General features: G+C 48.1%; 1 protein-coding gene across 1 annotated transcript; it reads right to left on the bottom strand.

The window, feature by feature from the left end:
- Positions 1–34,997: 34,997 nt before the first annotated feature.
- On the bottom strand, positions 34,998–59,375 carry FGD2 (FYVE, RhoGEF and PH domain containing 2). The gene is made up of 13 exons (XM_068559444.1): positions 59,325–59,375; positions 57,951–58,107; positions 57,624–57,762; positions 57,059–57,117; positions 56,668–56,814; positions 55,850–55,942; positions 47,853–47,932; positions 47,737–47,767; positions 47,192–47,284; positions 40,227–40,358; positions 37,238–37,384; positions 35,900–36,046; positions 34,998–35,552 (listed from the first exon to the last, which is right to left on the bottom strand). Exons 2-13 carry the CDS (start codon positions 58,050–58,052, stop codon positions 35,337–35,339), a joined length of 1,386 nt encoding a protein of 461 aa, XP_068415545.1. The 5' UTR covers positions 58,053–58,107; positions 59,325–59,375; the 3' UTR covers positions 34,998–35,336.
- Positions 59,376–71,744: the final 12,369 nt, after the last annotated feature.

Below are 71,744 nucleotides of genomic sequence, written 5' to 3'. Positions count from 1 at the left end.
CTGCTGCCCCCACCTGCAGGCCACGACCACCCTCACTCTAGGGCCAGCATCCTCAGGCTTGCAGCTGTCCGCACTTGGCAGGGGGTGGTGGGATGGGGGGGCGGGAGATAGGGCAGAGAGCAAGAAACCGTGGTTCTCTCCTCTGCCCCCTCTGGCCCCTCTGGGCAAAGCTCCAACCCCTGGGCAGCAGACCAGGTTGGCTCATATCGACACCACGGCCTTAGCTATGTCCCCAAGCTTGACCCCATCTGTGCCTCCCTGCCCTGTGCCAGCTGCCAGGCCTCCCTGCTTAGCTGGACTCCAGCCCGACCCCTTTTGACCAACCCTTTCCTGGGCCTGGGAATGCCCCAGCATTTCACCCACTGGCACATGGTAGTTGGCTGGGTATTCAATGCTAAAACTGCAATCTCAAGAAAAGTGTCTCCAGCCTTCATGCGGACTGTCCAGAACTTATTTGGCCTTGGAGATCAAGGCTCACCCTCTTGGTCAGCAAGTGAGCATAGCACAAGATCAACAGAGAAGGCTGAGTGAGAGACAGAGCCTGGCCATAATTTATGAGGCCACCTGTGAAAGCATCACAGACTTCGGGGGCCTGAGACACCTGTCCAGTCATGCCTCCAGTGATTGTAATCCCAGCTGGGGGACCCTGAACACATCCCTCTGAGCTGTGCTTCCCTCATCTGTAAAATGCAGATGATGATGATCTCTTTTATCCAGGGATACCATCAGGAGCAAATAGGTTAATGTATGTGAAAATGCTTTGTGAGCCGAAAGTACTTAAATGGTACTTTCCATGAAGATGTTACCTCACCACACTCCCTGCTTCAAGGACCACTGTGAGGTTGGCTGTTGACGGAGTGGGACTTCTAACCACCCTGCTGATGGTCGAGAACTATGGGTCTTGCACTAACGGTCCAATGCTAACAGCTGCACACCCACCTTGCCCCTATTACAATTCCCCCCTTTTTTTTTTGATATTCTTCAATCTTGAGGAGAACACATGAGTATAATGTTTTGGATAGAGAGGTTAATCATAAACTCAGCAGAGGAACTCAGTTTTAGGGGGACTCAGTTTCAACCTCCAATCCTGTCATCCTTCCCCAAGTCTTTCAAGGAATGGGGCAATGACCACTCTGGTTACTTCCTGCTAAAATGGGCTGTAGTCCTACCTTGATTTGGGGAATGGATACTGAGTTGGAAATAGTCCTGAGTTCCAAGTCCTGGATCCGAGTCTTGTATAATAGTTTTATCTAAGTAGGTTTTAACCTCTAATGTGGTATTAACATATACATAGCAGGAGTTACTGGTCACTACATATCTCCTTTTTCTGCTGATAGTTACCAGAGGAGACCTTGAGGTTATAAGGTTGAAGCTGCCATCTGCCAGCAGACACCGCTTTGAGAATGGCTGGGGGAATTCCAAGTATGACACAGCTCAGAAAATTCAAGTCCTCAAAGATACAGGAATGTGTCTGAAATCACATCCACAATGGCCACCTAGTTTTACCTTGAATGTCTGAAGCACAGCTATTCCATTTTTGACTTTCAAATGTATCCCCCTCCTGAATGGCCAAGACAGATGTACAATGCATGTTCAAAAGGTCACAAAACAGACTGCTCTGGTCAGTAAAGTTTAAGTTAAATCATGTATCAGCCAGAATGACTTCCCCATACCTCAAAATATGTGCATCAAAAAAAAATAAAATAAAAAATATGTGCATCATCTCCTTTTTTATTTATTTATTTTTTCTTTCTTTGGTGGCACCACACGGCTTGTGGGATCTTAGTTTCCGACCAGGGACTGAACCTGGGTCCCAGCAGTGAAAGCACCAAGTCCTAACCACTGGACCACCAGGGAATTCCCTGTCATCTCCCTTTTCAATTGCAAATCCTTCAACGGACCAAAACACGTCCCTTGATGCTGGAGTTATTTAGCTGCTTGCCCTGTGTCTCGATCGTGCCTCTCCGTGCTAGGCCTTCTTTATATTTGCCTAGATATTCATATTGGGGAAAACTGATCAGATATTGTGAACAGGCTCTGAAGTATGTTAATGGGGAAACACTTTATAGGCCATACATTTTGTCACTTATACCCAGTTGTCACACAAGCATTGTACATGTGCTTTTAGCAATAGACTTAAAGCAAGCAGTGTTTTTCACAAACATCCCAAATCAAGACTAATTTGTTTGTAAAATAAATCTGGTCAATTGACTACTAGGCTCCTCCAAACTGGCTTTGGTGGAACTCCTCAGGAGTCTCAGACTGAATTCCCAAAAGGCCTCTCAAGGCCAGGAAATGCTAAAAGCCTGCCTTCAGATTCTGCCTTAGTGGAATTCTCGGTCCCCAAAATATCAAGATTCCTGTACATGCTAGGAGATAGTCTTTCCCTTTCACCTGATAAGGCTGCCCAGAACCCAAGAATCTCCAGTTTCTGTAGGGACAAGCCAGAGAGAAAAGAAAAATATTTCAATTTTACTCAAAGAGGTAAAATTTACCAAATTGCTGTTAAGTCAGGAGTAACTTGAGGGGAAGGGCTTCCCTGTATCTGGAGAACACAGATCAAAATCAGTAATACTCCAGACAAAACCATAAACATTGTAACCATATTCACCAGTTTACATGGTACCCAATCTTTCTGTTAACTTTTTATGAAGCCATCACGTTTTCCATTAGGATTTTAAATTTCTTACCCAGTTCAGCAGTATAATCTGAGATTTATTAGAAACCTGTACTTGTCAGAAAGTCCTTCCTATGAATCTTCTTGAAGATGAAGCACTTTTGCAAAGCATCAGATTAACTGTCTATTAAAAACTTAAAAAGGCAAGCCCAAGGTTAAAGATCTGATCACAATGTGTTGACAAAAAAGCTTAATCAAGCTGCTTTGATATAACCAGAATTATGGCTGATAGATTATACCAGGACATATCTATAGTTCAGAAACTTCATATAATTTCTAGAATATCTATAGTAGTAACATTTATCCATACTATATAATCTGAGAAGATTTATCACTCATTTGACAATGCTTCCCATGTAATTCAATATACCAAATAATACTAGTTAAATATTACTCTCTGAGATGCCTCAGGGGCCCTCTAAAGCATCCCAAAGTTAGCTGGAGGTCAAAAGAACTTTAATTAAAATTTGATATTTGGGAACTTTGTCAAAAAGTTTCACAACATATCCTTAAATAAGATCATAGGTCACTATAAGACATTACTTATTTCTTATCCAAAGTGAGAAGAGATCTCAAAAGCAAATACAGATCACTTAAAAGCAAGGAAGTTCATATAATCTGTTATCAAAATCAGCATTCTAAGTAAACTTGTTCTCTTAGCAGAGAGGAACCAAATCTAGTCTTGCACTACCCTACTTTTAATAACAAATTCCATTTACCTAACTAAATTTAATCTAATCTCAGCCTGACCATGCATAAAACTCCTTTTTTGCTCAAAACATATAATAACTGTTTGTCATACCAGCATTTTTTTTTAACATCTTTATTGGAGTATAATTGCTTTACAATGGTGTGTTAGTTTCTGCTTTATAACAAAGTGAATCAGCTATCCATATACATATATCCCCATATCTCCTCCCTCTTGCGTCTCCCTCCCACCCTCCCTATCCCACCCCTCTAGGTGGACACAAAGCACAGAGCTGATCTCCCTGTGCTATGCGGCTGCTTCCCACTAGCTATCTATTTTACATTTGGTAGTATATATAAGTCCATGCCACTCTCTCACTTTGTCCCAGCTTACCCTTCCCCATCTCCGTGTCCTCAAGTCCATTCTCTACGTCTGTGTCTTTATTCCTGTCCTGCCTCTAGGTTCCTCATAACCTTTTTTTTTTTTTTTAGCTTCCATATATATGTGTTAGCATACGATATTTGTTTTTCTCTTTCTGACTTACTTCACTCTGTATGACAGACTCTAGGTCCATCCACCTCACTACAAATAACTCGATTTCATTTCTTTTTATGGCTGAGCAATATTCCATTGTATATATGCACCACATCTTCTTTATCCATTCATCTGTCAATGGACACCCAGGTTGCTTCCACATCCTGGCTATTGCAAATAGAGCTGCAATGAGCATTGTGGTACATGCCTCTTTTTGAATTATGGTTTTCTCAGCGTATATGCCCAGTAGTGGGATTGCTGGGTTGTATGGTAGTTCTATTTTTAGTTTTTTAAGGAACCTCCATACTGTTCTCCATAGTGGCTGTATCAATTTACATTCCCACCAACAGTGCAAGAGGGTTCCCTTTTCTCCACACCCTCCCCAGCATTTATTGTTTGTAGATTTTTTGATGATGGCCATTCTGACTGGTGTGAGGTGATACCTCATTGGAGTTTTGATCTGCATTTCTCTAATGATTAGTGATGTTGAGCATTCTTTCATGTGTTTGTTGGCAATCTCATACCAGAATTTTCTGATTGGAAACTTACGTTTTAGTTTTCCTCTCCTCAGAATGCAAAGATAGGTAAACTTAGATTTGCCCAGCAACCAATGTTCCAATATTCTATTTGATTTTTGTTTTTTGGGTTATTTTTTTTGGCCGCACTGCACACCATGCGGGATCTTAGTTCCCCGACCAAGGATTGATCTCGTGCTCTCTGCAGTGGAAGCTTGGAGTCCTAACCACTGGACTGCCAGGGAATTCCCTTATCCTATTTGAAATGACCCAGATAGTCAATAAATTCTTGCCATTTAACTTAGTTCAGTTTCAAGTTACCAAAATCTGGAAAGGCTATTTTAGATAGACTTAAAGTTTCATCATATCAAGTTATTTTCCTTGCTGACCAATTTGCAACAGATATAAGGTCTTATTTGATCTCTAGTATACCTAGGTACAACAGAAGTATTACACTTAACAAACCAATAAGCTTAAGCTCGCTTCAGTACCAGATATCAATTCAGTACTGCATATTTCCAAAATCATGAGGACCTGAAATTCATTTTGGCCAATTTTTTCTTCCTTTCTTTCTTTCTTTTTAAATTAATTTTTAATGGAGTATAGTTGCTTTACAATGTTGTGTTAGTTTCTGCTGTATAGCAAAGTAAATCAGCTATATGTATACATATATCCCCTCTTTTTTGGATTTCCTTCCCATTTAGGTCACCACAGAGCATTGAGTAGAGTTCCCTGTGCTATACAGTACGTTCTCATTAGTTACCTATTTTATACATAGATATAATCTGTCAATCCCAATCTCCCAATTCACCCCACCCTTGGACAATTTTCTAAATATTAGGAAGTATTTAATTTGTAAGTGCTTACTTTTAAGTCTATGAAATACAGCTCATTTACAAGTTAATTCAGCAATATTATAACTGAAAGCGGTCCAATTCTGGAGAATGCACCTCAAGGGGCTGCATTTGGGAAACAAATTTGAGTTTCCCATAGCTGGCACATTTACACAAAAGACAAATGCAAACATACACACAAAGAACAAAATCTAATTCCTGCAGGACAGAAACAAAATGGTGAAGTCCAACAATTTCCTCAACTTTTTCAAACATGGATCCCTCTTTTTAACAACAAACAACACGCAAATGGAAAGACAGGGAATCATGATTGTGTGTGTCATGGCAATTCACCTGGATAATGCAAAACCAAAAATAACAGTTGAAATAAGTTAAATTTACTTAGTTAACTTCAAGATTTCTCCTAGAAATATTTTTATTTTCTCAGGGTCAGGATTCTGAAAAAAGTATTCCATCAAGCCAGGTTTCTCTACCTGCATATGCAAAAAGAACCAATTTTGGAATTTCAAAGCAGTTTCATCATAACCAATTTTCCTCTTAAGTCTAAAGAATATAGTGGCCACGCAGTGTTCAAACAAACAAACAAACTACTTTCTCTCTCTTTCTAGGAGCATACTAAAAATCTCCCAGTTTTGCAAAATACACTCTAGGGGGCCTATAACATGGAAAGAGCTCTGATTATCACAGCAGGCATTATCAAATATCAACCAAACAAATGCAATGCAAAACGGTCTTGCAGGATCACAGTTCCCTAGCACCAAAAAGGAAGCTTCCCAATCATTGCAAAGGGAAAATCCCAAACAACGCTTCACCACAGGCGAATCCCAACACAATAGAGAAGGATACCTGGTGTCATCACACTCAGCTCCATTACTCACCAAAGACGTCTCAACTAGCCAGTGCAAGTACTGATTCACACACATACAACATACAAGTAACAAACATGGTCCCACAAACAAAAGTCCCACAAAAAAAGCAAACCAGAGTGGCTCACCCCAAAATGATACACACAAAAACACAACAGATAAATTACCGTCACACAGAAAATCAGAGGAGTTGTAGTCTAAATTCCACTTCCATAAGTCAGAAAGAGAAAGACAAATACTGTATGATATCACTTATATGTGGAATTTAAAATATGGCACAAATGAATCTATCTACAAAACAGAAACTGACTCATAGACATGGAGAACAGACTTGTGGTTGCCAAGGGGGAGGAGGGAGGGAGAGGGATGGACTGGGAGTTTGGGGTTGGTAGATGCAAACTATTACATTTAGAACGGATAGGGACTTCCCTGGTGGCGCAGTGGCTAAGAATCTGCCTGCCAATGCAGGGGACACGCGTTCGATCCTTGGTCCAACTAGAGAAAGCCCGTGCACAGCAATGAAGACCCAACGCAGCCAAAAATAAATAAATAGAATAAATAAATAATTAAATAAATAAAATAAATAAAAAATTATTTTAAAAAAAGAACGGATAAACAACAAGGTCCTAATGTATAGCACAGGGAACTATACTCAATACCTTGTGACAAACCATAATGGATGGAACAGAATATTGAAAAAGAATGTCTATATGTGTGTAACTGAGTCACTTTTCTGTACAACAGAGATTGGCACAACATTGTAAATCAACTCTACTTCAATTAAAAAAAAAAAAAAATTCCACTTCCACTCCCAGACAGAGGCCTCCAAACAGAGTTGACCAAGGGACTTCCCTCGTGGTCCAGTGGTTAAGAGTCCGCCTTCCAATGCAGGGGATGCGGGTTCGACCCCTGGTCCGGGAACTAAGATCCCACATGCCGCAGGGCAATTAAGCCCACACGCCCTGGAGCCTGCGCACCACAACTAGAGAGAAGCCTACGCACCACAACTAGAGAGAAGCCTACGCACCACAACTAGAGAGAAGCCTACGCACCACAACTAGAGAGAAGCCTACGCAACGAAGAGCCCGCGGGCCGCAGCTAAGACCTGACGCAACCAAATAAATACCTAAATATTAAAAACAAAACAAAAAAACAAACAGAGTGGCCCAGCTCTCAAAAGCGAATGGGCCCAAAGTGGCTCACTTCCCACAAGGGAAGCAGCGCAAATGGGGTGGAGGGAATTCCCAGCCTCTGCAAGCTGGAGCGACTTACCCCCAAGTGACACTGCATGTGGACCACAGCTCTCTGGACTGCTCCAAACAGCCTCGAGCGGGGAATGGGGGAAAGGTTCACTGCTGCCTCAAGGCCTGGGCCCCGGCCAGTGGGCGGCTGTGGAGAGGGCCCTGGAGCTATGGAGGACACATCCCCCAGCCTGTCCCCGGCCCCCCAGCTCACCCGCCAGCCAGAGGGCCTGGAAGGCCCTGGGGAGAAGGCCGCCATCCGCCTCTCACCGAGCTCTCCGCCTCGAGGACCACCTTGAGGCTGACAGTCGGCGAAGCCGGACCTCTATCTGCCGCGGTTACGGTCACGTGATAAGGGTCTTGCGCTAATGGGTCGCATGCGCGCGCGCCCCAAGGGCTGCGCATGCACCCTGCCCCTAGTACAAAAACCCTTCCTGGAGTTTTTGAGAACTTTAACAATATCAACTTGGAGAAATTTAACAATGTCAACTACTTCTCAAGTGTTTTTTACCCAGTAACTACGTGTGCCCAGTACGCGGCTTAATTCCCCTGGCAAGTCGAGGAATAGAAGATGCATTGGGCTCCTCACCAAGGACCTTGGGCTCCATTTGGGGAAATGGAGCACTCATGTTAAAAGTTTGTTTTCTTACTGCGGTGAGGTGGGGATGGTGGTGTGCTGAATTGGGCGATTGGGATTGACATGTATACAGCGATGTGTATAAAATTGATGCCTAATAAGAACCTGCAGTATAAAAAAAACAAACAAAACAACTAATACTAAACTTTCATTGGGTTATTTGTATGGAAATATGTTAATATAAATGTTTCAGACATTACATGAAATTTCTAAAAATCTTATATTTGTATTTGTATGGAAATATGTATGGAAATATGTTAATATAAATGTTTCAGACATTAAAAAAAAAAAAAAAAGTTTGTTTTCTTTCCGTCAGTGATTGGGAGCTTGAATCAGGAGACACTCAGCCAGCAGGGGGACGAGGGCAGGGACAAGACTCCTAATTTGGAGGAAGACAAATCTTGAGTACAAATTGGGGCTCTTCCCCTCACTGAGTTCCATGAGACTGTGGGTGAGTCAGTTTCTCTCACTGGGGCTCAATTTCCCAGGCTGTAAACAAGGAATAGCAACGCCTACCACAGTAAGTCATGGTGGGAATGAAAGAAGATAACATGTATAAAGTGCCTAGCTTGGTCAGTATTAAAAATCCCTCCAAAGTGAGGAAATCAACAGGTTCCCCCTCCCTTTTATTCATATATTTATTTGACTGCACCACGTAGCTTGCAGGATCTCAGTTCCCCAACCAGGGAATGAATCCAGCCCCAAAGCGCTAAGTCCTAACCCCTGGACTGCCAGGGAATCCCTCCCTCCCTTTTAAAATGTTATTTTAATTCTGGTAAAAAAAAACATAAAATTTACCACCTTAATCATTTTTAATCATATAGTTCAGTAGTGATAAGTATATCCACATGTTGTGCAATCTCTAGAACATTTTAATCTTGCAAAACTGAAACTATACCCATTCAACAGAAATTCCCCAGTTTCTCCTCCCCCTTGTGCCTGGTAACCACCATTCTACTTTCTGTTTCTATGAACTTGACCACTTTAAATACCTCCCATAAGTGGAATTATGCACTTTTTGTCCTTTTGTGTCTGGCTTATTTTACTTTGCGAAATGTCCTCAAGGGTCATCCATGTTGTAGCATGTGACAGGAGTTCCTTCTTTTTTAAAGTTGAGTAATACTCCATGGTATGAATCTACCACATTTTGTTTATCCATTTATCCTCAACGGACATTGGATTGCTTCCACCTCTTGGTGGAATTGTGGATAACACTGCAATAAACAAAGGTGCAAAAATATCTCTTTGAGACACTGCATTCAATTCTTTTGGATGTGTATACATCCAGAAGTAGGACTGCTGGATCACATGGCTAGTTCTATTGTATTTTTTGAGGAAGCCCCATACTGTTTTCCATAGCAGATGCATCATTTCAAAATCCCACCGATGGTGCACAATACTTCCAATTTCTCCACATCCTTGTCAACACCTGTTATCTTCTTCTTTTTTTTTTTTTAAGTAGCCATCTTAATGTGTGAAGTAAACAAGATCTCTTTTTGCAGAACTATTATCATTTCTTCTCACCACTCCAGAAATGCTGCAAATGAGTCTGATTGCAGGATTGACCCAGCATTTGGTCAAAGGAGTGTGTTTTGTCTGTGATGCTTGGAGAATCAAGCCAAGTTAGACAGGAATGCCAGGGCTTTCAACCTGCCGAGAGCTGTCCACTGTGGCCTGCAACTGGGGAGGCGCACACACGAGCTGCTAAGGCTGGCCAAGTCTGCTACTATATTTGCTTTGGCTCCAAAGATCCCACAAAGGAAACAAGGGACCCGCTGCGGGGGGCTGGGGTGGCAGATTCCACCCCCCCCCACCCCCCGTGCAGCCCTTCTCATCCTTCTCAGTGACCTCTCCCCACTGTTATCTTGCTCGTGACATGTCTCCCGAGATTACCTTTGGTGAAGAAATTCTTGCTGAGAAGTTCAAAGCCAGGGCTTTGGGGCTCTGTTGAAGGACTCTGGGGGCGGGGCCTTGAGGCACTATGGAGACCAAGTAAAGAGGTGGCTTGCATGGGGTGCTGCATAGCTGGAAGAGGTCCCTGCAGTTGGGAAGCTGCATCAAAAGCTCAGGTGCTGCCCAGGAGAGAGAGATGAGCAAGAGAAAATTCCAGATATGGGGCCCTGCAGAGAGAGAATCTCAATCTATGAGGGGTGCAGCTGAGCAGGGCCAGTGGTGCTTCCCCAAAGAGACAGTGAGTGCAGTGGTTAGACCATGGCTTGTGAAGTCAGAAGAGACTGGGGTTCAAATCTGACCCGGCTCCACCACTTACTAACTGTGTGGTCTTGGGCAAGTTATGAAGCCTCTCTGAGCCTCAGCTGCATCTTTAAAATGCGAACAAACATGCAACCTCTGTGAGTTTTTATGAGATCAGTATCAGTATTATCACAGTAGCTACTGTTTTTTGTTTGTTTGTTTGTTTTCTGTTTTTCTGGCTGCACCATGAGGCATGCGGGATCGTAGTTCCCCGATCAGGGATCGAACCCGTGCCCCCTGCATTGGGAGCACACAGTCTTAACCACTGGACCTCCAGGGAAGTCCTAGCTACTATTTATTAAGCACTCCTACCCCCACCGCCCGGTGTGCCAGGGGCTTTGTCAAGCACCTGCTAAGCACGCAGTGTGATAACAGAGGTCAAGTGTGAAGGCTCTTGGTGACTGACAGACCTTGGTGAAAAGCCCAAACCTGCTACTTGTTAACTGTAGGACCCCAGACAAGGCTGTTAACCTCCCAGCACCTCAGCCTGCTCGTCTTTAAAATGGGGATGATAAATGGGAATGATAATACCTGTCTCCCCAGGTATCACGCAGTGCTTTCCTTCAAGGGTTCATAACATGCCTTTGTCACTTCCATCTTCCCCGTGCAAATGGGAGGGGTGGGATGGGGTGTCCCGAGGCTTTGAAACCGTCCTGGTGTTTACCGCAGCCCAGAGAAGAGACTCAGTGGAACTCGTGATTGGAAAGATCTGCAGGAGATTGCACGTTCTGGAATGAAGATGCCATCAGACTGGGGCACTGGAAGAATGCTGGCCTGACATCTGGGGGCCAGGAGAGAGGACAGTTGTCCTGTTCAAAGGGTGGGTCTCCCAAGAGACCCAGTGCTAACTGCTCAGTCCCTCATTCTCCCCGGGAGAGTGTCCGGGGCACACTTGTCCTGCCTCCGTCCTTGCTGAGAGCCGGCCCCGGCTGCCAGCTACAGAGCTACCTCCATCCCCCCCCTTGCCATCCAACGTGTGCATACTGCCTGTGCGTGGTCGGATTCCTGAGTTTTCAGCCTCACTGCCCTCCAATCCCAGGCACAAACCTGTCCCTGTCACCAGAGACTTTTCTGTGAGGCTGACACAGTGAAGGGAGCCGAGATGGTCTCTCGTCAACACAGACAGAGCAGGAGAGAATAAGAGCTGGGGTGGGTGGGGGCCCTGGCTGAGCCAGAAGGGACTCAGGACCGGCCCCTGGGAGCGTCGCTGACCTGAGCAGCTGGGCCTAAGAGCGCCTGCCTGGGCCAACTCTTCTCCCCCTCATCCAGGGTAAGGCTCCGAGAACCAGCCAACTAGTTCCTCCTCCTCCTCCAGGCCTGTCACCATTTCCACACACAGCAGGGTCTGGGGGTGGAGGCTTTTTCCAGACATGTATTTAAGTGAGGAGCGAAAACAAGGCGAGTCGCTCAGGATTTGCCAAGTCAGTAGGCAGGAACACAACCCGAGAGGCCAAAAATAAGACAGAGACGAGGGTCACCCTGCTCTCCTGAGCTGGAGACAGTTTACAACCCGTGCTGAACACTCCATAATCACACTTTTGTTTGAGGATGCCCCTTGATCCCAGGGCATCGGTCTCCTGGTTAGAAGGTAGCCGAGCCCTGATTGTGGGCAGTGAGTAATGGTGACTCAGGGAAATTCGAAAGGACACAGGGAACACCATCGAAGTCATCTGGGGACATGCCCTGGTTCCCCCTGCCGGTCAGGGAGCCAGGAGTTCTGGTCTCCATTGTAAAGGAGGAATTTCTGAAGTTTTCTCTGGAACTTTGGCAGAATTCTTTGGGCTCTTTCACAGGAAGCATTACGCTTTGGGTGTTTTTTTCGGGGGGGGGGGAATTACTAAGATTTCTTTCACCTTTATAGCTATTTATGAATCAGCTCCTTTTCTCTTTTAGCTCCAGATTATATTCGTCTCTTTATTCTGATGGGGCATCTGTTACCTTGTACGACGAACAGCACTCCAGAAAGCAAATAATGACAGTAATAATGGCTAACATTTATTCAGCCCTTATGGCATGCCAGGTACTGGTCTCTCCATATATTTTTGTGTATTGTCAAATCTGAGGCTCCATCAATCTTCAGATATTCCACATATGATGTATCACTAAAGAATGCTGCCAATTAATCCATGACATGCCACTGATTTTAAGACTCACCCAGATTTCAGAAATGTTAAAACAGGAATCTTAGAATCAGTGAAATCCAGTAACTGATTCTCAGTTGTCATCCTTGCCTTACAGATGGGTAAACTGAAGAACAGAGAGGTTGAGTAAAGCTACCTGATGTCACATAGCGAATATGTGGTGGAAATGGAACTCGAACCTAGAGTCAGGTTTCAAAGCCTGGGCTTGTAACCACTGTGCTGTATTGTGTCTGAGAAGTGGTTTCTGTCTATCCATGGGCAGGACAGAGGGAAGGACGCAAAACACAAGAGGGAAAGTTGGACCCCACCCTCTGCTCCCTCTTCCTCATCGTCCCCAGGGCCAGTGTGGATGTCCCTTCTAAAAACTGCTCCCAGATCTTGCTTCTCCTCTCACTCGCAGCAGCTGGCACCCTGGTTCTGTCCTTCCTTGACACTCTCTTGCCCCTGCTTGGATTATTGCAGTAGCCTCTTAGCTGTCACCCTCCTCCAATCCCCACCCCCCCCCCCACCTCCATGCACACTGACCCAGAGTCATCTTCTTAAAATGTGAATCTGGTCTTGTTACTGTTCTGAAACCTCTGAGGGATCCAAATCCTAGCAAACGATTCTTCATTCATTCAGCTGTTTCAGCACCTACTCTGTGTCAGGCTCAGAGGATGGAAAGGTGAGCAAACCCCTACGTGGTCCACAGCCACCATCTCACGGAGAAGCGAGACCCCTCATGGGGCAGATATGACCCAGTGTGAAAATGCTTCAAAGGTGGGGTGGGGTAGAGTGCTGAGCTGGTGGGAGAAGCACCTGCTCTGGGGACTCAGGGACCCCTTTGTGGAGGTTGAGTGGAGTTCACCAGGCAAAGAACAGCGAGGATTCCCAGGCAGAGGGAACAGTATACGCAAAGGCCCAGAGTTGAGAGAGAGGTTGGAGCAGAGTGTGGGTGTGTCCCAGATGAGTCTAGAAGGACAGGCTTGGGGTGGCTGGGCTCTTTCCTTTTCAGCCTCTGCTCCCTTCTCTTCCTCTCCCCACAACATCCCTCTGCAGTAGGTACTTGTTTCTCAAACTGGCATCTTCCTCTTCACCCATCCTCCACAGGTAGCAACCCCTCTGCTCATCAAACTCATCCTTCCAGACCCTCCGCTGTGAAACCACCCCTGACCCTTGACTTCGCTCTCTGGCTTCTGAGCCAGGCAGAAGCCTGGGAAACTTGTCTTGGGTTCAGTGTGGGGGATTTTGGAGAATTTTGACAGAATTCAGCTGCGTAAAAGCCAAAGTTCTTACAAAGGCTTATAAGACCCTGCACAGTCTAGACAACCTGCCCCCAGCCTTGGACCCTGTTTTCCACTGCTCTCCTCTTTGCCTGCTCTGCTTCAGCTACACTGGTCTCCTTGACGGTCCTTAAATATGGCCCCCACCCTGCATTCCTACCCCAGGTCCTTTGCACTTGCTGTTTCTAGTACACCTTTTCCCTCCCTTATTTTACACCTTCATCTTCATCAGATTTTCCTCAAATATCACCTCTCAGAGAGGTACACCCTAATACTCTACTTAAAACTGCAACCCCTATCTCACGCTCTTCCCTGCTTTTTCCCCACAGCACTCACCACCTTCAAGGCCTCGTATGATTCACATACTTATTTGTTTACTGTCTGTCTTTCCCCATGAAAAGTGAGTTCCAGGAGGGCAGGGATTTGGGTCTGCCTGGTTCACTCTGTATCCTTAGCACCTACCAACAGTGCCTGGCATACAGTAGGTGTGCGATAAATGTTTGTCAGTTGAATGAATGAATTCTGAGTTCTGACTGTGTGCCAGGAAGGCTCTGCCCTGGATGCCACGGAAGCTGGAGAGCAGGAGGAACAGGGTCTCTGCCTCTCCAAGGGTGCCAGCCAAGCTGGTTCTGGCGGGCAGTGGGACAGGTCCCTGACAGCCAGGTGAGTCCTGGGTGAATCACCGCTAATGAGATGGTGAGGGCCACGCCAAGCTGCTTCCCACACGGGCGGCCGACAGGTAACTGCCTGTCGCCAGGAAACTCCTCAGTAAGGATTGAACAGGACCCTGGGCTGGGGCAGGAGGAAGTGCCCGCCTCCCCTCGAGACCCCACCCATTCCTGAGGACTGAGTCGACTCACCTGGGCTCCCCCACCCCCAGGCCTTGGCGAGACGCTGGTTTCTCAACCTTGGCTTTGAGATGATTTCCTTCCTAAAAGGAGTTTCGCTCGCTGCATCCCACAACCTTCCTGGGCAGGGCCTGTTTGTCAGCTAGCCCTGCCTGGGTCACTGAGTCTGCAAAGGGAAGGCAGCTGGGCCTGGAAAACCCCAGGACGCTGCTGGGAAGCCCTAGGGAGAGTCAGTCGACCAGTTGACCAGAGTTTATTAAGTGGGAGCATAGGATCAGTGGGGTTTTTAAAACCCGACTGGACAGTGTGAAGGGGTCTCCCTGACCACATTCCACCTGCCCATTGGAGCCTTGGGCCCACCAGGGTGCCTGCCCAAGCCCAGGCAAGATGACCACCCAAGTCGGGGCATTGATTTCTGTGAGCCTCCATTTCCTCATCTGCAGAGTGGGGCAAAGCCTCCTGCCCCATGGGCGGCCGCAGGGCCAGCATGAGATCATGGGTACACAGAGCGAGGAATGCAGGTGGGTAGCCAGGCCTCCGCCCCACAGCCCAGAAGATGTGGCCAATGTGGCAGATGTCTGGGGAGGAAGCTGGCCGGGCCCTGTCCCAGAGTCAACGAGACCCGTCCATCGGTACCTCTCTCCTTTCCTCTCAGTCGGGGCACTTGGAGTCCCAGCAGGCCCTCCTACCCAGAACCCAAAAAGCCCCCAGCTGGGTTGCCTCACCGCAGCCCTCTGTCTGGGTCTGAAATCCCCATCCTTATTTATTTGTATCACAGTAACACGTCTATTGCTTTCAATGAATGTATTTGTTGGCCAGTTATCAGATGTCCAAGGGGCACTGCCCAACTGCCAGGCACAGTGCCCGGTGATGGATGCAGAGATGGTGAGGCCTGGCCCCGTCTCAAGGGTGCATAGTCTTGTAAATACACCACATGTGAAAACACCAGCAGGGCTCCTTGGGCACTCAGAGCAGGGAGTGGTCAGTGGGGTGAGGGGGGTGTCAGGCAGAGCCTCATAGAAGAGCTGCAGCTTGGACAGGGCTGTCCTTGTGTTTTGCTGACCTACATTTGCCGTTTAATCCTCACCACAGCCTTGTGATGCTGCCAGCACAGGTATCATCATACCCATTTTATGGATGACAAAACCAAGGTTCAAAGAGGTGAGGGGACTTGCCCAAGGCTTCCGTGATAGTGAGTGGCAGGGGCTCATCTGGAATCCCAGTTTCCCAATCTCCGTGCAGCAGTCTCCCATGCCCTGCCTCAAGTTCCTTCTTCCCCTCACATGTTCGTTTCTATGGCAAACACTACACGGGTGCTTGGCATGTGCTGGGCGCTGTCCATAAGCTGGCGACTTAGAGGTGGCAAGGTAGGGTCTAGAGGAGAAACCACACACATACCCAGATGCTGAAATCTTTCATTCAGTTCTCCATTCAACAGGTTCACTGAACACCTACCGTGCATCAGGTGCTGGGGATACAGCAGTGAACAAAACAGGCAAAGAGGACTGCCATCGTGGAGGTTTTCTTCCAGTAGGAAAGCAGACAATCAAGTAAGTGGGCAGTGCCCTGAAGGAGCATCACACAGGGTAAAGGAACGAACACAGTGGTCAGGGAGGGCTTTTCCAGAATAAGTCATATTAGCTTGTGGTTGTTTCTGAGATGACATTTGAGTGGAGGAGGCCTGTGGATAGCCGACGACGAAGTGTGCTAGGCAGAGGGAACAGCAGTGCAAAGGCCCTGAGGCAGGAGTGTGCTTGGGTGTTTTGAGGAGCATCAGGGAGCTGAGTAGGTAAGGGGGGGAGTGGTAGGAAGTGAGGTCAGGGAGGTAATGGGAGTGGGGGAGGCAAAGATCCTAAAGGCTTATAGGTCATACTGAGGTCTTTGCTTTTAACCCTGAGTGAGGTGGGAGCCGTTGGAGGGTTTTGAGCTGAAGGGTGACCTGGTTAGACTTAGGTTTTAAAAGGATCTTTCTGGCTGCTATGGAGACAGGCTGTAATGGGGCAAGGGATGGAAGAGGACAGGGAGACAATGGGGGGCTGCTGAGACCATCCAGGCAGAGATGGGCTAGGTTGGTGGTGGTGGAGTGGGAAGAAGTGGTCACCTTCGGGATGTTCTGAAACTAGTCCCAACAGCATTTGCAGACTGGACAGGAGGTATGCAAGAAAGTGACAAGGTCAAGAGCGACCCTGGCTCCAGGAGCAGGAGGGCAGCTCTGCCCAGGCTAGGTCCAACCAAAGATGGCACATCCTTCGCCTGGAGCATGGCATGGGGTGTGGCACTGCCCGGTAGGACGTTGAGGCTGGACAGTGCTGGGCCCTTCTTCCCTCCCACCTTGCGGCTGCATGGCCTCCTCATTTCATTTCAAACGTTGTGAATTGGGCCCAGCAGCTGCCACTCCCCTCCTACCCTGGATGGGACCACCAACCTGCACAATGTTTCTGGAAAGCATTTTGTCCATATGTATCAAGAGTCTTAAAACTTGTCATGCCCTTGGACCCAGTGAGTCCCTTTCTAGGAGGTTCCCCTGGAGAAGTCACCTGAAACGCTGGCAGCAGTTAATGCATCAAGAGCTTCACTTAGGCTCTCGTGCTGCCCTTAAATTCATGTTTCCTAAGGGTTTTAATGTCAAAGGACAAAATTTATGCTACAATGTCAAGTGGATACAATATTGTGCATGAGACACATATACAAGGAAGGATATAGACAGTGATTACCTCTGAGTGACTGGAACTTCGATCGCTATTTTCATTTCCTTCTTTACACTTTTCTGCTTTGTACTGATGTTCTAAAATGGACATGCTTTGCCTTCATGATAATTTGATTAAAAAGCACTATTCAAAAAAGAAAGGGAAAGGAAATGTGAGTTCCCAGAAGCTGAGGAAGCACAGCAGAGGCCAAGCCAGGAGAGAAAACCAACTGACCCATCCCTTTCAGGGAAAGGCAGCAGCCACGTGGAGCAAGGCAGGCCTGGTGCCCCGCCAGCCGGACAGCCGGCCCCTGGGCTCACTTCCTCCAGCATAACTGCCCAGAGGCTGAGCTGAGAATAGTGGCGGGAGAGAGCAGAGCCAGGTCCAGAGGCCACTCTTCCTCCTCTTCCCACTGCTCAGGCCACAGGGGTATGTCCCTTTTCCTTGGGCCCCTATAGCCCTTGAAGTTTGCCCCTCCATCTCCTCTGCTTCCATTATATCTCACCAGAAACCTGCTGCTTTTGTGTTGTGTTTATAACCTTGTGTCTCGACTGACTATGAGTATCCTGTATCCAGGGGCTCTCAAAATGTGGTCCTCAGACTAGCAGCGTCAGCACCACCCAGGAACTCGTTAGACGTGCAAATTCACAGGTCCCACCCCAGACCCACTGAATCTGAAACTCTGGTGGTAGAGCCCAGCAATCTGTGTTTTAACAAGCCCTTCAGGGCTACAGTTTGAGAGCCACTGCCTTATGATACAGCCCCACTGTGGTCCTTGTTTTACATCGATTATTTCATTTTACACATTGCCATGATTTCCACTTAACAAAAAAAACAAGCTCAGAGAGGTTAAGGGACTTGGCCAAGGTCACACAGCCAGTCAGAGGCAGAGCTGGGACTCTGAGCCCATACTTTTATTTTAACCTTTGTGCTCTGCAGCTTCCTGGACTTCAGGCTCCCTTGTGGGGCTTGGCTCTGGGCATACAGAGTGCCACGGACATGGGTTGAAAGGGAGTTTGCACACTGCGGCATCAGAGCCCTGGCTGCTCAGTCGGAAGACCAGAGTGATTCCGCATGAGACCCAGTCAGCCCGGCCCCCTGTGGTCTGAGGGAGGCAGGCTCTGTGTGCCTGCTGAGGCCCCTCCAGTGAGGACAGCCAGTGGCAGTCAGGATGGACAGACACCTCAGTAGAGGGGCGCAGTGCCACCTGCTGGCCCGTAGCACATCATCAGCAATGCTGGCTGATAAACGCAGGGACCCACACACACTCAGGGACACTGTGACAAGCAAACACGTGTCTCCTCCCACTGCACTTGGATGGACACATCCACACATGATGTCTGGACCTGTGGGCACGTGGGGCTCTCAGCCACACGGCCTGGCAGATAGCATTAAATTCACTCATTTATTCATTTCTTCCCTCACCAAATGTTCATTGAGATATGCCAAGCCCACAGCTCTGGCTGGTTGATGATCAAGAGACTAGGCAATCACTAGGTTATGTGGATAAAGGTCCTGGGAGGGATGTGCCCGATGAGGTCACAGAGGCAGCCCCTAACCCATCTAGACTGGAGTTAGGGGCAGGGACAACTTCCCCAGGAAATCCACGCCCTGCTAGGTCTGAGCATGTGAGCAGGAGATGGCTGGGTGGGTGAAGAAAACAGAGGCTCAACAGAGCAAAGCCCAGGGGAGGAGCTGGAGAGGAGAGTTGGGAGCCCCGGCAAAGGGCCTTACACACAGGCCACAGAGTCTGGACTCTGTCCCCGCAGGCAGTGTGGAGCCATGGAAAGTTTTCAGCAGGGGAACGGCATGGCCAGATTCTGGTGCCAAATCTACTGACACATTTGTACTAACACTTAGGCCCTGAGGGTCTCTTAACCCCTTTTGTGGCTGGGCCTTGCATGTGATTTGTCCCTGTGTACTGTTTCCTCCTGCTGCAGCAGCTGCCCTTGGATGAGTCTGGGAAGGGGAGAGGCGCCCCCCAGCCCCCAGAGGGAAGCTTGTGTCCAGTCTAGAAATGAATGAAGCAAACGACAGCCACCGTTAAGGCAGGCATCCCTGTGTGCCCAGTATATACCCTTTTTTCAACTCACCAGGCCATCCGAGACAGCTCAGAGGGTGTGACCTATTCCAAAACTAGCTCCCTGTGCCCACTAGGTCCCCCAGTTCCTCCTACTAGAGGGTCGGTGCCTGTCTGCGGGATGGATGAGTCATGATGGGTGGTGAATACAGTAGGGGAGGCTGGACCACTGACACAAGCACAGTCCGGGTTAGAGCCCTGCAGGACAGCGGGGAGGGGACCCTGGGTGGCTGAGAGAGAGGGGAGCAGCATGAGGACTCCCCAAAGAGGAGGTGGCAGGTGGAGCTGAAGAGAAAACCTTGGCAGCTTCCCAGTTCAACTTGGCCGTGACTTTGTCAATGGCCAGCTCTCCACCAGCCTGGCCCCTGGCCTGGCCCGCGGCCTGCGGTTTTCCTCAGTAGAGCAGCGGTGGCAGCTTCCGAGAAGCCCCACCAAGACTTTCCTGTCAGGGCAACTCCAAGTTCCTCTTAACGAAGGGGAAGTGGTGGAGTTTCTCCTAAGGGCTTTCAGTTTCTTTCTAAGAAGCCGGAGTGTCCCAACCCCAGGGCCCTGTGCAGAGCCAGGTGTTAAAAGGAGAGAGGTTCCACGTCGGGGGCTTTCCCACCTCAGTTCCAAGAGAAGCTCATTTGTTGGGGCCCCGGGGTGGACACTGCAGAAGAGGAAACAAGACCTGTGTTTTGCAGGTCCTTTCCCACGCCCCTTCCTTTCTTCCTCCTCCAGGGACACACCCCCTGCACTCCCTCCCTGCCCCCACCAACAGGGCACGTGCACAAAATGCGGCCTGCCCTCCCTCAGGGACATCCCAGGTGGAAACTTATTTCCTCAACCCTCAAAGCCAACCTCTTCTGAGTCCTGCTTCCTCCGGGCTCTGCTGGGCCACTGAACATCTAACCTAAACCAAGAGCCAACAGGTGACATCAGCTTCTCGCTGACTCTGGGCCAGGAAATGTGCCCATTTTGGATACCCAAAGCTTCTTGAGGACACATTGTGGGAACCCCAAGAACCGAGAGCCCACCTTTTTAAGAAGACCTGGCTTGGCGGTAAAGCAAAAGTCCTGATGTGATTATAACAATAGCCGTCATTGAGGTTAAGCACTTACCGTGTGCCAGCATTTTACATTAATTTCCTCCTATAACCCAATCCCCCCGGCAATCCCATGACGAGGACACAATCATTATCCCTGAAGTCAAGCAACCTGCCCAACTCACACAGCCCACAAACCCATTCTTCCCAGTAGACCTCTTCTCAGAAAGGCGGGGAAGAAAGGCTATCAGGCCTTCAAAGTAGCTGGCTGGGAAGGTGTGATCTCCAATATCACCAAGATTCTCAAAGTAAGCTCTGAGAGGTGAAGAGCAAGCCATCTAGTTAAAGCCTGCTTGCAGCACTGCCATGGCTGGGGTTCTCCCCAGTGCCTTACACACTCCTGTTGACTCTTCTATTTTCCTCCCATTAGCACTGTTTTAGGGTTTCTGCATTATGTCCACATGCGTTATGGGACAATGGGGGGATTCCCCCAAACCGGGGTGCTGTTCCGTTCAAAAACATTTTCCTAGAGGTCCACAGCTGTGTGACTCATGCTGCTGAGGTGGCAAGAAAACTCACAGCTGCAGGGTGTAGGGTGGGCAGTTTAGTTAATAAAAATACAGGACACCCAGTTAAATCTGAATTTCAGATCAACAGCAACATTTGGGATGCCCTGATACTAAAAAAACAACAACAACAACAACAGTGTTGTTTATTTGAAATTCAAATGTAACTGGGCATCCTGTTTTGTACTTGGCAACCCAAGACACTCAGCACCTGGGGCAAAGCTCCAGCCTTCCCCAAGGTCCGGCAGGGAGCTGTCAAGAGTAACAGGCAAGCAAAACTGGGAGAAAACCACTCACCTGGGATGAAAACAAACTTAGGAGTTTGGTCAGAGAAAGATGGAAACACTGCTTCAAGGGTTCCTCCTGAGCAATCTCAAAATCTCACTCTCAACCCAGGGCAGAGTTCCGAGTGCAAATTCTGAAAAAATGCATGGTGTTCCTGAAGAAGACCTTCCTGCTCCTGGGTCTCAGTTTTCTCATCTCTGTCATGCGTAGGAGGTTTGGACTCTATGATGGCTAAGGACCTCCTAGCCCTTGGCTTTTCTGGCCTCATTGAAAATCTGCTAGAAGCAAGAGAAGGCGGGAGGTAGCCAAGGAGCAGAGAAGGAAGAGACAGCTCTGCTTGAAAAAGTGCCATCCCTCCTACCCTACAGCACCCAAAGGGGATTGGGGCACTGCGACTGGACCCTGGTTACTTGGAGGACTCCTCTGGGGTCAAGCCATCCAGCTTTTCAAACATCCATGGAAACACCTGAGCCACAGCTGGGATCATTGCTGGCTCCAAAATTAGAAAAGTATATTGTAAGGATGAAATGGCTTAAATGGCTACAAAATGTTAACTAGACGATTGTAACTCAGCTCCTGTAGTTTATGTAACTTATATGTGCTGTGGCACATGGGTCCATCTGAATACATTTGAGGGATGTGGCCTCTGAGAGTAAGATGCCCAGGGCTTTGAAGCCCCACAAAGAGCGGTCCCATAGATGTGCAGACAGTGAATTCCTCCAGACCACCAACCGTATTCCACAGTCTGATGGCGGTGTGGAGGTGAATCTCTGGAGATAGAGATGAGGGAAGGGCGGGTCTGGGAGTCAGGAAAGGCCCCTCTGAGAGGGTCCCAAGTGGTCCCTGGAGGGGGACTGGTGAAACCCAGCAGGGGCCTCAGGGCCAGGCTCCACATAGGGCTTCAGTCTTGACAGAGAACTAGAGCCCACATCACAAGGCAAGCCCCGGGTTCTTCTCAGGCTGGATGGGTGCTGGGATTACTTCCCAACCTTCGCCTGCTACAAAGGCCAGGGATGTTCACATGTAGGCTGCAGTGGTGGCACCTAAAGCACTGGGGGTGCCCAGGGCCCCCATGGTCACCATCAGCTCCATACCTCAGAGTCACCACCAGAAGGTAACAGTCTTTGCTGTGGACAGTGCACATTTTCTCAATCTTGCGTAAAAGTGCATCTTTAGGAAACTTGGTGAATTAGTTTGCTCAGGGGTGTTGGCAGAGTTGATTTCTTCTGAGGCCCCTCTTCTCCTCTTTGTCTTCATGTGGCCTTCCCCTGTGCCTAGGTCCTAATCTCCTCTTTTTATAAGGACACCAGTCATATCAGATTAGGGCTCACCTGTTGACCTCATTTTACCTTAATTACCTCTTTAAAGACCCTATCTCCAAATACAGTCATATTCTGAGGTACTGGGGGATTAGAACTTCAACATATAAAATTAGGGGAGGACACAATTCAGCCAATAACACTTGGTGATTTTTAACCTAAAATTGGAGATGAAAACAGCATGCTGGCTTTGGAAATGCAGGTTGAAGACTGGTCTCAAGACCACTCCTCAGAGATGACCACCTTTCTTTAGACATTGTAGAGCCTCCCCTGCCTACCAGTTTTGATCAGGGGTAGTTTGGGGATGCAGCCTCTGTACGTGGCCCCCACTGGCCAGTGGGCTGGGAGGGAGTCAATATTGTGACCAAAATGCTGGGACGTAGAATAGGGTGGGCAGCTCTCTCTACCCAGTGATAAAGGTCTGGTAATCTTTGTGCTTGAAAGAATGTGGTCTTTAAAAACAAAGTGTCAAATTATCTACTGGGAGCTGCTATTTATAGGATCATTTATGAGTCTCTAAAAAAAGAGAGACAAACTTTCAGCATTTGTGTTTTTACAAAAGTAGTACATGTTTATCATTGAAAACACAGATGAAAAAGAAGAAAAATTAACGATAATCAGTAATTAGACCTCCCAGAGATAATCACCATTAACATTTGGGTTTCTATATCTATTTGTATCTATCGATGTGTCTTAATCTCTATCTTCATCTACATTTATATAGTTGAATTTACTTTAAAGATAAGATTAATCTTACCATTTCATAACTTCATATCCATTACTATATCATGATCACTTCACTGGGCATTGAATTGTTTTCTATGATGCCACTTTCGATGGTGGCAGATACGCACCATAAGCTACTCAACAAATTTCCTACTGTTGAATAATTGGGTTGTTTTACCATTTTTATGATACTAAATGGAGCTGTGACAGCATCTTCATAGTTAAATCTTTGCCATGATTATTTACTAAGGGTAAATTACTAGAGGTGAAATTTCTGAGCTAAAGAGAAAGCACTATTTAAAATTTTTAAACTTTATTTTTGAATAGATAGTATATTCACGAGGTTAAAAATTTAAAAGGCATCTCCCCCACTCTGTTCTGAAGTCAGCTAGTTCCCCTCCCCAGAGGCAATTGCTGTTACCAATGTCTTATTTTCTTCACAGAGATATCTTATGTACGTATATAATATATAAATGTACATAGTATGTGTGTATGTATATATACACACATATAAAATATATGCATATGTACATATATATGTATATACATAATTTTTTTCACAAATGATAGTATCCTCTATATACTATTTTCTTTTTTTTAATAAATTTATGTATTTATTTGTTTATTTTTGGCTGTGTTGGGTCTTCGTTGCTGTGTGCAGGCTTTCTCTAGTTGCAATGAGCGGGGGCTACTCTTCGTTGCGGTGCGTGGGCTTCTCATTGTCGTGGCTTCTCTTGTTGCGGAGCACGGGCTCTAGGCACACAGGCTTCAGTAGTTGTGGCATGTGGGCTCAGTAGTTGTGGCTTGCGGGCTCTAGAGCTCAGGCTCAGTAGTTGTGGCGCACGGGCTTAGTTGCTCCACGGCATGTGGGAACTTCCCGGGCCAGGGCTCGAACCCGTGTCCCTTGCATTGGCAGGCAGATTCTTAACCACTGCGCCACCAGGGAAGCCCAAATTTTTTTATTTTTAATTTATTTTTAGACTGCATCACGCAGCTTGCGGGATCTTAGTTCCCTGACCAGGGATCGAACCTGTACCCCCTGCAGTGGAAGCACAGAGTCCTATCCACTGCACCGCCAGGGAATTCCCCTCTATATACTATTTTTGCACTTTGCATTTTTCACTTAAATCATCTTGGAGGGCTGTCCATGTCAGTACATAAAGAACTTCCTCATTTTTCTTTAAGCAGCTGCATGGTATTTCATTATATGTATGTACTGTAATATACTTGAATAGTTCTCTGTTGATGGACATAGAGGTTGTTTACTAATTATATATGACTATATAACAAATTACCCCAAAATATAGTGACAAAAAACACAATAATTTATTTTCTCTTATGATTTCTCTTGGTCAGAAATTTGAGAAGGGGACTTCCCTGTTGGTGCAGTGATTAAGAATCTGCCTGCCAATGCAGGGGACATGGGTTCGAGCCCTAGTCCTGGAAGACCCCACATGCCGCGGAGCAACTAAGCCCGTGCACCACGACTGAGCCTGTGCTCTAGAGCCCGCGAGCCACAACTACTGAGCCCTTGCACCTAGAGCCTGTGCTCCGCAACAAGAGAAGCCACCGCAATGAGAAGCCCACGTATCGCAGCGAAGAGTAGCCCCTGCTGGCCACAACTAGAGAAAGCCTGTGCACAGCAACAAAGACCCAACACAACCAAAAAATAAAAATAAAAAAAAAAAGAAATTTGAGAAGGACCCAGCTGGGCAGTTCTCACTTGGGTCTGTCCTGAGGCTACAGTCAGATGTTGGCTGAGGCCGCAGTCATCTGAAGGCTCAACTGGGGCTGGAGGATCATTTCTAAGGTTACTCACTTACATAGCTGGCGAGTTGGTGCTGTCTGTAGGCTGAGTGCCCCAGTCCTTTCCACATGGAGCTCTCCACAGAGCTGCCAGAACATCACCTCTGCCATATCTTATGGGTCGAAGCAAGTCACCAGGTCAACCCAGATTCAAGAGGAGGTGAAATTGGGAATTCCCTGGTGGGCCAGTGGTTAAGACTCAAGCTTCCACAGCAGGGGGCATGGGTTCAATCCCTGGTTGGGGAACTAAGATCCTGCAAGCCAAAAAAAAAAAAGGAGGTGAAATAATTCCACCTTGTGGTAGTAGAAGCAGCAAAATCACGTTGCAAAGAGGCATGAACACAGGGGTGGGGGTAATTCTCTCCAGGGCCATTATTGTAACAATACTCCATAGGGATGGTGCACAAAGTTCCTACACTGGGTCAGCATGCACCCAGAGACCGATGAACTTTAGCCTCACTCTTGACAACAACTTGGCGCCTCCCAGCTTGTTCCTAACTCCCTTCTCAGCCAGTCCGGCTCAGAAGATCTGCCCATTGGCTGTGCCTCCGGTTTGGGGCCCTGTTTATGCCCTTTGGCCTTGCTGATTCGTGTGAGGACTTTGATTCAGATTACCTGCCGGTCTTCCCGCTCTTGGGTGGCCCCTACTCTGCTTCCTGGAACTCACAGCCCCACCCCCTCAGCTGCCCTCTGGCAGGGCCTGGTCTGCCCTCCCCCTGGGAGAGTTCATACAACACCAGTGGATTCTTCTTGACCAATTTCTCAGGAAAACTTCCTAATACATCTGAAAGTACAATATATGCCTTTCCCCTTTTATTCACCCCAACCTAATAAGCTCCAGTAATTCAGACCTTTGAGAAATTCTACAATTTATGCTCCAAATTTTAGCCCTCCCCCTTTTTTCTTGGTCTGTCATACATGTCCTTTAGAACTCATGAGTTATTGAGAATATAAACCAATGACATTGTTATTTGATAAGAGCTATAAAAGGAAAAGATAATACCAATAAGATAGAATCTCATACAATGGTTTATTGGGTGGGCCAAAAAGTTAACATGAATCACATTTTCCTAACTGAATCGTATTTTTTGATGTAGTAGCTTGCTGCCTAAGGACCTTCAGAAGGCCATAAGGCAGAGCACAGAATTATTTAGTAATAAAATTTTAGATTTTTTTATAAACCAAATTTTTTGTAAGGGGAAGCCTTTTGGTAAAGATATTAATTTGCTAATTATTAAAATAATTCTAGTGTTTTAAGATGTATTGTTAAGTAAAAAACAACAAAAAAAAAAACCAAGGTGTACAACAATTGCACAGTCAAGTACCTTTAGGGTGAAAATGGGAGAATCTATACAACATAACAAAACATAAAACATAACACAATATAATATGTGTGTGTGTCTATGTATCTCCTTTCTTTGGAAATATCTATAAGAAACCAGTAATATTGAGACTTCCCTGGCAGTCCAGTGGTTAAGGCTCCACGCTTCCACTGCAGGGGGTACGAGTTTGATCCCTGGTCGGGGAACTAAGATCCCACATGCCGCTAGGCCAAAAAGGAAAAAAAAAAAAGAAACCAGTAATATTGACTCCTAGGAGAAAAAAATCAGTGTCTGACAACAGGGTGGGAGGAAGATTTGTCAGTTTATCCTTTGTTCCTTTTGAATTTTGTACCAAAATAAATCAAAATTGTGGGAACAGGTATCACCTGGGAGGGGCATGAGGGAGTTCTCCAGGGTGCTGGAAATGTTCTGGGCCTTGGTCTGAGTGATGGTTAAGTGGGTGAATACATGTGAAAAGTTATCATTCCACACACTTAAAATCTATGCACTTTATTATAAGTTATACTTCCAAGAAAGTGGTGACTTTCAATGAAAAAATTAAATATATTAAAAATAATTTTTTATTTTGTTGGTTTTGTTGTTTTTAGGGGGGCGGGGGGTTGCCGTATGGCATGTGGGATCTTAGTTCCCTGACCAGGGATCAAACCTGTACCCCCTACGGTGGAAACATGGAGTCTTAACCACTGGACTGCCAGGGAAGTCCCAAAAATAATTTTTTAAGAAGAAAAATAACGTCAGACTAGGCAGGCTGCCAAAAAATAAAGTCAGACCTTGCCTTGCTCCACAAAAGTAGATGTGTTTCTGAAAAGTTTACTTAAGCCCATTTCTATAAAGCGAAGCATAATTTCCAGTTGGCTTCCATGATAATGTCTAAGAAGTGGTTGTGGACTTCATCCAGTGCTGGTCTTGATCTGAGCATTGGAACCCTGCTGGGGTGAACCCTCCCACCCTCTGAGTCTGGGCTTGATGATAGTGAGAGAGGGGAAAGGTGATGAATCTCCCTGAAAGGCCTGAGAAGTAGGAGCCCAGCAGAGAACAGAGGAAAATAAGTTATTTTCTGAGCGCCTCTGTGTCTGGGCCCTGCGCACACTGGCACAACCAAGGCAGACAAAGAACCCTTCTGAGAGGCAAGAGAGAAAATAAAAATTGCAAAACAGAACCATATACGATTAATCCACTCATATGCTCAACATTTTAACATTTTCAAAGCCCTTTTACACCCATTAGTTCATTTGCCCCCAAAACAATCCCATGAATGGACAGGGCACGTGCTGTTCATCCCATTTCATGAATGAGGAAGGAAGCTGAGGCACAGAGAGCGAAGTCACACGGAGGTAACAGAGTCAGAACTCAAACCCGTGTTTTAAAATTCTAAGTCCGATGTGATTATTGCTGCTTCCCAGAAAGGTCACAGAGCATCCGGAGTCAGTTCTGGCTTCCCCATTTACCAGCAGTGTGATTTGTGGTGAGTTGCTGAATCTCTCTCTGCCTCCCTATTCCCATCTGTACAATGGAGCTGGTTTGTAGATTAAATGCACCGATACACTGAAAGCACACAGTAAGTATTCATTAAAAGTTAGCTCTTGGGACTTCCCTGGCGGTCCAGTGGTTAAGACTCTGCACTTCCAATGCAGGGGCCACAGGTTTGATCCCTGGTCGGGGAACTAAGATCCCACATGCTGTGGTGCGTGGCCAAAAAAAAAAAAAGTTATCTCTTGTTTTTATTCCCAGAGGTAAAGAGAGACACAGTTAGAATGCCAAAGATGAGAAATGAGAGAATCATGGAGAGAAGAGGGTAAGGAGAAGAAATCAGACGCAGAAATGGCTCCAGCATGTCAGTGGCTCAGGGAGTTTGAACAAGAAGGATGTGACCAGGTAGAGGCCAGGGTCAGGTCAGGAGCACAAGTAGGAAGGTGCCCTCACCTCCACCTTGGCCTTTGACTTGCAGAAGCTCACTGTGTATAGGCCGAAGGCCAGCTAACAACTGGCCCAGGACAGAGCCTAAGGCCAGGCAGAGGAGAGAAGAGATGGAAAAGGCACCTGGGTCACCTTGAGGGTTGCAAGCTCAAGACGTGGACAGGTGAGCAAGGTGGCTTTACTCAGTTACCTCAGGATGCCAGACTTCGTGGACGGTGTCGTGCTGGCAAAAAGTAACAACCAGACCTCTGTTGGGGGATGAGGGATAAGAGGGGGGCTGATTTGCCAATTTCCATGGTAGGAACACTCCCACCATGGCCAATTTCAAGAAGAAGCAGGGCCCTGGGGTCCAGTCATGGGGCAGAGACAGGCAGCCAGAAGGAAAAGGCAAAGGTATGAGGCCACAGTCATTGTCAGGAGACCCTTGTCCTGGTCCCTGAGAGAGTCCACAGAAGTGCCATATGACCCTGCACACATCATTCGCATCTCTCTGACCTCCAGTCACCTCAATGGAAGAGAAATAATGCCTGCCATGTTGGTGGCCTGACAGCGCCAGTGTGAATCCAGGCCAGAAGGTGTTTTTCGAGCACTTACTATGTGCTAAGTTCTGGGATACAGAGATGAATAAACGAGCTCTGAGAGGCAGCCAGGGGCCAGATCACAGAAAGCCTGGTGGACTGTAGGAGGAAGGCATCAGATGGACTTCTTACCGCGATGCCACAGGCGGGTTGGGACCAGGACCCTGGATGGGAGTTTCAGATGGAAAAGAACTCCTGTGTCTGCTGTTTGGAGTACGACCACCAGGGGGCGAGTGTATGAGTGCAGGAGTTGGGGAGCAGCTCTTTTTTTTTTTTTTTTTTTTTTGGGGGGGAGCAGCTCTTGCAATCAATCACCTGAGAGAGGGCATGGGGGCCTGGACCAGAGAGGTGGCTGTGTGAGAGGTGTGGGGTGTGAGGAGGCTCCATTTGGAATATATCCTGAAGGCAGAAGCAACTAGACTTGCGGCTGGAACAAATTATCCCAGGAATGTTGCTACATAAAGAGCGTAGCTAATAACAACTCCCAGCTGTTGAGCCCCTCCTGTGGGCCAGGAGCTTTCCTTGCATTATTTCCTTTGGTTTTCACACCAAGCATGCAAGGGGGCATTGCTCAATCTATTTACAATAAATAAATGGAGGCTCAGAGACACTGAGTGATGTGCCCAATGTCCCACAGCAAGCCCACCACAGAGTTGGGATTTGAGCCTTTTAGACTGTCATGGGTGCCCTTCCCATCATACCAGCTGCCCCTAGGATTTTGGAAGGATTAGGATACTGTCTGGCACATAATAGGGCCTTAAATGATTATGTTTGCAAAATATTTACTATTACAGGCTCTTATTTCATTACATTCATAAACTTGCGCCAGCTTTTTTGAGGTATAATTGACAATTAAAAATTGTATAGATTAAAGATGTACAACATGGTGTTTTTGATACATTCATAAACTTAAAAAGTTGTAAGCACTACACACCCACCAGAATGGCTAAAATTTAAAGCAAACAGGGACTTCCCTGTTGGTCCAGTGGCTAAGACTCCATGCTCCCAATTCAGGGGGCCTGGGTTCGATCCCTGGACAGGGAACTAGATCCTACACGCTGCAACTAAGAGTGCACATGCCTCAACTAAAGATCCCGTGTGCCGCAGCTAAGACCTGGGGCAGCCAATTAAATAAATAAATAAATAAATATTTAAACAAACAAACAAAAACCCTGCCTGTGCCAAATGCTGGCAAAGATGCGAGCAATGGGAAACTCTCATCGCTGATGATGGGAATGCAAAATGGTACAGTCACCCTGGAAGACAGCTTGGCAGTTTCTGAGAGAGGTAATCATACACTTACCATATGACCCAGTGATCCAATTTTAGGTATTTACCTTAGAGAAATGAAAATGTATGACCACAAAAAAAACCTGAACATGAATGTTTATAGTTCATAGCAGCACTATTCATAATAGCCCCAAACCACAAATAACCCAAAGGTCCTTCAGCTGGTAAAGGGTAAACAAACCACGGTATACCCACCTAGGGGATACTACTCAGCAATGGAAAGGAACAAAGTACTGGTCCATGAACAACGTAGACGAGTCTCAAATACATGAGGCTGAGTAAAAGAAGCCAGACCCAAAAGTCTCCGTACTGTATGATCCCAAATATATGACATTCTGGAAGAGACAAAACTATAGGTCAGAGAACAGAGCAGTGGTTGCCAAGGACCAGAGGGTGAGGGGAGAGGGTGACTACAAAGGGGCAGCACAGGGAAACTTCTTGGGGTGATAGAGCTGTTCTATGTCTTGATTGTGGTAGTGGTTGCGTGACTGTACCTTTTGCCAAAACTCATAGAACTATTTTATAAAGGGTGGATTTTACTGTATGTAAATTATACATCAATAAATCCTAACTCATTTAGTGCCATAGTAAGGCCACTTCCCCCATTCCCCACTCAGACTAACCATTGGTAGGGAACCCTTGGGGACCAGAGCCAGGGCTCCCAAGCTCAAGAACTGGTCCTGCCCTTTCTGAAGGGACTGTTCATCAGAACCACTGGTGAGCTTTAAAATGCTGATGTCACAGCCCAGCCAAATGAGGGGTTCTGATTTAATGGCCTTGGGGTGCAGCCTGAGCATTGGGAGTCTTTCAGAAGCTTCCCAGGTGATTTAAATGACCTAGACACTGAGCTCCCTAAGAGCAGGGACTATAATTTACTTCACTTTGTATCCCAGATACTCCATAAATATGTGCATTGCAGTGCATAGAGGCAGACAGGACAGAGTGAAATGGTGAACGCCTGTAATAATCACGTGTGGCCACCACTGCTCTGAGTGCTGGACCCCCCTCCCCCGCAGTCCCCAGGGAGGTAGGACCATGGTTAACCCCCTTTACCAGGTGAGGAAACCCCAGCCCAAAGTAATGAAGTCTCACCCAAGACAATATAGCCAGTAAGTGGCAGAGCTGTGTGGAGGCCTGGACCCACTAACCACTGGGGATACTGCCCCCCACTGCTGGCTACGGGCGGACTTTGGAATAAGACGAGCCAGGGTTTGAGTCTGGGTTCATTACTTACAGCCTGGTTGACCATGGACGAGTTATTTAGCCTTGACTGGTTTTACCTTCTTCATCTGTATGTAAAACGTGGGCAGTCGAACCGATGCCAAAAGGCTGTTACTGAATGAATGAGATGACGTGTGCCGAGTGCTGACTGCATAGTAAATACTCAATAATTCTAGCAATAATGAATGCGGGAAGAAATGAGTGAATGAATGAGTGAATGCCATTCCCAGAGCCCCAGGACCAGGAGGGAAGGCAGGGAGAGGCAAGGTCTTAGGCTGACTCGGGGTCCACGAGGCCCTCCAGAGATGCCCCCACCCTGGCAAATGCCAGCCTTCCCTCCCCCCTCCCCAAGCTCCCCTTCCAGGGTCAGGGCACGTGGGCACCAGAGCCACCAGACTGCTAGGGGGAGCCTCCAGCCTTTTTGAAGTAAGGAGCTTCAGGAGTGAAAATTTGAACCCCTTAGAGTCTTCCCTTCCTGATGTAGACCACGAGCCTGGGACAAATAGGGTCATTGTGTGAGCGAAGCCAGGGTGAGATGCAGCCAGGGAAGGTCAGGGACTCCCCCAGGTCACACAGGCCTCTTTGAGCTCCCAGGAGAGGAGCCTTGAGGATGGCACCCTCTTGTGTCCGTGGCTTTCTGGTGGGACCCTGAGTTCTGCCAGGTCCAGGCTCTGCTCTACCCTCTGGTCACTGCACATTTCCACATCTTCACACTCATTCGTGGAATAAGCACTCCATTCCGGCCGGTGCTTCCAGGTTGCGTTTCCCAGCGGCCGCTGGGGTACCTAGCCTCTTGGCTCTGGCACTGATGCCTAATGATCCCACATGGTGGCAGGTCAGGTCCCCGGGAAGGAGGGCAGGGCGGGTGAGTTTTCCTTTGGTCCTTCTTTTATTGTTCCCTTAACACAGGAAAGGCACTTTTGTTCTTGTGATTATAGAATAATACCTCATATTGGAAAGAAGTTCAAATACCACAAGCACATAAAGAAGAAAGCAAAACAACCACTTGTAAAATGCGTTGTGTACCCCTTTAGTTGGTGCAGATGTAAAATATCTTCATCCACAGCCCAGTGGTTTGGAATGCTACCTCTTCTACCCCATGTTATGTGACCACAAGCAAGTTCTACTCAACCATCGTTGCTTCGGTTTCCTCATCTGTAAAATGAGGATTTGGTATAGTGTCTACTTCTAATGTTATTATGAATTAAGTGCAATAATCTCCACCAAGGCCTTAATTCAGTGCTTGACACACAGTGAGTGTTTTAAAATGTTAGCTCCTTCTGTAGTTATCGCCCTCTTAACACCTCACAGGCGTCTTCCTAGGTGAGTTCATTAAGATTGAAGCCTTCTCATTGAACAGCAGCATGGTTCTCCACTGTGTGTACGCAGCAGTTTGCCACAAGTTCCCTCTCCATGAGCGTAAGTTTATTTGCTGAGTCTCCTTTGGATGGATATTTACGTAGTTTCCAGTTTGGGGGACTATTGTAAATAATGTGCGTGAGTCTTGTCACACTGATTTGTCTCCTTGGGGTAAATTCTCAGAATTGTAACTGCAGGTCAAAGGGTTAGAATGTTAGGGTGTGTGCTGTTAGAATGTCAGGGTGCTAACGCCTAGAATTTGGGCATGTGCACAGTTCAAATGTTGGGGTGCACGGGGCTCGGTCCTTGGACCCCTTCCTTCTGTTTCACACACACGCTTTAAACCCCATCTCTGGATGACAGCTCTCATGTTTACAGCCCCAGCCTAGACCTGGTGCCTGAGCTCAGATACCTGACTACTGGCCAAGGCCGTGAGTGGGCACCTCAGCTATAACTTGTCCACGTGAGAGCTCCTGGTGTGTCGCTATCCCCCAAACTGCCCCTTCCACGGTCTCCTCATTTCAGTTAGTGGCAGCTGCACCCCACCACCTTGTTCTCAGGTCAGAGGCCTTAGAGTCACCTTTGGCTCCCTCCTTCTCTCCCACCATATTCACTGTAGAGGGGAGTCTCCTCCACTCTATCTTCAAAATACACCCAGAATCCTAGACCTTCTCACCACCTTTACTGCTCCAACCCTGATATAAGCCTCCTCCTCTCTCACTTGATGGTAGTGGCAGCCTCTCAACTGCTTCTACCTTCATTCCTTTCAGTCCATTTCAACAAGCGGCAGGAGGGAGTCTGTTAAAACAAATCAGATTCCCCCCAAGACTCCCCATCTCATTCAGCCCTGCCTCCACTGACCCCCACCCTTAGTTTAGTGATGATCTGATGTCTTCTCCTCTGATCTCCGTCCTGCCCACTCCATTTCAGCTACACTGACCTCCTCACTGTTCTTTGCATGTACCAGGCAGGCTCCCACCTCAGGACCTTTGCACATGCTGTTCCCTCCACCTGGAATGCTCTTCCCCCAGATATCTGTGTGTTTCCCTCCCTTTCTTCTTTCCTTGAGGTTGTTTATCAAACATGTGTGTTTTTCACACACACATCCTATTCTCACTCTGCTCCCTTTCTTGCTTTTTTTTCTTCCACGAGAGTGATGAACCATCCTGGTTTGCCTGGAACTGAGGGGTTTCTTGAGACTTAAGACTTTTAAAACTAGGAAAGTCTGGATGGTTTGTCACTCTATTTGAGCACTCATCACATCTGATATGTTCTATCTTTTATGCATTTATTTTGTTGGATAAGAATATAAACTCCATGAAGGCAGAAATGTTGTCTGTCTCCTTCACTGCTGTACCCCCAGTATAGGTACTGCATTTGGCTCAAAGAAGATGCTCAACAAATATTTGTTGAATGAAGGAATGAACTTATGGCCAGGCCAGCCTGGTCCCCAGAGAGATCGTGCCAATTAGGTTTTCTTGGGCTTTAAAAAATACCCTACAGAAGGGAGGTGGCCTCAGGTTAGGGGGTGGGGGTAGGCAAACTGCTGGGCCTAGAAGGGGACAAAGATCTATGACTGGTCTGTCTCACCTTCTTCAGGGGCAGAGCCCAGCGGCAGCTGGGCCTAATGGAAGTGGCTTCGGGTGTCAGGGCCCCAGCTGGGGTCCCTGGATGTGGCCTGCTGGTCATTGCCACCCCCTGGTGGTCTCTTATGAAAAAGCAGCCTCACCCACCAGCCAGGGGGCCAGAGATGCTCCTGCCCTCTCCTCCTGCTCCTACCTTCCCCCTCCTGCCTTTCCCCATTTTCTTCCCTCTTTCCTCTCCTCTTCTGCTCAGCCAATTGCTCTGCTACCTGATGGACAGAGCCTTCACCTTAGTGCACTAGGTTAAAACCTGGCTCTGGCATCCACCAGCTGTGTGACCTTGAGCCAATGACTAAACCTCTCTAAGACTCAGTGTCCTCATCTGGAAAATGGGGATTATAAGTCCTGAAGGTAAAATGAGATAATCCATGTAAAACACTTAGAACAGTGCCTGCCTCAGTAGATGTTTGATATTTGTTATTATTATTAATCTCATGCCTAGCAAGCACTTGGTAGTTTGCTTGCTTTGTTCTTCATCCGGATAACCTAGGCTGCACATCAGACTCATGTGGGTACTCCTAAAACATACCCATGCCTCCCCATCCCAGACCAGTCAAATCAGAAATCTTTGGTGATGGATCCAGGCATTGTATTTTTGGAATTTTTAGTTTATTTTTTTATTTATTTGTTGGTATCTTTTAAAGCTTCCCAGGTGATACATATGTGCAGCCAGGCTGTGAAACACATTGGTGACCAACAGTCCTGGGTTACCAGGGACTTTCCTCGTTTTAGCACTGAAAGTCCCATGTTCCAGGAACCCCCTCGGCCCTGGGCAAACTGGGATGCTTCATCATCCCCTCCCCAAAGGAATGTACCCATGTTTTCTGAATCTCAAATCAGGACACACGGTCTGAACACAGACGACTGGAAATCGATTCTTTGAAAGCTCAGCTTGGGGTGGTGGGTCAGCTGAAGCGTCAGCCCGTGCGTGCGTGGCAGGAGCAGGGCTCTGAGGGGGAAGGGGGCCGGCTGTGGCTCAGTCAGACAGGTCCCTGTCGTTGGGCTCCCCGGGGCTCCAGCCGCTGGCCGCCCGCTCCATGGCCTTCACCCAGCGGTCCTTCAGCTCCTCGGTTTCGGCCTTGAAGGTGTAGAGCTGGCCTGACTGTTGCAGCTGGAAGACCCGGGGGTCCGCCTGGGGCCCAGTGGTCACCTGGTATCCCAGCAGGGGGATGGAGGTGTGGGCCCGCATGTCCTGGGAGGGGAGGGGAGAGCTGTGGGCCGCTGTCCTCCCATTCAGCGCCACTGCCTCAGACGGCTGTTTGGAAGGTACCAGGCACACACCTGCCTCTTGCCCCGCAAAAACCCATGAAGTGGGGTGGGGTGGCAGGAGGGCATTGAGGAAGAGGACTGGTCGCCCCCTGATGGCAAAGCAGTCGCGACCTGGAGTCTGGGCCCAGCTCTGAAAGCCACTAACCCTGTGACTTGAGGGAACCAGGTCCTCATTGAGCCTCATCTGACTTATGGGGCCAACAGTACTCACCCCCACCGCCACCCCTGACACGCACACATACTGTGAGGAGGGGCGGGGTGTGGCATTACCTGAGGGGCAGCGTAGGCATAGAGCACGAGGGGGTCATCCCGGGGGATCACGCACCAGCCCCGGGACCCGCTCTTGCCCCACTTGTCCCCGAGGAGCTGTAGGAAGCTGCACATTAGGCTCTGCTCGGACCCCGCTGCAGCTCCTTTCTGAAACCAGAGAGGGGAACTGTCAGGGAACAGAGCACCCACTACCTGACAGATGTTGGTCATTAGAAATCACCCTTTCCAAACCTTACGGCAACCCTGCAAGGAGGTGTTATTTGCCCCTGAGGCTCAGAGAGGTCCCATCAGGGACTTGCAGTCACAGAGCTGGCCAGTGGCAGAGCTGCAGTCAAACCTCAGCCAGCCTGACCTCTGCACAGGTGCTGGGAGGGCTTATCCCCTGAGAGTTGCCCCAGGGGACAGAACTGGAGCCTGAAAAGGGGCAGACCATTCCCTCTCTCCAGGAGCAAAAGCTGTGTGGTGTGGCCTAGTGATTGGGGAGGGCGTGGGCAGGGCCGGGGCCTAAAAGAATGAGGGAGGATTGGAAAGTGGGCAGATGTCAGTGGAAAGGAATCAACTTGAACCTGGGAGCTGAGTTCAGCTGGAATAGGCTGGGGTCTTCTCCCACCTCCCAAGGACAGTGGGATGTCAACCTGGCTTTAATGAGGGAGTGGCAGAGGGATGCGGTAACCAGTGTCTGGGCTGGGTGCTAGTGCCCCAGAGGTGCTGACCAGCAGTGGGAGCAGCCTGGGAGCGCCTGGGGGGGTGGGGAGTGGCTCAGCCCTAAGGACAGCAGAGAATATCTGTGGTAGAGATCAGAGAGCTGGTTCCTAACTCGCTGTGTGACCTTGGATGAGTCACTTCTCTGGGCCTGGGTCTCCAACCAGCTGGTCCCTGAAGTCCCTTCCAATTACAATGGAGCCTCCAGGCTGCCTCTTCCCTGCAGTGGGACCCTGACCTGCAGCCTCAGTATCCCCATCTGTAAAATGGAATCAGCCGCACCAGCTCTCTTCACCTCCTGGGACTGCTGGGGCAGGGCATGGGGATGTGAACAGGAGTGGTCCAGAGTGGCCGTGCGATTATCAGATGAGGATGCAGAAGAAAGGTGGAGAGCCTGGGCCACAGCCTGGAGCCAAAAGTTGCTTCCATTTGGTGATAGGCCCAGCTCTGTTTTATTTGGCCAGGGCCGGGCCAGGGGTGGGGGTGTTCCGTGGGGGGCCGGGGGCGCTGTCTGTGGGCAGAGAGAGAAGGACGGGGAGTGTGACCACGGCAGGCTTGTTCCTCAGCACCGAGGACAGTGCCAGCACTTGGTGAGGCCGTGCGCACATTTGCCTAGTAGAGGAAACCGGCCCTCACCTCCAGGATGCCGCGCCTCTTGTCCTCCTTGTCCTCGGGGAGCATGTTTCCAGTGAGGAACGTGTAGCAGTCTAAGCAGACTCGGTTGGGCCTGTTGTCATCGTATTTGAGCTCAGCCCGGTAGTCGGAGCACCTGGCACACACCACCTGGGGGAGGACAGGCAGGAGGGGCTTGGGGGCTGAGGTGAGGCATGGAGATCCCCGTTCGTGCCTTGGCCCAGGAGGTGGGGACGTGAGAGCAGCCGGAGACCGGAGGAAGAAAAAGAAAGCTTCAGGAGAGGGATGGAGGCAGAGCCGGGCATCCCCTGCGCTGACAGAGGCCCAGCCACCTGGAGACTGCAGTGCAGGGGGAGAGTGCCCTCAGCTGGGGGCTTGAGGCCTGGCCCCCACTGCAGGAGCTCAACCTCTCTCCCTTCACGTTCCCCGTTGTGAGGGCAGCTACCGATCCCGGGGGCTTGACCTGCGCACACCCCTTGCATCTGATCACTTCTCTGAGTGCTCTCTCTCCCCTCTGCCATCTCACCTGACTCCCAGCAACCCCACCAGGTGACCAGCCCTGGGACTTTTACTCTCACCTGCAACGAGGGGACAGTGACTTGACGAAGGCCACAGAGCTCTCTGGCAGCAACCGGCCCTCCTCAAACAGAAGGTGTCTTTACAGTTCTACAGTTTAGCATTAAGAGTCATGCAGATTTTGCAGTCCACCCAATCCTAGAGTCAAACGTGTTCTGATACAAAAATGACGGGCTGGCTGTTTTTGCCAGGAAGACCCGCCACGTGGAGGCTGTGGAGTGGCGCCCGTCCCCCAGCCCACCACGAAGACGTCCCCAAGAAGGCCGTCACAGATCAGGCTGGGGAGATCGGGTGAAAGAGGCATGAGAAAACCTGGGGAGAAACACAGGCACTGCAGGATGTGACTTCCAGGAAGACTGGGGTGTCACAGTGAGTCCAGGATGTGGGATTGGAAATGGGGGCAAGAGGTAGAGACTTGGACGAAGGGTTATTCATCAGGGAGCCGGTCTGTGTGCCCAGCACAGCACGTGGCCTGGGAGGGAGCCACAGGGGAAGGCCTGGGCTTGTCCCACCGTCACCAGGATTCCCGTCTGGCAGGCGGGGAGGCAGAAACTGGGCACCCAACCACAGAAAGGATGACTCACAGAGTACAAAGGTTCACACGGGCAGGAGAAACCCCAGAATCGGGTGCCTCACACAGCCCCACACACAGGGCTTCAGCTACCTTGGGAATATTTAATTTTGTTTTTTATTGAGATTTAAATTTTTAAAATACAATTAGCACGTATTTATTTTCTCCTCTCTCCTCTACCAACTTTTTATTTTGAAAAATTTCAAACCTGAAGATAAGTTGAAAGAATAGTACAGTGATACCCCCACCACCAAATTCACGAATTGTGAACATTTTTGCCACTTTCGATTTCTCCCTCTCTCTTTCTCTCTCTCTCTATATATACATATATACACACACACACATACATATATGTATTTTTTCTGAACCATTTGAGTTTAAATTACAGTCATCATGTCACACCACCCTTAAATATGTAGCTGGTGTCTCCTAAGAGCAAGGGCATTCTCCTCCCTATCCACGATGTCATGATCACACACAGGAAATTTAACATCAATACAATATTGTTACCTATACATGCTTCATAATCAAATTTCCCCCAATGGTCCCAGTAATGACTTCTGTTTCTGGTTCTGTTTTTCCCATCCAGGATTCGATCAAGGATCATACATTTCATTTAGTTCTCAGAATATTTTATTTCTTTTTTGTACCTGGAAGGCAGGTACACGGGTGTTGTTATGTTGTTCTTTGTGCCTCTTTGTGTTTCTTAACTATTTAAAATAATTTTTTAGAAACTACTTACAAAGTTACAAGTGTGAGTAGACTCAACTCTTATTTACTGATGTGACTCACCGAAAATGGGAGCTAATCCCCAGATCCTTTCTATTTGGCTCTGGTATGAAACTCACTTACACCTGAACATAGGTGTGTCCCAGTCCTAGAAATTTACTTTGTGTCCTGATTGCAGTTTAACACATTTGGGGACGCCTCGCTGACTGGCCCCAACCTGCCCAGCTGGTCTCCTCCTGTCCCCCGAGGTCATTAAAGACGGAGGTCATTAAAGGGCTTCTCTGTTTGCAGAGTAAATGGAGAGGGTTGTAATGTCAACAGAGAACAGCTCAAGTACAGCAAGTGCTTAAAAAGCAAAGCAAGATCTGCCTCTGATAACTGGGCCCGAGCTGACAAGAGGGAGGAGTGGCCCCTTCCTCAATCAGCTGGTGGCTGTTGCTCTGAGTGAGGCTGCCCAAGTGATTGAGGAGGGGGAAGGAAAGGGGGACAAGGAGAGGGAAGGGGGTGAACCTTCTTTTGTTGAGTCCTCACTACCACCCTGGAGGCAGGTGTTACTAATCCCCATTGTACAGGTGAGGAAGCTGAGGCTTGAACCTGGCGGGCAGTTAGTTAGCAGCAGAACCGAGCAGGTGCTGGAGTGCTGAGGATTTGCCAAGAAGAGGAGGGGACAGTTAGCTGAGGTCGGTCAAGAAAAGAGGACGGTGAGGGGTGGGTGAGTAACAGGCGTGGGGCTGATGAGGTGGTGGATGAAAGGTCCGACAGGGGCTGAAGGATTCGGGTGCCCCCACCCTGGAACTGGAGACCATTTCCTGTTGCTGGGCCCTGGGGGTCTTGGGAAATGGTGGTAAGGAAGCAGATGAATGAATAGGGTCAGCTTTCGGGAGTGTCTTGAGCAGGTCGCTTAACCTGTCTGAGCCTCGCGTCCTACCTGCAGAATGGGGAGAACAGCAGACCTGCTTCACACGTGGGCACCATGATGTCCAAACCAGGTAACTCACACACCTGGCACAGCTAGCGCCCAGCACTTCTGGCTGTACCGGTTGAAGCGGGAAGGGTTGGCAGGGATGGAAGGGCAGGGCCTGAGCTGGGAAGGCAGAGGCCGAGGTGGGTACTCACATAGCCGCAGGCCCGGCAGTGGTGGCGGCGGCGCATCAGGGCGTTGAAGGGCTCCTGGCAGCGCATACACATGGTCACCATCTTGTCACGGACCCACTGTGGTGCCCGGAGGCCCAGCTCCTCGGACTGCAGCTGTGGGGCGGCAGGGTGGGCACTTCAGGACCCCCTGTACCCACCTGCTTGTGGCAGAGATTATGTGTGCTATGCTTCCCAGTGGCTTCCACATGAAGCGGACTAGACGGATGAAGACCACGTATAGGGGAGGTCAGTTACTATGAGTCTTATTTTGCAGGTGAGGAAACTGAGGCCCAGAGAGGTCAAGGGACTCAGCAAAGACACCCAGCAGGCTAGAGTTCAGAGCTCAGATCTGAAATCAAGTCACAGACACTCTCCATAACTACCACCCCACCTGCCTTCCACCTTCCCTTGGTCTCACATTTTTCAGGGACTTTCAAAACCCAAACCTGGACGTGCGCTCACTCCCTCTTGGGAGAACACCAGATTCACAACTAACTGCTGAACAATCATCGACAGGAAGACAATGGAACTCACCAAAAAAGATACCTCACATCCAAAGACAAAGGAGAAGCACAATGAGATGGTAGGAGGGGTGCAATCACAATAAAATCAAATCCCGTAACTGCTGGGTGGTGACTCACAAACTGGAGAACACTTATACCACAGAAGCCCACCCACTGGAGTGAAGGTTCTGAGCCCCACGTCAGGCTTCCCAACCTGGGGGTCCGGCAACAGGAGGAGGAATTCCTAGAGAATCAGACTTTGAAGGCTAGCGGGATTTGATTGCAGGACTTCAACAGGACTGGGGGAAACAGAGACTCCACTCTTGGAGGGCATTCACAAAGTAGTGTGCGCATCGGGACCCAGGGGAAGGAGCAGTGACCCCATAGGAGACCGAACCAGACCTAACTGGTAGTGTTGGAGGGTCTCCTGCAGAGGCGGGGGGGTGGCTGTAGCTCACTGTGAGGACAAGGACACTGGCAGCAGAAGTTCTGGGAAGCACTCCTTGGCATGAGCCCTCCCAGGGTCCGCCATTAGCCCCACCAAAGAGCCGGGTAGGCTCCAGTGTTGGGTCGCCTCAGGCCAAACATCCAACAGGGAGGGAACCCAGCCCCACCCATCAGTAGACAAGTGAATTAAAGTTTTACTGAGCTCTGCCCACCAGAGCAATACCTAGTTCTACCCACCACCAGTCCCTCCCATCAGGAAGCTTGCACAAGCCTCTTAGAAAGCTTCATCCACCAGAGGGCAGACAGCAAAAGCAAGAAGAACTACAATTCTGCAGCGTGTGGAAGGAAAACCACATTCACAGAAAGATAGACAAAATGAAAAGGCAGAGGACTTTGTACCAGATGAAGAAACAAGATAAAACCCCAGATAAACAACTAAATGAAGTGCAGATAGGCAACCTTCCAGAAAAAGAATTCAGAATAATGATAGTGAAGATGATCCAGGACCTCGGAAAAAGAATGGAGGCAAAGATCGAGAAGATGCAAGAAATGTTTAACAAAGACCTAGAAGAATTAAAGAACAAACACCTAGAAGAATTAAAGAACAAACAAACAGAGATGAACAATACAATAACTGAAATGAAAAGTAAACTAGAAGGAATCAATAGCAGAATAACTGAGGCAGAAGAACGGATAAGTGACCTGGAAGACAGAATGGTGGAATTCACTGCCATGCAACAGAATAAAGAAAAAAGAATGAAAAGAAATGAAGACAGCCTAAGAGACCTCTGGGACAACATTAAATGCAACAACATTTGCATTATAGAGGTCCCAGAAGGAGAAGAGAGAGAGAAAGGTCCTGAGAAAATATTTGAAGAGATTATAGTTGAAAACTTCCCTAACATGGGAAAGGAAATAGCCACCCAAGTCCAGGAAGCACAGAGAGTCCCAGGCAGGAAAAACCCAAGCAGAAACACACCAAGACACCTAGTAATCAAACTGACAAAAATTAAAGACAAAGAAAAATTATTGAAAGCAACAAGGGAAAAATGACAAATAACATACAAGGGAACTCCCATAATGTTAATTGCTGATTTCTCAGCAGAAACTCTACAAGCCAGAAGGGAGTGGCACGATATATTTAAAGTGATGAAAGGGAAGAACCTACAACCAAGATTACTCTACCTGGCAAGGATCTCATTCAGATTCAGCAGAGAAATCAAAAGGTTTACAGACAAGCAAAAGCTAAGAGAATTCAGCACCACCAAACCAGCTCTACAACAAATGCTAAAGGAACTTCTCTAAGTGGGAAACACAAGAGAAGAAAAGGGCCTACAAAAACAAACCCATAACAATTAAGAAAATGGTAATAGGAACATACATATCAATAATTACCTTAAACGTGAATGGATTAAATGCTCCAACAAAAAGACACAGGCTCGCTGAATGGATACAAAAACAAGACCCATATATGTGCTGTCTACAAGAGACCCACTTCAGACCTAGGGACACATACAGACTGAAAGTGAGGGGATGGAAAAAGATATTCCATGCAAATGGAAATCAAAAGAAAGCTGGAGTAGCAATACTCATATCAGATAAAATAGACTTTAAAATAAAGAATGTTACAAGAGACATGGAAGGATACTACATAATGATCAAGGGATCAATCCAAGAAGAAGCTATAGCAATTATAAATATATATGCACCCCACATAGGAGCACCTCAATACATAAAGCAACTGCTAACAGCTATAAAAGAGGAAATCAACAGTAACAAAATAATAGTGGGGGACTTTAACACCTCACTTATACCAGTGGACAGGTCATCCAGACAGAAAATTAATAAGGAAACACAAGCTTTAAATGACACAATAGACCAGATAGATTTAATTGATATTTATAGGACATTCCATCCAAAAACAGCAGAATACACTTTCTTCTCAAGTGCACATGGAACATTCTCCAGGATAGATCACATCTTGGGTCACAAATCAAGCCTCGGTAAATTTAAGAAAATTGAAATCATATCAAGCATCTTTTCTGACCACAACGCTATGAGACTAGAAAGCAATTACAGGGAAAAAACCATAAAAAACACAAACACATGGAGGCTAAACAATATGTTACTAAATAACCAAGAGATCACTGAAGAAATCAAAGAGGAAATCAAAAAATACCTAGAGACATATTACAACGAAAACACGACAATCCAAAACCTATGGGATGCAGCAAAAGCAGTTCTAAGAGGGAAGTTTATAGCAATACAAGTCTACCTCAAGAAACAAGAAAAATCTCAAATAAACAATCTAACCTTACACCTAAAGGAACTAGAGAAAGAAGAACAAACAAAACCCAAAGTTAGTAGAAGGAAAGAAATCATAAAGATCAGAGCAGAAATAAATGAAATAGAAACAAAGAAAACAATAGCAAATATCAATAAAACTAAAAGCTGGTTCTTTGAGAAGATGAACAAAATCGATAAACCTTTAGCCAGACTCATCAAGAAAAAGAGGGAGAGGACTCAAATCAATAAAATTAGAAATGAAAAAGGAGAAGTTACAACGGACACCACAGAAATACAAAAGCATCATAAGAGACCACTACAAGCAACTCTATGCCAATAAAATGGGCAACCTGGAAGAAATGGACAAATTCTTAGAAAGGTATAACCTTCCAAGACCGAACCAGGAAGAAATAGAAAATATGAACAGACCAATCACAAGTAATGAAATTGAAACTGTGATTAAAAATCTTCCAACACACAAAAGTCCAGGACCAGATGGCTTCACAGGTGAATTCTATCAAACATTTAGAGAAGAGCTAACACACATCCTTCTCAAACTCTTCCAAAATATTGCAGAGGAAGGAACACTCCCAAACTCATTCTATGAGGCCACCGTCACGCTGATACCAAAACCAGACAAAGATACTACAAAAAAAGAAAATTACAGACCAGTATCACTCATGAATATAGATGCAAAAATCCTCAACAAAATACTAGCAAACAGAATCCAACAACACATTAAAAGGATCATACACCATGATAAAGTGGGATTTATCCCAGGAATGCAAGGATTCTTCAGTATATGCAAATCAAACAATGTGATACACCATATTAACAAACTGAAGAAGAAAAAACATATGATCATCTCAATAGATGCAGAAAAAGCTTTTGACAAAATTCAACACCCATTTATGATAAAAACTCTCCAAAAAGTGGGCATAGAGGGAAACTACCTCAACATAATAAAGGCCATATATGACAAACCCAGAGCAAACATCATTCTCAATGGTGAAAAACTGAAAGCATTTCCTCTAAGATCAGGAACAAGACAAGGATGTCTACTCTCGCCACTATTATTCAACATAGTTTTGGAAGTCCTAGCCACGGCAATCAGAGAAGAAAAAGAAAGAAAAGGAATATAAATTGGAAAAGAAGAAGTAAATCTGTCACTGTTTGCAGATGACATGATACTATACATAGAGAATCCTAAAGATGCCAACAGAAAACTACTAGAGCTAATCAATGAATCTAGTAAAATTGCAGGATACAAAATTAATGCACAGAAATCTCTTGCATTCCTATATACTAACAACGAAAGATCAGAAAGAGAAATTAAGGAAACAATCCCATTCACCATTGCAACAAAAGTAATAAAATACCTAGGAATAAACCTACTTAAGGAGGTAAAAGACCTGTACTCAGAAAACTATAAGACACTGATGAAAGAAATCAAAGATGACACAAACAGACGGAGAGATATACCATGTTCTTGGATTGGAAGAATCAATATTGTGAAAGTGACTATACTACCCAAAGCAATCTACAGATTCAATGCAATTCCTATCAAATTACCAGTGGCATTTTTTACAGAACTAGAACAAAAATTAAAATTTGTATGGAGACATAGAAGACCCTGAATAGCCAAAGCAGTTTTGAGGGAAAAAAACGGAGCTGGAGGAATCAGACTCCCTGACTTCAGACTATACTACAAAGCTACAGTAATCAAGACAATATGGCACTGGCACAAAAACAGAAATACAGATCAATGGAACAGGATAGAAAGCCCAGAGATAGACCCACACACCTATGGTCAACTAATCTATGACAAAGGAGGCAAGGATATACAATGGAGAAAAGACAGTCTCTTCAATAAGTGGTGCTGGGAAAACTGGACAGCTACATGTAAAAGAATGAAATTAGAACACTCCCTAACACCATACACAAAAATAAACTCAAAATGGATTAGAGACCTAAATGTAAGACTGGACACTATAAAACTCTTAGAGGAAAACATAGGAAGAACACTCTTTGACATAAATCACAGCAGGATCTTTTGATCCACCTCCTAGAGTAATGGAAATAAAAACAAAAATAAACAAATGGGACCTAATGAAACTTAAAAGCTTTTGCAAAGCAAAGGAAACTACAAACAAGATGAAAAGACAACCCTCAGAATGGGAGAAAATATTTGCAAACGAATCAATGGACAAAGGATTAATCTCCAAAATATATAAACAGCTCATGCCATTCAATATTAAAAAAACAAACAACCCAATCAAAAAATGGGCAGAAGACCTAAATAGACATTTCTCCAAAGAAGACATACAGATGGCCAAGAAGCACATGAAAAGCTGCTCAACCTCACTAATTATTAGAAAAATGCAAATCAAAACTACAATGAGGTATCACCTCACATCAGTTAGAATGGGTATCATCAGAAAATCTGCAAACAGCAAATGCTGGAGAGGGTGTGGAGAAAAGGGAACCCTCTTGCACTGTTGGTGGGAATGTAAATTGATACAGCCACTATGGAGAACAGTATGAAGTCTCCTTAAAAAACTAAAAATAGAACTATCATATGACCCAGCAATCCCACTACTGGGCATATACCCAGAGAAAACCGTAATTCAAAAAGACACATGCACCCCAATGTTCATTGCAGCATTATTTACAATAGCCAGGTCATGGAAGCAACCTAAATGCCCACTGATGGACGAATGGATAAAGAAGATGTGGTACATATATACAATGGAATAGTACTCAGCCGTAAAAAGGAACGAAATTGGGTCATTTGTAGAGACGTGGATGGATCTAGAGACTGTCATACAGAGTGAAGTAAGTCAGAAAGAGAAAAACAAGTATCGTATATTAATGCATATATGTGGAACCTAGAAAAATGGTACAGATGAACTGGTTTGCAGGGCAGAAATAGAGACACAGATGTAGAGAACAAACGTATGGATACCAAGGGGGGAAAGTGGCGGGGGTGGGGTGCTGGTGGTGGGATGAACTGGGAGATTGGGATTGAAGTGTATACACTAATATGTATAAAATAGATTAATAAGAACCTGCTGTATAAAAAATAAATATAATTAAATTTTAAAATTCAAAAAAAAAATGATAAATGTTGGGAGACAGTTCTCCTAGGGTCTCTTGTGTTTCCTTTTTTCTGGACTGTCTTTTCAAGAATCTTCCTATATCAGCCTTGAAAATAGATGTTGTCTCTCTAGAGCATAGGGCAGACATGCTCACTGCACATTATAAAAGATTCAGAGACTGATTGGCTTTTATTTGCTGACATAGTCAATTCTGGTTCTTTCAAACCGAGGACCAGTCCCTGCCCTTGGAGCATGAATTAATAGAGATAAATAAAGATCTCTTGGAAGATAGCAAAAAAAAAAAAAGAAAAACCCAAACCTGCACACACACACCACCCCCACAGACCGAGTTATACATATAGATGTAAAATCCTTCCTAGGGGTAGTTGCATATAAAGCCTCCCAAAGGAATTTTTTGCTAATGGGGGAATCTTTGGCATTGAGTTTCTGAGTAGGGTGATGTTGGCGTGTGTGAGCTTCCCCTGATCCCTTCAAATCATTCATGGTGGGTGACACTCTCCAGCCCTCCAAACTGGCCTAGGTAGAACAAAGAGAGGGAATCATTCCTGTGTAAGGCTGGCGGCTCTAGGAGGGATACAGAGCCTTCATTTACCTCCTGCTCCTGGGTGTCTCCCTCAGGGCTCTGGACCGCAGCTTTGAAGGTTTCATTCCGCTTCTCGATTTGGTCAATGGCGGCTTGGCAGGCCTGGGGCAGGGGGAGGGGCACAGGGAGGTGGTTAGGGGGGCGGCAGGAAGGGCTTGCTCATCTGTGAATCCATCTACACATTCCACAAACATTGCTAAAAGCCTACTGGGTGCTAGGCGCTATATTCTAAGTGTACATTGCCTGATTTAAGGGAGGAGAAAATATTAGCCCCAGATTACAGATGTGAAAACTGAGGCTCAGAGACATTAAGTGACTTGCCCCAGGCCACCCAGCTAGGCAGTGAGAGGCAGCAAGATTTGAACCCAGGTCTGACTCCAACTACTACAGAGCAACTTTGAGGAAGAACAGGGAGCAAGCAGGCGGGTGTGCACTCACACACACACACACACACACACACACACACACACACACACACACACACAGCATCCCTCCCTCCCCCACAGCCTGGGTAGGGAGGTCAGAATCCTAGGGGCCCTGGAACATTCTGATACCTGCAACCAGGAGATCATTTCCTCCTGGGACCTGCTTGGAAAGTGAACACAGGTGTTGAGGAGAGCAGCCCCTCCCAGTTTTCCCATCTTGCCCGGCCCTCAGCCTGCCTGCCTACCGGGCCTGCAGCTCCAGGGTGCGCTGCTTCCCGGACACCAGGAAGGAGTGGGGGAACTCGGCGTCAGTCAGCTCCCGCACCTGCTCGGAATGGGAGGGAGAGACTGTTCAGACTTGCCCACCCGCCCCCCAGGCACTGTGGCAGGGAGGTAGGTGAACTGTGCCCCAAGGACAATTCAAATTAGAGACAAGAATAGGGAGCTTGTTCAATTGCTCCCTAACCCCATCAAGCCAAGCAAATACGCCTGCAACCTGGCCTCGCTCTGTACAGCAAATGGGACTTAGGGCTCCTGGAACTTTAGCAGATAAGTTGGCTCAGTGTGAGGTAGGGATGACAGTTCCTGACAAAGGAGTCACCCAAAATGGAAACTGGGTCACAAATTGGGTTTGGGGACACAGCTTTTTCAAGACCAGACGTACGGCCTAGAACAAGACCCTTTTACCCCATAGAGTGAATGAAGGAATTGACCACCCAATTCACAGATCCAACAGACCCCCCCACTTCCTGTCTTTTACCATCCTTGTCCCAGAACTCCACAGGTCCCAAGTCCGTTATGAAAGCCACCCGTCACAGAGCACCTACTATGTGACAGCCACTGAGCACCCCACACATGTTTTCATTTAATCAGCACAACTGCTGAACCCACTAATCAATTCTAATGCTTAATGGCCATCATGTGCCCCTGAGGGCAATGCCTGTCAACAGCTACAGTCCCCTGGTACAGCTGAATCTATGGTTACCTAGCAGTTTATGGGGGACCGAGGGACATGCTGAATGACACCACAGGGGTGCGGTCAGCAAAATCCAGACGTGAGAAACCCTACCAGAGCAATGATCTGATTTCTTCAACTAATAAATGAGAGAAAAACTAGGAGAGGGAGGTATAATGGATAAAAAGGGATGTAAGAAGCATATTACAAATGATTCAAACAGATCAGCTGTGAGAAGACAATTATGAGACAGTCAAGGAAAACCAAGGGATCTTAATGTTATTAAATAATTACCATTAATTTGTTAGATGTAATAATGGTACTGTTGGCAACTTTTTTTTTTTTTAATTAGGCATCAATTTTATACACATCAGTGTATACATGTCAATCCCAATCGCCCAATTCAGCACACCACCATCCCCACCCCACCGCAGTTTTCCCCCCTTGGTGTCCATATGTCCATTCTCTACATCTGTGTCTCAACTTCTGCCCTGCAAACTGGCTCATCTGTACCATTTTTCTAGGTTCCACATACATGCATTAATATACGATATTTGTTTTTCTCTTTCTGACTTACTTCACTCTGTATGACAGTCTCTAGATCCATCCACGTCTCAACAAATGACTCAATTTCGTTCCTTTTTATGGCTGAGTAATATTCCATTGTATATATGTACCACATCTTCTTTATCCATTCGTCTGTCGATGGGCATTTAGGTTGCTTCCATGACCTGGCTATTGTAAATAGTGCTGCAATGAACATTCGGGTGCATGTGTCTTTTTGAATTACGGTTTTCTCTGGGTATATGCCCAGTAGTGGGATTGCTGGGTCATATGGTAATTCTATTTTTAGTTTTTTAAGGAACCTCCATATTGTTCTCCATAGTGGCTGTATCAATTTACATTCCCACCAACAGTGCAAGAGGGTTCCCTTTTCTCCACACCCTCTCCAGCATTTGTTGTTTGTAGATTTTCTGATGATGCCCATTCTAACAGGAGTGAGGTGATACCTCATTGTAGTTTTGATTTGCATTTCTCTAATAATTAGTGATGTTGAGCACCTTTTCATGTGCTTCGTGGCCGTCTGTATGTCTTCTTTGGAGAAATGTCTATTTAGGTCTTCTGCCCATTTTTGGATTGGGGTGTTTGTTTCTTTAATATTGAGCTGAATGAGCTGTTTATATATTTTGGAGATTAATCCTTTGTCCGTTGATTCGTTTGCAAATATTTTCTCCCATTCTGAGGGTTGTCTTTTCGTCTTGTTTATGGTTTCCTTTGCTGTGCAAAAGCTTTGAAGTTTCATTAGGTCCCATTTGTTTATTTTTGTTTTTATTTCCATTACTCTAGGAGGTGGATCAAAAAAGATCTTGCTGTGATTTATGTCAAAGAGTGTTCTTCCTATGTTTTCCTCTAAGAGTTTTATAGTGTCCAGTCTTATATTTAGGTCTCTAATCCATTTTGAGTTTATTTTTGTGTATGGTGTTAGGGAGTATTCTAATTTCATTCTTTTACATGTAGCTGTCCAGTTTTCCCAGCACCACTTATTGAAGAGACTGTCTTTTCTCCATTGTATATCTTTGCCTCCTTTGTCATAGATTAGTTGACCATAGGTGCGTGAGTTAATCTCTGGGCTTTCTATCTTGTTCCATTGATCTATGTTTCTGTTTTTGTGCCAGTACCATATTGTCTTGATTACTGTAGCTTTGTAGTATAGTCTGAAGTCAGGGAGTCTGATTCCTCCAGCTCCATTTTTTTCCCTCAAGACTGCTTTGGCTATTCGGGGTCTTTTGTGACTCCATACAAATTTTAAGATGATTTGTTCTAGCTCCGTAAAAAATGCCATTGGTAATTTGATAGGGATTGCATTGAATCTGTATATTGCTTTGGGTAGTATACTCATTTTCACAATGTTGATTCTTCCAATCCAAGAACATGGTATATCTCTCCATCTGTTGGTATCATCTTTAATTTCTTTCATCAGTGTCTTATATAGTTTTCTGCATACAGGTCTTTTGTCTCCCTAGGTAGGTTTATTCCTAGGTATTTTATTCTTTTTGTTGCAATGGTAAATGGGAGTGTTTCCATAATTTCTCTTTCAGATTTTTCATCATTAGTGTATAGGAATGCAAGAGATTTCTGTGCATTCATTTTGTATCCTGCAACTTTACCATATTCATTAATTAGCTCTAGCAGTTTTCTGGTGGCAGTTTTAGGATTCTCTATGTATAGTATCATGTCATCCGCAAACAGTGACAGTTTTACTTCTTCTTTTCCAATTTGTATTCCTTTTATTTCTTTTTCTTCTCTGACTGCCGTGGCTAGGACTTCCAGAACTATGTTGAATAATAGTGGTGAGAGTGGACATCCTTGTCTCGTTCCTGATCTTAGAGGAAATGCTTTCAGTTTTTCACCATTGAGAATGATGTTTGCTCTGGGTTTGTCATATATGGCCTTTATTATGTTGAGGTAGTTTCCCTCTATGCCCACTTTTTGGAGTTTTTATCATAAATGGGTGTTGAATTTTGTCAAAAGCTTTTTCTGCATCTATTGAGATGATCATATGTTTTTTCTTCTTCAGTTTGTTAATATGGTGTATCACATTGTTTGATTTGCATATACTGAAGAATCCTTGCATCCCTGGGATAAATCCCACTTTATCATGGTGTATGATCCTTTTAATGTGTTGTTGGATTCTGTTTGCTAGTATTTTGTTGAGGATTTTTGCATCTATATTCATGAGTGATATTGGTCTGTAATTTTCTTTTTTTGTAGTATCTTTGTCTGGTTTTGGTATTACCATTAATTTGTTAGATGTAATAATGGTACTGTTGGCAACTTTTAGGGCAAAAAAAAGAGTTCTTATTTCTTAAAGAGACATACTGAAGTATTTATAGGTGAAATGATTATGTGTCTGAGATTTGCTCTTATATAATCCATTGGAAAAGGGGATTAAGAGGGGGACTGCTGAGGAAACCAGTTTTAGCCAGGTGATGAGTATATGGGGGTTCATTGTACCATTTTCTCAGCTTAAAAGTGCCCAGAATAAAAAGTTAAAGAAAATCTTCACAGCAGTCTGGACAGGTAGATATTATCACCCTCATTTTGGAGATGAGAAAATGAAGATCAGAGAGGGCAAGAGACCTGCTTGAGGTCACACAGCACCTAAAGAGCATAATGAAGATTCAAATTCAGGTTTTTGGTCCCCAAGGGTAAAGCAGACCCCACTCCCAGAGCCTAGTAAGCACAGACCTCTCCCAGGCAATGTGGAGACAGTCACAAAGAGAAGCTAAGATACAGACCTAGAGCCCAAGGGCCTAGCATGGAGGAACTTTGTTGTCACTGAATCCACCTGACATTTGGGCCCCTCTGCTGGCTCCCTGCCACGAGGTGACCAGGCCTTGGCACACTTTCAGGCGGCCCACCACACCCCAGAGAGCATGACTCTGGGCACATCCTTCCTCGTGTTAGGCCTAGTCTACCTCTCGGGCCCACAGAACCAGTCCGTTCCCTCTAGAAGGGGCCTGATGTGATTTGCACTTGATACCCTTGACGATGGGGAGGCTCTAAGGGTTTATAAATGGAGAAGCTCATGTGGAGAGAGGTGTTTGGGAAAGCCACTCCAGCAGCTATGTATAAGGGTCGAAGGGCTGGGGAAAATGGGACAAACCAGCAGCCCAGAGGCCAGTTAGGGAGGGATACCCTGAATGGTCCATGCCTGCCTGGAGAGAGAAAAGGTTTCTACCTGGGGAACAGTATCAGGAATCTGGCAAGACTCCATGCCTGATTGGGTGAAGGAGAGGGGAGAGAGGAAAGAAGGGAGAAATCTAAGGTCTGGAGGCCACGGCCAGGAAGAAACATGATGCTTTTAATAGAAAAAGGGGAACTGGGAAGAGCCCCTGACCTGAGGGACCACCTCTGAAGAGGGGCAGGATGAAGGTTTCTAGAGGACAATTCCCCGAGCTCCGCCATACCCAGGCTCAACCACCAGACTTGGCCGGTTCAGGCCCCTGCCAGCCCACACAGTGCCTTTGTGCTAATTAGAGAAAGACACCCCTTCCTTAAAACACTTTACTGACATCTGTTGGCAAACTGGTGTAATATTCAGTCAAGTGTCTGGTTTGTTGAACCAGACACTTGACTGCCATCTGCCGGACAGTGAGAACTGTAAATATGCAATCTATGCTGTCGTCTGTGGATGAGGTGTGCTCATCTTAATTGACGTGTGCTCGCACAGTGCACAACCTGCACAGGTGTCCATGGAGACGCTGAGTACATATGTACCCTCACCCTCTCCTTCTTCCCAGGCTGCCCCTGTACAGGATGGTACAACGATAGGACCAAGTCAGACCGTGGGGGGCGAATCAGCTGCTGAGAACTAGGCCTCCTTGACACTCAGGAAGGAGGAGGCCAGGGGGTCGTGGCCAGTGGGAGCCATCATGTTGGTCAAAGGTCAGACCCGCCTCCAAACCTTAGACTCAGGAAATGATTGCTGCACAAATGCGGGTAGGTGGACAGCTCTGCTCCTGCCAGGCTCGTGCCATCCAGGAGTGGGCGCTGTGCGGCCACCAGAGCACCAGACACACCCTGTAGGGAATATGTTCACTGGGACTGGAGACGCCGGGAACTCAGCACACACTGGGCCCGGGAGCCCTCGGCACATACCCTGAGCATCTGACACTGTCAGGCCCATTTCTATGTATTTTCTCTTTACAATAGTCTGTTGTGGTCTCCATATTTCTTGGCTTTTCTATCTGTCAATCTCTGCCTCTCTTTTTCTATGCCTGGGTCTCTGCCAGTCCTAAGACAGGGCTGCCTGTCTCCATTTCTCTGTCTGTGTAACTCTCCATAACCTGCCTTTCCCAGTCTCACTCACCAAGGCTCCCAGACATACAAGCTTGCACACACCCTGGCCTCTGGGACATTCTGGCCACTTCAGTTAGGAAAGCTGGACGACGCAGGCTGGGGGGGCTGCATTCCTAGAGGACCTCAGTCAGCTGAGGTATGGGGGATGGGCTGTGAAGCCCCAGAAGGTGCCCAAGTCCCTCCATCAGCCCTCATCACCTGCAGGCTACACCCCACCCCCAAGCCCTTGATTCAGCCCCAAATGCCAGGCAAGCCCAGTCAGCAGCAGGGGCAAGGCGCTCCTGCTGGGGGCTCTCAGAGGCTCAGGGGTTCTCCAGAGGCGGAAGTGTCCTGGTTCCAGTTCTGCCTGCAGCAGATCCTGGGAGATGGGTGGGGGGAGGGGGAGTCAATAGGGATAGGGAAGGGGGAGATGGAAGGGTACCAAGATAGGCCAGATCTGACCTCTGCTTCTTCCAGCCCCAGCCACCAGGACTCAGGAGCGATCAGAGAGGGGCTGTCAAGAAGTTTCCCCTCCCATTTCCTCCACTATGACTGCAATTCCGCCCTATGCTTTATCTTTCCAGGTTGAAGCCTTAGTAGGAGATTGTATAGTATGCTGATTAGGTACAGAGGCTCTGGACTCTGCTATACCTGAGTTTGATCATGCAAACCAGGATTTGCTGTGTGACCCCCCAAGCAAGTTACTTAACCTTTCTGGGCCTTGGTTTTTTTTTATTTTTAAAAAGACTTTTTTTTAAAGATCAGTTTTAGGTTCACAGCATAATTGAGAGGAAGGTACAGAGATTTCCCATATACTCCCTGAGCCCACATATGCACAGCCTCCTCCATGAATAACATTCCCCCACCAGAATGGTACATTTGTTAGAATCAATGAATCTACACTGACACATCATTATTACCCAAGGTTCATAGTTTACATCAGGGTTCACTCTTGGTGTTGTACATTCTGTGGGTTTGGATAAATGTGTAATGCCTGTTATCTACCATTATAGTACCATACAAAATAGTTTTACTGCCCTTAAAATCCTCCAGGTTCATCCCTCTCTTCCCCCAACCACTGGTAACCACTGATCCTCTTGCTGTCTCCATAGTTTTGTCTTTTCCAGAATGTCGTATCATTGGAATCACATAGTATTGTACATAGTATGTATGTATATATGTAGCCTTTTCAGATAGACGTCTTTCACTTAGTGATATGCATTTAAGTTTCCTCCATGTTTCTTCATGGCTTAATAGCTCATTTCTTTTTATCACTGAATAATATTCCATTGTCTGGATGTACCGCTTTATATCCTTATTTTTAAAAGTGGGATTAACTACAGATATACTTAGACACAGGCATACTGTACACAGTTATTCACTGCAGTCTCATTTGCAGACACTGACAACTGAGAACAATCTAAATGTCTGTCAGTAGAGGATTGGCTGAACAAATTACGGTACATCCACATGCCGGGATGCTATGCAGCTACGCAAAAGGATGAGGAAGCTCCTAACGAACTGACTTCTAAGCATCTCCAGAATTAGTAGTTAGTTAAAAAAGTCAAGCGCAGAATAGTGTATGTGAAAAATAGTCTCACTGTTTATGTGAAACAAAAGTAAGGAAGCCATAATGAATATGTTATTAGTTTGTGTATGCAAAGACTACCTCTGGAAGGCCTCACAAGAAGCAAAGGCTGCCTCCAGGAAGGGGAACTAGGGGATGGGGTGCATATATATGCAATATATATTGCATATATTTTTGATATAGTTTGATTTTGGAATGTGTATTATCTATATTTTTAGGTAATAAAGTTATTATTTTTAAAAGATTTTTAAAAACCAAAAAAATACAGGGGATAATAACAGCCCCTATATCACGGGGCTGTTAAGAGGATCCAGTGGGATGATCTAGGGCCCAACCCAACCCGCAGTGACCGCCCAGTCGATGGGCACTACTATGGACTGCTGTGCTGTCTCCGCTCATTTGTGGCCATCTCTGGATGGGGACACACTCAAGTCAGCAGCTGAGCTGAAAGTGGAGACCCTTCCTACTCAAAGTGTGGCCTGGGGAGCTGCAGTACTGGCATCACCCAGGAGCTGGTTAGAAATGCAGAATCTCCAGCCCCTCTCCAGACCTCCTGAATCAGAACCCACATTTTAACAAGACTCCCAGGGGATTCATGCACGTATTAAAGTTTTCAAAATACTGATGTAGATGGTAGGGAAAGCAGAGCAAAGCTGGGAGCTGGGAAGGGCCCTGGACAGGAAGGCTGGGAGGCCAGGTGGGAGAGATCTAACCCCAAAACTTTTCCACCTTCATGTTGCCACGGACCTGACACACCTGGGTTCCTAGACTGAGACCCAGGTTGGCCCCTCCTGCTACTCCCCATACTCGGTCCCACCCTTGGGGTAAAGCCTGAAGGTGGTTGGGGTGCCTCTTACCTTCATGCTGGCCACGTCGATACGGGTCCTGACCTGGAATTGGGCGCCCACCTGGATGACCCTGGGCACACAGTAGAGCAGCATGTTGTTGAACTGCAGGAGACACAAGCATGAGTGTGTGCACAGTGGCAAGGGCAGGAAGGACAATCAGGCAGGCTTCCCTGGGCGTGGGCTGAGCCCCACTGGGTCTCCCTCCCCTCTCGCCACCCGCTGGGCCAGCTCACAGGACCTCACAGGTGTGATGAGGAAGTGGTTGTCTAGCCCCAATCCAACAGGTAGGTCACTGAAGGGCTGCCCTACCTGTGGGCATCAAGGGACCTCATCAGACCTCAGAAACCTACGAGGCCTTTCTCACAGGGGCCAAGGGTGGCAGGGGCTTATGAGAGATTGTAGCTCCCTCCCCAAAACCTTCAGGTGGGACCAGTTTCCAGATCTCCAGGAGATACCCTGGCTCCTTCAGTGCAAACCAGGGCAATTCTTCCTAGCAGCCAAGCTAATTCCCTCCTGCTGTACACTCCCTAGAGCACAGATTGATACCACAGGCTTTGGAGCCAAACAGACTGGGTTCAAATTCTGACTCTGTTGCTTCCCAGGGCATGTCTGGGAACCCCCTCAGTTAGAAATTCCTGAGGCCTGGAGGTAGCACGTGACTTGTCCCAAGTCACCTGGGTGCCAAAGCAGAGAAGGATAGAGAAGCAGGCTCGTCCCTGTTCGTCCTGCAGTGCCAGCTGGGTAGATGCCAGGCAGACAGAACCTGGGGCAGAGGGCCCGTGGACTTCCCTCCCCAGTGTGGGGCAGGCCCCCCAGCATCCCCCTACCAAGAAAAGGTAGCGCTCCATGGGGCCGATGCGGCGGAAGGAGATCTTGAGGACAGGGCCCTCGCGCAGCAGGGTGTTGGAGGGGTCTACTATGTCGTCCTCCAGGCCCAGGCGCTGGTACACTTCCCACAGTTCCTGCAGCCGCTCCTGGGGACAGGAGGTGCACCTTCAGCCGAGGCCAGGCAGGGCCTGCCTGCTTCTGGAAGGTTTGCCTTGTGTGGACAGGGACAGGGTGTGAGGGGGAGGTGGGCCAGGTGTCGTGAGGAAGGATCAGGGGATGAGGAGATACAGAGACCTGGGTGGGCTGGGGGAGGCTGAGAGCTGCAGGGGAGGAGGTGACAGGGCCCCTGGGGATGCCCACTGCTCCTACTCCGAGGGCTGGGATGCTCACCATCTCAGTGATGGCTGCGTTGGAGTGCTGAGCGGCTGAGAAGATCATGTCAAGGGCTTCTGAAATGGGGGCAGGGCCAGAGTTACCCCTTGAAAATATGGGGCTTGTGGCTGAGGCAGGAGGTCCTTGAGGCTTAACCAAGTGGCCTCAGGGCCTGCCATGAGCACCCCCAGGAGCAGCCTTCCCCTGTAGCCTGGCACATGAGGTATTTGGATGATGAGGGCCATTTCCCACCCAGAGTGGAGAGACTAGAAGCCACCAAAAGACAGGGCTTAGGCCGTTGGCTTCTGTGACTTTCAATGCCCCCCAGATCCAGAGGGTGAAGGCATGGTTTCAAATCCCAGCTCTGTTCCTTTTTGGCTGTGTGACCTTGAGCAAGTCACTTAACCTCTCTGGGCCTTAATGTCTATAAAAAAGTGGCTGATGCTATAGACAATGTCTACGAAGTACCAGCGGTCAATGTTGATGGCTGATGGTCATAATAACCATTTTAGTAGGTGCTCCATAAATTATGGAAGCGGCTCGAACCTCCCCAACCCCCTGGATTCCCTGGGGGTGTCCTCACTCTGGGCATCAGCCAGGTCTGGGGCCTGGGCTGGCAGCTTCTGGACATACTCCTTGAGCAGCAGCTCATAGCGTGGGATTCTCTGCACAGGTTCCAGCATGTGGTGCTGCAGGGTCAGGCTGCCCGAGGCCTCGCTGCTCTTGGGGAGGGAGGGGGGAGGGAGAGCGTGGGGGTGAGAGGGGGAAGGGGTGGGTCAGACTGCCCCTGAGGGTCGGGGGAGTGCGCAGCAACTGAGCCAGGGAGGTACCCGAAATCACTGGGGAACCTGAGCCACTGCACACTGGGGGTGGCAGTGCAGGCTCTGCCCCGCCCCCGCCCCAACCTCACCTGAATGCGGGTGATAACCTCCTGGAAGGGTGGAGATTTGTCAGTCCAGGTGGCCAGCAGCTCGGCAGCTCGCTCAAAGTTCTTGACATACTCACTGTACATCTTCAGGAAGGGGGCCAGCTTCTGGATCACGTCGCCAATGCGGGGGGTGGTCGTCCTGCAGGAGGGGCACAAGGTACTGCCCTCAGTCTGGGGACCTCTTCTCTTGACTCCAGACAGGGTCAGATTAGGTGAGGTTCCCCTCACCCCCACAACACAGCCTTTATGCGGCACTTCTGGGTGCAGGTATAGGGGGGCGTGTCATCCTCACACATGTGTGTGGTTCACTCCCCCTTAGACTGTGAGACCCCCTGAGGGCAGATGCTGTTCTCTCCCACGGATTGGATTCCTCCAAAAGCCCAGTACAGTGTCAGGCCCACAACAGGCGTTCAATAACCACCGGATGCTTGTTCATGTAACAATAACAAGGGCCACATGCCAAGCACTGCCCAAGATTCGGTGCATGTCTCATCTCATTTAATTCTCACAACCCTGCGTGGGGGAGGAGGGACAGTCAGTGGCCCATCTTAGAGAGGAGGAAATCCAGGCTCAGAGAGGTAAGAAAAGGTCATTCGACCCAGGAACTGTTACAGCAGAGCGGTAAGGACTGACCATCTGGACCTGGCCTGCCTGAGTTTGATGTCCAACTGCACCACTTACTCTAGCTGTGTGTTCTTGGGCCAGTCACCTAGCCTCTCTATTCCTTAATTTTCCCATCTGAAAAAACTGGGCATGATGGTAGGCAACCTCACAGGGTTGTCTTTTTTAAAAAAAATTATTGCAAAAAATTTTAAGCAATCATAAAATAAAAAGAATAACGAACCCCTATATATGCGTCCCTGGACTTTACAATTACTAAGATTCTTTTTTAACAAAGAATTTTAAAGGACATCCCAGACATCATGGCATTTCTTTGGCAAGATACTAATTTCAGCACTAAATACTTTAGTGGTCATCTCTGAAAACAGAGAGGGGTTCCTGCATAACCACAATGCCATCATCACACAGCAGGCTGATGTGAAGATTAAGCGAGTTAATAGGTGTAAAGCCCAAGGCAAGGCAAGTAGGAAACCCTCAGTTAGTGCCGGTTATTTCCACTGCCTCCTAAGTCATTCAGCCTAGTGAGGACCTGATCCATCCCCTTCTCCAGGACACACACACACATGCCTCGTCCAAGCCCCTCACTGTGCAGACAGAGCAAGCCCAGAGGAGGAGAGTCATGGCCACACAGCAAGGGCAGGGGCATAATAGGCCAAACCCAGTTCCCTGGGGGCTGCAACCGGACCTGACCAGGGCTGTGGTCAGGGGGCCTCAGGGGCTCCTGCTGGACCTCACCAGTCGTCCAGCCGCCGCTGCAGCTCTGGGAGGAAGAATTGCGCATGGAACTGGTAGATGGAGGAGGTGTTAGAGAAGATGAGCCTGACCACATCCTCGGGGAAGGCCTTGCTGCTGCGGGCCTCCTTCAGCAGCTCCTGGAAGAACACCTACAGCCGCCGCTGGGTCACTGGGCCTGTGGCAGAGAAGGACCTCCACCCCCAACACCAGCCCAGGGGGAGACAAGCACAGTCCCAGGGGCTTTGGGGTCCCTCCCCAGCTTGCTGAATGCTTCCACCTCCTTAATCTCCCATCAACCTCACAAAAACCCTGGGAAGAGAGAGAAGCAGGGAAGATTGTATTCTGGCCACTTCACAGATGGGCAAACCAAGGCCTAGAGACACAGGGACTTGGCCAAAGGCTGGCAGCTGATGAATGTCAGAAATGGGCCTATCTCGTGTCTGTCAAGTCTTGGACTTTGCCAGGCTCAAGATCCCACTGCTGATGTTCAGTGATTTAACCCTCTCACCTTAGGGCTCCTTAAGAAAGTGTGAAGGGCTAACAATGGTGAGGATGTTGGGAGTTGGAATGACAGATGAGGATGCTGTGTGGGGCCTGGAAGTGTTCTCTGCTCCTGTGAGACCAGCCCAGGCACCAACGGTGGAACCAGGAGTGGCGCTAATGAGCTAAATCCCGATTTCTGCCTGAACTCCGGCCAATGGAGTTAAAAGACTAAGGCTTCCTAGAATCAAACCCCGAGGTCCTAACTCTCAGCTCTTGTGAGGTGGGTCAGAAGGGAGAGCAGGGGTGGGGTGAGGACACCCAGGTGCTGGGGCTCAGGAGGGGGCGTCCTGGCCACTGGCCTGGTCTAGCAGGTGGAGGCGTGCCACATAGGCCTGCTCTGTCTCCAGCAGCTCCTGGACGATCCTCTTCTCCTCAGGCTCCTGCAGGGGAGTTGGGAGGAGAAGGAGAAGCAGAGCTTTGGTCTCCTCTGATGGGAGCAGTATCCAAAGATGCCCCGGTGAAACATACCTCCCGGGATTCATGCACTCCTGCAACTCATCTGGGCTGGCGCTGGGATCGATTTAACTGAGAGAATGGGGCAGAGTGAGGCTGAGCCAGTTCTGGGCTTAAGCCTTAAGAGGCCTGGAAGCTTCCACTTGTGCCCCCTTGGGAGCCACGAACTACCACATCTGGAGGTCTAGCTGCCCTGATGGAGAGGCCACATGGAGAGGAGAGGCCCTGGGACTACAGTGAGAGGGAGCCAGGGGTCCAGCCGTGCCAGCATCCCAGCTGAGCACAGCTTTCCAACTGTCCCTGCCCAGGCACCAGGCTTGGGAGATGAGCTATCTTGGGCATTCCCACCCCAGCCAACATCTGACTGCAGCCAAGTGAGAGACCCTGTTATGGACTGAATTGTGTCCCCAAATCAATACATTGAAGCCCTAACCTCCAATGTGACTATATTTTGGAAATAGGGCCTTTAGTAATTAAGTTAATTGAGATAGAAGGGTAGAGCCTAATCCATTAAGACTGGTGTCCTTATAAGAGGGAGGGACACCAGGAGAGCATGTGAACAGAGAAAAGGTCGTGTGAGGACATAGTGAGAAGATGGCCATCTACAAGCCAGGAAGGGAGCCTCACCAGAAACCAACCCTGCCAGCACCTTGATCTTGGATGTCCAGTCTGCAGAGCTGTGAGAAAATGCATTTCTGCTGTTTAAGTCACCTAGTCTGTGGTATTTTGCTATGGCATCCCGAGCTGACTAAGACAAACTCCAAGTGAGACCAACAGAAAAACCATCCAATAGCATTCCAATCAACCCACAAAACTGTCAGAAATAATAAACTATTTGGCCTCTACATTTTGGCGTAGTTTGTTATGCAGCAACTGATAACCAGTGTACATAGTATGTACTACTATGATCACCATCCCCATCTTATAAATGAGGAAACAAGCACAAAGGGGTTAAAGAGACTTGCCCAAGGTCACATAGTAAGCAGAAGAGCTGGGACGTGTACCCTGGTAGTCCGGCTCCAGGGTGCACAGCCTCGTGCAGCCGAGCCCTTAAATTCCACAGACAAGAAAACTGAAACCCAGAGAAGGGAGGTGACCTGCCCAGGATGAGTCGAAGGGCAGGAATTAGCCCTGACCTCTATTTCTAGTTGGCACTGTTGCCCCCTTCAGTGTGTAAACGGAGGCCGCCCCTGGGAAAGGTACTAGGTTCCAAGCTGTGTGGCCTTGGACAAGTTCCTTAAGCTGTCTGAGTTTCAATTTCCATGCCTAAAAGACTCCTATAGTGAGGGGTATGAGAAATAATGCCAGCAGCAGGGTGCATAGTAGACACTTAGTCAAAGGCTGTTAAGGGTGGGGTGGGTGTGAATCTAGCTTTCAGCTGATCTCTGGTCACACAAGACCCCACCTGGGGAAGTGCTGGCTCTGGCTGGGAGAGAATGTGTGGGAAGGAGGTCAGTGGAGGGGCCCCCACCCAGCTCCCCACTTCTACCCCTCGGGCACCTGTGTCCCTGGGCCGGGGCAGGTCCTAGCCTGGCAAGATTTCCTCCAGTCCCTGCTGGACAGCTTGTTCTTCAGGGAGCTCAGATACCTCCTGCTGACCGTCCTGGGCCCAGACTCCACGGCCTCCTCCACGGTGGGCTTATCCCATGGCCCTGTGGGCGAAGGAGGCCTGCACCCAGGGTGGTGATGCCCGGCCTCCAGGCCGTGGACTCTGGATGCTGCTCCCGGGGTCCTGAGGAGAAGACGGCAGACCTGAGGGTTTCCAGCCTGTAGAGTACGGAGAAGAATAGCACCTCTCTGGTGGGGATTTTGGGGCAATTAATGCAAATCACAGATGTTCACTGGCCTCTGAGTACCTGGTGCACAGGAGAACTGACTGAGACTTCTACTTCCCTCCCCAACACCTTTCTTGGAGGGAACTCCAGTCTTCAAAATGAGTCAGCGTAGACTGTGTCTTGTTTCCTGGGGAACAACACACTTCCCTGTTTAAAATGCAGCTAGGAACCCTTCTTTTTGCACATAGAGGGTTTTAAGTGCCCTCCCAGATCACCTCGCCTGTGGACCTCATCCCTGGTTTTAAGTCTCTGTAAGCAGGAAATCCCCTAAAACCCCAGTAACTGATACATCGAGGGAAGGTGGGAGCCATGGAACACTCTAAAGGGAGGGCAGAGCTGATAAAGCTGGGGCTTTTCAGTGTGAGCTACGCCCTCCACACCTCTAGTGGTGGGAAAAGCCAGCCTGGGATCAGTTTCCCTCTCCCTCCAGGGATGAGCTTTCGTAGTGTGGCTTTGTTATCCTACCTATTGGATTTGTCAGCCAGTTAAATTCTCTAGATAACAGAGGTCACCCTCAAGGAATATATCCAACGACTTGGGCTGGGACCCATTCCCTTTGGTGTGGAAAGGCTTGTGGTGACAGCACAGGGTGGGCATCCTTATGAGAAAGGCAGGCTGGGAAACGGAGGACCAGACAGGTACAAAATCTTCAAAACTCTGTGAGAAAGATTCTCATTACCCCTATTCTGCAGCTAGGAAAAGAGAGGATCTTGCAGCAAGAGGGGGTCAGAGGTGGGATTCAGATCAGGCAGGCTGGCTCCCGAGCCTGAGCCTTAAACTGCCCCTCCGCATGTGAGTCAAGGAGAAACAGGTGCAGAGAGTCAACGTGACCTGCCCCACGTCACACCCTGGTTGGTGGCAGAGACAGGATTGGGACCCAGTCCCCCACGGCTCCTCACTGGCTCTTCCACGCCTCTCTGGCACTCCAGTGCACCACAGTTCCTCAGCCCACTGGTCTGCAGCTCGTGGAATTAGCTGAGTCTCAGGCTTTCCGTTCTACATTTGGTTTCAGCTTCTGCATTTCTGTCCAAGTGCCCAGGCCAGCTTCTGTTTCCTCTTCACCCCTCAGTTTCAGATCAGTTAAGGCACTGAAAGGAAGTGCCTCACAAGAAAGCCCAGGCCAAGGCAGCTGGCATGGGGCCCCTCACACAGTAAGGGGTGACTCCCACCCTCCCGACAAGACCTCCTCTGACCCCATCTGGTCTGAGGGCTGCCTCCTCCTGCTAGGAGTGCTGCCTAGGCAGAGCACACATGCTGAGGGTCTCCACTGGGCATGCCTGGCGTGTTGAGTGGGGTGGTGGTCCAGGAAGGTGCTGCCTAGAGCTGTCCTTGGTGCTGAACAGAACGTGCCCGGCAAAGCCCTCTGGGAGAGGCAGGGTCAGGTCACCCGCTCAGGAAGCTGAACTGCCCTTCTAGGTCCACGTCTATGCTGCCTCCACCATGAAGCCCACAGGAGGCTTTGCCTGCTCTGAGTACACTTAGCAGAGCGTTAAGGCCTCTCCCAGGATATCTACTGTCCATGACCCGGCATCATGGTCATTCCATGAGCTTAGCACCAAAGACAGAAGTCCTCCGGGCAGGGATCATTCTTTAGGCTCCTGCATCCGATACAGTTCCTGTGCGATGCTGTGCTGTGCCACCCACACCCCCTCAGCACTGAGGCACTCTTCCCCTAGCTGCTGGTGGTATGGTGGCTGACAAGTTATTGACTGAGTCCCTCCCCGGGAATTGCCCTCTCTGGAAGAGAGCTACCTCATCTAAGGTCAAGTCCACATCCAATGACTAGTCCATGTGGGGGTACAAAGACCTAGCCCTTTGCCTCATCCGGAACAGCCTGAGAGGCCTCCAGCTCCAGAGCTCTCTGGGACAGGCTGCAGCCTCTGTGGCAAGTGCTCGGCAGTTCAACCTCTCCCTGTGCCCAAAGCTGCCTCCCTCACCCGCACAGGTATTGTTCCCAAAAGCCTCCCCAGTAAATTTCCTGAAGTAAATCTCTACCCCGGAGTCTATTTCCAGAGAACCCTACCTACAACAGTCACAATCCCTAACACAGTCCTGGGCTTAAGAAATGCCTGCAGAATGGATTAATGTCACATACAGACACACAGTGACCTCCACACATCCGGTCCAGCCTTCTCCCTTCAGACGGAAGCCCCTGCATTGCTCCTTGCCCATGAACTTAAAGCACTTAAAGCCTCCCCACCTCTCCGTGCCTCCCCTTTCTCATCTGTAAGATAGGTATAGAGGTGGAACCTACCCCCAATAGGCTGTTAGATGATTAAATGAAATAAGTAGCAAACGCACTTAGAACAGCGCCCTATAGGTAGGCTGACCACACATCCTGGTTTGCCTGTGACAGTCTCAACCTTTCCTATTGTCTCCTCCCTCCCACCAAAAAAATTTAATGGCATTCACTTTCAGTTTCCATTGTGTCCTGGTCTAAATGATAAATTGTATGGTTATCCTACTCATAGGGAGTAAGCACTTGATAAGTATTAGCTATTATTTCTGCAGGAGAGTATTAGCTATTATTTCTGCTGGAGTTCTGCAGCCCAAACACGGCATCTGGTCCACCCACGCTCACTCATAACTACACACACGTCTGGACTCTCCCCAACACATCAACACACACGCTCTCACCCCTGCCCAGGCCTGGTGCCCCAACAACACTCTCCCATGCTCCAAGGAACCCATGGCCGAGGGACGTGGACACTGCCCAGACAGGAGGAGGTGTGCAGGACAGGGCGCAGAGAGAGAACTGCTCACTGTGAGGGTCCAAGGTGGCCCCAGCCCTGCTCCTTAGCCTAGAGACTGGGAGGCTCTGGGCTGCCCAAGGGCCCAGGGGTGGGCAGAGGAGCTCGAGGGAGACTGCCAGTTGGCCATGGTGACCCTTCCCACCTCCACTACCCCGTACCTGCTATTCTCAAACACAGTCACCAGATTGGACACAGATGACAGCTTCTCCTTACTCGCCCCCTCCATCCTGCAGGCCTCCAGGGTGGCCCTCGCTACCCCTGAAGCAGGGAGAGAGGTCTCCAACCAGCACACTCAGCCACCCCCACCTGGGGTCATAGGTGTGCTAAGGCATCCTGGAGTCCCATTTTTCCTGAGGCCTCAGCAGGCCTGCTCCCTGCTTCAGAGTGAGGAAAGAGGAAGTGGTCCCAGAGCCACAGCCTTGAAGGGGGAAGGCCGGTGCTCCCAACAGCGGGAGGAGCCTGCTTGGGCCCCACCCCACCCCCACGGGGCCTGACCTTTCACTCCTGTAGACCCCCTGTTCCAGAAGCCACCTCAAGAGGGCAACGGGGGCCTAGAGGGAGTTTCTGGAACTGGGCTCTCGGCCTGAGACACTCACCACTCTGGCCAACCACACTTTCTCACAAGGTCCAGTGGATTTTATTTAGTCTTCTCTCTACAACTTCTTTTCTGCATCTGACCCTGCTCACCACTGTAAGAAAACAGCTTTTTTAATTAAAAATAAATCACCAACCTATTAGGGGCTGGCAGAGAAGAGTAATATGATGTTCCCACCTCCCCACTGGGGTTCTCTCATTTTAATAACTGATGTCTCCACCTTCTTGCCCCAAGGGAAGGCAACTTCCTCCCTGAAACTCGGATGATAATAATAACTAACACAAACTCTTTTCAGTGGTTTACAAATATTTTCTCATTTAATACCACAGCAACCTTATGGGGTGGGCCCTATAATGATCCCCATTTTACAGAAGAAAAAACTGAGGATCAGAGGGTTTAAGTAACCTGCCCAAAGTCACCCAGTAAGAACACAAAAAGAAGTCAGATTTCTAAAGCGAAGGTCAGTTTCCTACAATTCCAGCAAAGATTTGGTTGGGAGCCTGGATGATCACATTCTTGCTGCTCCATCCTCAGGCTTCCCTATTCCTAGCACACTGGGTGATCTCTGCCTGATGCCTCCTTTTACCACTTGGTCTCCCAGCACTTCCAGAACAATGACAACTGCTTCTGTTCCCCTTATTCAAGCTTCACAGGCTCTTCAGGGCTCTCCTACTGGGTTCTGGTCTCGCTTGCCCTGAGCCAGGGCCCTCCATTGAGACTGGTCTTTGTCCTGGAGGGTAGGGACTGAGCCTCAGTCATCTTGGTACCCGAAGCGCCTGGCACAGATTCACGCTCCAGCGCCTGTGAAACACTGGGGCCTCACACACCCAAAAGCCTCACTCCCTCAGAGCTTTGCCTGAGCAATTTCTTCTAGCAGATGCCTGGCTTCTCCCCCCAACCCTAAATCTCAATAATCCTCCTCACTTTTTGTTTTTACTTTTTGTTATGTTTTACATATGCAAAAGTAGACAGAATAATATGATGCACCCCCATGAACTCATAACCCAGACCCAACAAACAACCATCAACTCATGGTCAGTCTGGCTTCATCTATAGCCACACTCACTTCCTCTTCCCAGACCATTTTGAAGCAAATCAGATGATTTCACCCACAAATATTTTGGTACATATCTAAAAAATAAGGAGGCTTCCCTCGTGGCACAGTGGTTAAGAATCCGCCTGCCAATGCAGGGGACACAGGTTGGAGCCCTGGTCCAGGAAGATCCCACATGCCGCGGAGCAACTAAGTCCGTGCGCCACAACTACTGAGCCTGTGCTCTAGAGCCCACGAGCCACAACTACTGAAGCCCGCATGCCTAGAGCCCATGCTCTGCAACAAGAGAAGTCACCGCAATGAGAAGCCCACACACCGCAACGAAGAGTAGCTCCCGCTCACCGCGACTAAAGAAAGCCCACGCGCAGCAACAAAGACCCAACACAGCCAAAAATAAAATTAATTAATTAAAAAAAATTTTTAAATGCACATGCACTTTGATCCAGCATTCTCATTTCTTCCTGTTGCCTATACAAATATATTTATTCCTGTGTGCAGAAATGTTAGGTCTACAAAGTATTCAGTGTAGCCTTGGTTATGATAGCACATAAATTGGCAGCAACTTAAATGTTACATGAATTTACGGTACGTTTATACAGTAAAGCCATTACACAGTATGAAATTTTATGTACTAATCTGACATGATTTTAAAGATAAAGTAGAAAAAAGAGAAACAAGATGCAAAACAACATTATACGCTACCATTTATATTTTACAGAAAAAAAAGGAAGGTAGTTTTGCACGTACATTTGTGTGTCGTGTGTAGAATATCTCCAAAAGGATGTGATAGGAGCTAGGAAAAAGGATTGCCCTCTTGAGTGTAAACTGGAGGCTGGGATGGAAAGGAGACCCAATGCAGCCAAAAATAAATAAATAAATAAATAAATAAAAAATAAGGAAATATATATACTCCTGTGTGCAAAAATGTACACATAATGTATGTATAATGTACTGTGTACATATCACAGTACATATAATGCCAATATTATTCTATACATGCATACATATATATATTTTATACATGTTATATACATGTATGTGTATATATATGAAACACTGTTACCATTATCATACCCCAAGAGATATTTAGCAGTAATTCCTCAGTATAATCAAATACCCAGTCAGCAAAGTGCCAATGCTTCATAAATGTCATCTGCTATGAACTGAATTGTGTCCCCCCAAATTCACATATTGAAGCCCTAATCTCCATTGTGGCTGAATTTGGAAAGAGGGCCTTTAGGAGGTAATTAAGGCTAAATGTGGTCATAAGAGTGAGGCCCTAATCTGATAGGGTTGGTGGCCTTATAAGACGGGGAAGAGATCTCTCTCTCCACACCACCCCCCCCCCACACCTTTGCACACTCCGAGGAAAGGCCACCTGAGACTAAGTGGCCGTCTACAAGCTAGGAAGAGAGTCCTCACCAGAAACAGAACCCTGCCAGACCTTGATCAGGGACTTCAAGCCTCCAGAACTGTGAGAAATAAATTTCTGTTGTTTTTAAGCTTCCCAGTCTATGGTATTTTGTTATGGCAGCCTGAGCAGACTAACCGATCACCACTTTTTTTAAAAAATCAGGATCCAAATAAGGTCCACATGTTACAATGGGCTGTTCTGTCTATTAACTCTCTTTTCATCCACAGGTTCACCTTGTTCTTTCTGTTTTCCCACACAATATGGCTATGAGGACATTGGGTTCCTGGCCCTACAGGTCCCACAGTCTGCTGACTACAGAACTGGTCCCTGGATTTCCTGTCGATGTGATTAGACTAGGGGCTTGATTGGATTCGTCTTTAAATGCCACTGCTTCCTGGATTCCTCCCAAGTGTGGGGAGGCCTCCCTCCTTCGTGCTCCTCTCTCCTCCACTGCAGGGCCCAGTTTCCTCCTCTGCCTCCCACCAGACTGTACGCTAGCTCCCTGCTTGCAGGGCCCAGGTGCCCATGCTTCCTGGCTGGTCCCCAGCCAAGCCCAGTGTCCTGCACACAGTGGGGCCTCAGAAGGCATGCAGGATGGACAAACATCACACCCTGAGCCCAGAGGCTTATCTCACCCCTCAGCTGCCAGCGCCTTGGGCTTCCAGAGCAGCATCTGGACCTGCCCCTCACAGAGGTGGGGGAGAGTAGGTAGGGGCACCAGCAGGAGGCCACACTAAATGCCCAACTCCAAACATGGCACAGGCACCATCAGAGCTGCATCTGCCCAAGAAGGAGGGCCAAGATACCTACACCCAAAAAAAGTCTTCCAGGGCTCTGCTTCCCTGGTCCTCCCACCTCCCTGACCTCGGCCCTCACAGTTCTGCCAGCCTTTCTGCCTGACTTGCTTCTCGCCTGTAGGCACCACCCAAGGCTCAGCTTCTGGTTCCCTCATTTACACACAGCCTCTTCCACCCAATTCAGAATCTATCCCAGGGTTCCACAGGCATCTCTTCCTGTCTCCCACCCCAACCTGAATATGCCCAACACCTTCAGGACATCACCAGGGGCACGTCCCACCTTCGCTTCCAACTCAACACACAGTCTCGAAAATCAGCACTGTTATCCCACAGAAGGAATCCCAAATTCCTTGGAGTGCTGCCAAGACCCCCTGGTTTGGTTCCGATCAACTTCCCAGCCATTTCTTCCTTATACACATACAGATCTGGGTTGGGACCTTGAGTGGTAGCTCTGGGCTGTGTCAGCTGAGCTAAGCTGAACCACAGTTCCAGAATTCCCTTTCCTGCAAGCTGACCATGGTGGCAGGAGGGGACACAGCAGCCGTGCTTGCTCCTGTGGTTGGCGCAGGGCTCCTGCGGTGCTGCAGTTCACACGTGTTGATGCAGATCTGTGGGTTCTCTACCGACCTCCTTCAGCTTGTCTAGTCCTAGGCTGGGTGTGTGTTTAGCTCCAGGACAAAGGGTGCCAACTTCTTCTGCAGGTCACCTGTGTCACCGAAGTTGTCTCGGTGTGGCTGCCTGTTCATCCTCCAGAGTCCCAGCCCTTCCTCACTGGTTCAGTTCCTTCTTGTTCTCCCCAATTTCACATCCATCTTCCCTTCCTCACTGCCTGCCATGAGGATTTTAGACTCAGAAGCATCAATTCTTTAAGTAGCTGCCCCACTGTATAAGGTCAAATCCCATATTCTGTACCACTTCTGGTTGTTCTGCTTCTCTCACCAAATCTGACCTAAACTCCTTGGGCCAGTAACTGAACTTCACTTTCTTCATCAGTGAAATGGGGATAACTACAGTGCCAATCTCCTATGGTTGTTCTGAAGATTAAATAATACCATGTGTAAGGGTTTAGAGTAAGGCCTGGTACAGAGAAGGTGCTCAGTGAATGTTATTCCTGACAGAAGACCTTTTCTATGGCTCCCCTGCTCCCCCCACCCCCGACCAATCAGTTCCTTTTGCCTGGAATGTCTCCACCCTGTCAACAGCTTATTTACTTCCTCCAGGAAGCCTTCCTTGATATCTACTGCTGGCATTCCTTTCCCTCCTCAGAGACCTGGTGTTCTTCTCTGTTTACTTGGCTCTCTTCTGCCCCATTCATTAACTCATGCATTCAGTTGGCAAGTATTTCTTGAGCATCTACTATGTGTCAGCCCTATGGTAGAGGTTATGGATTAAACACTGTCCCCTGCCCCTTAGCTCATAGTCTAAGGAGGAAGATGGGCCTGTTAACCACTGAAATACAATGTGGGAAATGCTTTGAACAGGGAAGCTGTGAACACCCAAAGAAGGGGCACTGAAGTCTGCAGAGAGCAGAGGGTGCTATCAAGGAAGGCTTCCTAGCAGAGGCAGCCTGAGGATGAAGGATGAGTAAACTCTCCAGGTTGAGAAGGCGGGAAAAGGCATTCAAAGCAGAAGGAAGTGGTGTGGGCTTGAGAGACCAGGGAGAGACTAGGAATAAGGGCAGGGAGTCCAGCACATTGGAGTGTCTAGGGACTGGGGAATGGCAGGACATGGGCTGAGGGGGCCCCAGGAGCCTGGCCCTGGCAGGCTTTGTCTGCTGAGCTGAGGTGCTTTCACATGAACTGAATTTTACTTATGCAGAGTAAGCCCTGATTCAATGGTCATGAACACATCTCTCTCTGAGTGGGGGCATCCATTTCAGGGCTCTTGGGGTTCTTGACATAGATAAGCCTCATGCTTTCTCTTCTCTTAGTTCTGCTTTCAAGCCTTAAGGAGGATGGAAGAGCTCAGTTTCTGCAGCCCAGACAGAGGGAAAGAGGGAGGGATGTCCAAGCAGGAACTGTAGGGCTGGGCAGTCACACGGCAGACAAGCTGGCTGGCTGGCAAGAAAGCTCTGCCCTGGGATGCAAATGGGGCTTTGTGTGCATACTAGGGGCACCCAAAGGGCCTCTCACTGGCAGCGCTGGGGCAGCAGAGGGCATTTGGGGGCTGCCAGGGAGGAAATGTCAACATTTGGGACCTGGATGTTGTGTGTGTGTGTGTGTGTGTGTGTGTGTGTGTGTGTGTGTGTGTGTGTGAGAGAGAGAGAGAGAGAGAGAGAGAGAGAAAGGGAGAGAGGGAGAGAGGGAGAGAGAGAGAGAGAGAGAGAGAGAGAGAGAGAGAGAGAGACACACATGTGTGATCTCCAGGGGTTTGTGAGGGTGTGGCTTTTTCAGGGGAGAGTGAGGACTCCCCAGAGGAGCATGTATCCCCAGTGAGCCAAGGCCCAGAGAGGACAGGCTGGCATGTTCCCTGGGACCCCCTTGCCCCCAACCTGGCCTGCAGCCTCAGCCAAACAGCACCTGCCAAGAACTTAATGTCCTGTGACAGACAGGCCTGTGAGTGAGGGATGACGCGGATCCAGGGGAGATGCCGGCAGCTGGCTGAAACCTGCACCAGTGTCTGGTGCAGCCCTTGCAGCTCCTCCCCTCGCAGCCTCTCCCTCCCCCTCGGTCTTCTAGCCCCTACGACTGGGAGGCCCTGACGGGGTTGGGAGTGTGGGCTGTCTGGGTAGTCATGTGATGAGCAGAGGCCACACCACCAGTGCCAGTGGAGGGGTGGGCTTTCCTCAGCAGTCCCTGGCTTGGAGGAGGAGGGATGAAAAAAGCTTGCCTTCCTCATAGACCAGTCTCCTCTGTCCCCTCCTCCAAACAGCCAGAATTTTCCCGTTCAGTCCCTCCGGCATTTATCTTCCTATCTTCTGGGAGAGCTTGGTGCTGCCGGCTGCCCATCAGCAGGCCTGGGTGCCAGGCTCAGGCA

This window comes from Eschrichtius robustus, chromosome 12 (genome assembly GCF_028021215.1).
Source record: "Eschrichtius robustus isolate mEscRob2 chromosome 12, mEscRob2.pri, whole genome shotgun sequence".
NCBI lineage: Eukaryota > Metazoa > Chordata > Mammalia > Artiodactyla > Eschrichtiidae > Eschrichtius > Eschrichtius robustus.
This window is presented reverse-complemented; position numbering and strand designations above follow the sequence as displayed.

Excerpts from the sequence above, each read along its gene's own strand:
- FGD2 (XM_068559444.1), bottom strand. The coding sequence starts at position 58,052 with ATGTACAGTGAGTATGTCAAGAACTTTGAGCGAGCTGCCGAGCTGCTG. Across the intron at positions 57,118-57,623 it reads AGACCTGGCTGATGCCCAGA|AAGCCCTTGACATGATCTTC; the intron begins GTGAGGACACCC and ends CCCCCATTTCAG. Across the intron at positions 35,553-35,899 it reads ATGCCTACGCTGCCCCTCAG|GACATGCGGGCCCACACCTC; the intron begins GTAATGCCACAC and ends CTCCCCTCCCAG.